At 34.3% G+C, this 58,936-nt stretch overlaps 3 protein-coding genes across 6 annotated transcripts; 1 reads left to right on the top strand and 2 right to left on the bottom strand.

Moving 5' to 3' along the window:
* Nucleotides 1-9,677: 9,677 nt before the first annotated feature.
* Nucleotides 9,678-27,645, bottom strand: LOC148599066 (solute carrier family 22 member 6-like). 3 transcript variants are annotated; one of them, XM_088561687.1, is made up of 9 exons: nucleotides 27,602-27,645; nucleotides 18,171-18,634; nucleotides 15,042-15,463; nucleotides 14,362-14,589; nucleotides 13,992-14,123; nucleotides 13,564-13,646; nucleotides 12,578-12,695; nucleotides 11,556-11,628; nucleotides 9,678-10,139 (listed from the first exon to the last, which is right to left on the bottom strand). In XM_088561687.1, exons 2-9 carry the CDS (start codon nucleotides 18,477-18,479, stop codon nucleotides 9,924-9,926), a joined length of 1,581 nt encoding a protein of 526 aa, XP_088417813.1. In that variant the 5' UTR covers nucleotides 18,480-18,634; nucleotides 27,602-27,645; the 3' UTR covers nucleotides 9,678-9,923. The 3 variants fall into 3 exon arrangements, with proteins under 3 accessions (XP_088417813.1, XP_088417811.1, XP_088417812.1); XM_088561685.1 differs by lacking the exon at nucleotides 27,602-27,645 and adding an exon at nucleotides 19,422-19,462; XM_088561686.1 differs by lacking the exon at nucleotides 27,602-27,645 and adding an exon at nucleotides 19,417-19,448.
* Nucleotides 27,646-33,324: 5,679 nt separating this feature from the next.
* On the top strand, nucleotides 33,325-44,211 carry LOC148599065 (organic cation transporter protein-like). The gene is made up of 8 exons (XM_088560504.1): nucleotides 33,325-33,905; nucleotides 34,627-35,048; nucleotides 35,661-35,900; nucleotides 37,439-37,570; nucleotides 37,890-37,972; nucleotides 38,277-38,394; nucleotides 40,539-40,611; nucleotides 41,334-44,211. Exons 1-8 carry the CDS (start codon nucleotides 33,603-33,605, stop codon nucleotides 41,574-41,576), a joined length of 1,614 nt encoding a protein of 537 aa, XP_088416630.1. The 5' UTR covers nucleotides 33,325-33,602; the 3' UTR covers nucleotides 41,577-44,211.
* On the bottom strand, nucleotides 43,402-53,715 carry LOC148599064 (uncharacterized). Of its 2 annotated transcripts, XM_088560505.1 has the most exons (5): nucleotides 53,679-53,715; nucleotides 52,874-53,152; nucleotides 49,139-49,357; nucleotides 46,220-46,364; nucleotides 43,402-44,168 (listed from the first exon to the last, which is right to left on the bottom strand). In XM_088560505.1, the coding sequence occupies exons 1-5, from the start codon at nucleotides 53,703-53,705 to the stop codon at nucleotides 43,504-43,506; spliced, it is 1,335 nt and encodes a 444-aa protein (XP_088416631.1). In that variant the 5' UTR covers nucleotides 53,706-53,715; the 3' UTR covers nucleotides 43,402-43,503. The 2 variants fall into 2 exon arrangements, with proteins under 2 accessions (XP_088416631.1, XP_088416632.1); XM_088560506.1 differs by lacking the exon at nucleotides 49,139-49,357.
* Between the last annotated feature and the right edge of the window lie 5,221 nt (nucleotides 53,716-58,936).

Genomic DNA, 58,936 nt, shown 5'->3' with positions numbered 1-58,936 from the left:
TCTGGTCCACGCCCGCAGTCTTCGTATGCGTCCAAGTCAATGATATATTACGATTCTTCTTTTTTTTGTTTTTTTTTGTTAGGTATATAGTTCCTATCGATGTTGATCAACGTTTTAGTTTTATTTTATTTGTTGGTATTCGTCTGCTACCATGTTGTGTTTCAATCTGTCAAATCCAAATGCCGTAAATTTAAGAAGCAGTCTTTATAAAAATTCAGACAGAAGGTGATTCATGCTTGTCGAAAACCCACCAAATTTAGTTTTATTTCTTAGTCAGAAACAACTATGGACCACATAACCAGTCTTAGTTTTTCATTTGGGTATTGCGCTTTTGAAGAAAAAATCTATAAAGAATGTACATGAAATTAGCACTATGCAAGAGTTATCATTTTTGATTTGGTTTGTTTTGGTTGATTTTAGTGGGAAAATGCAGTGAAGTTTTCTCAAAAGTGCAGATCTAAATACAGAAAGGACTATTGTCACATACAAATATAGCATGTGTAGACCAAAAAAGCATTGTTTGTTCGGTGGTTTTTTTCTTCAGGATGAATCATCTTCCCAAAGGCACCGCCTGAATTTTATATGGACCGGTAGTTAACATAATGATAAAATGAAAAATCAAAATTAATGCAAACGGTTTTTTTTCACTATTTTTTTTTCAGGTAGTAGAATCTTATTCTATGCATAAAGATCACCGCGTACCTTGTTCTATGCGGAAAGTCATAAAAAATGGACAGATTTGTATAAAGAATATTTTTTAGAGTTTTTTTTCTGCTTGGATAGAACGAAAGTTTATTATGAATAAACTAATTTAAAAAAAAAGAGATATAATTAGATTTTGATTGGCTAGGGGACAACGCTGGTATGTCTAAACTACAGTGTTAGAAAATATTTGTATAGGTCCAGCCATTCTCTCAGACTGTATGGGTCAAGACATACTCTCAGACGGTATGGATCAAGGCATACTCTTAAGACTGAGTATGGGACAGCTTATACTCTCAGACTGTGTATTGGACACGCCATTCCCCCATTGCATAAGAAATACGCTCAGGCTATGTATGGGACAAGCCATAATCTCAGGCTGTATGGGACAGCCATACTCTGAGACTGTATTTGGGACAAGCCATACTCTCAGTCTGTGTATTGGACAAGCCATGCTCTCATACTGTATATGGGACAAGCCATACTCTCAGACTGGGACAAGGGTTGCTTGTATGAGGTTTTATTAGTTTTATTTTACAAGTTTCGATCGAAATGTCTGTCTTTGCCGATTTATCAGTCTATGGGAATTTCGGATAACCTTGATTATTTTCCCCATAAAACACATATCTACACTTTCAATACGGATCATTATAAATTCATAGTAAACGACAATTCAATCCCTTAATTAGAGTAAATTCTACAGTACCAATACTCACACGACAAATAAAACTACAATTAAAAAAATACACGAATAGTCCTTTTTCATATTCTTGACTTTGGCTTCGATTTTAAGGATTTCAAGCAAAGGGGGGTAACTTTCTACAAATTTGTTATCCGACAGACTGGTATACTGTCATATTAGAGTAATAGACAGCAGTAGACTTCAAATTCAAACATTCAATTTATTAGAGCTACGGTAAGTACTTGGATACTTATAAACTTATTTCAAATCTTTCATGTACATACTTTAAGTTTCCAAGAAAAATGTTTACTGTTTTCCCTTTCCCCAATGAGACAGCCAACCAGGTTGTCGGGTGTTGGTGGGTTACGTCCCTTTGAAAAATGTTTCAACGCGGCTTACATTCCGTAAATATGAAAAACGACTGTTAACAAAATGGATATGATCATAGCAACTATCGAAGACGGTTCTGGACTAGGACATGTTCACACATGATTATTGATACGAGATTGAAAGACCCCCACTTCAATAGGATACACGCAATGTTGTGTTGAATAGAAACTCGACAATTACAAATACGGAAAAGTGGTACGGATGTAGATGTGCTTGGAATACCGAAGTTGGAGATTTGTGTAAAACCACACATAAATAGCAACGTTTGATCGAGTAGAAACTGGGAGATATCTTTTGTAAATTTATTTTACGACAGACATGAGCATACTGGGGTAAAAAAGACAAGAAGTACAATTTAACATGCCAAAGCTCTGATACTTAGTATGACAAATGCCTAATTCTGACCAACGGTTACGAAAATAAAACAGTGTCGGTTGAACATAATAGGTTTTAAAGGGAAAGACCCCCTTTGCATTAAGTTAGGCTCTTTTAAAATCATACCCATGTAAACAATAAAAAATAAAGAACGAATCACAATATAACTTGAAGAGAATGGTAATAATGTAAATCGGCAACATTATTGGTTAATTCAGTTCGTTCAGGAAATGAACATTCAAACATACCAATCATTCTTTTATTGTAAATAAAAAAATCGGAAACTGAATTCGATGAATAAAATGCACGCTACTTAAATGTCATATTACATTAAGAATTCTTATTACAAGTACATCTAAAATCCAGGTAAAATGTGATACTAGCCCATAAGATAATTTATCATAACCCAGTACTTAAATGTTTTATGTGCAAAAAATGGAAACTGGAAGTGATTTACGGTAAGTTTTCACGAACGACTGACTTCCGGTTAGCTTGAATAAAAGAAGGGGCAATATAAAGGGGAAAATTTGACAAACGTTTAAACACTTCGAAATTTTCATATTTGTGAAAATTTATATTTGGAAACGAATTTAACTACTTAATCACAAGTTGCAGATTTGATAATGGAAGACAATTTCATGAATAAAATTTAACAGGGGAAAACACTGACCGATTTATGTTTACTTTAATTTCAATTTGTAAAATAAAACTTTTATATAGGAATGTATCGTCCAGTTTAATTCATTCATTCATATCTTTATTTCCTCATGAAGAGATTTATGAACACAATTATAATGGTTAAATTACATTAAATACAACATATAAGTATACGAACTGAATACAAAAACTATATACATCAATATACATTGATATGCCAAATTCTTTTTGTTTCTTAAAACTATTTCAAAAGTATCAAGAAGCATCGACCCCTGGAAAATATAATTAACTATTCTACAGTTTCAACCACCAGGGTATATACCCACTCATTAGTGCCTCGGATATATTTGAACTCAAGATTGTATAAGATTAAAGTCATCATTACAGAAGTTTTATGGTCGTCATCATGAACTCATGGATCGTTATGGTGTATCCATCTGCACCATGAATACCGATTGTTCACCGTATTATAAATTTCCTTTCCTATTTGGTCTACCCCGGTCGTGCTATTGTATGAGCAACTCGGCCGGGTGTGTCCAGAAAAAGCAGATGCCCCAACTCTGCGATCCCGGTGCACTTGGTCCATTTGATTGTATAAAACTTGGTACCCAAGAATGAAAAAGTCATGTTCATAGTGTATGCATCTATTTACCGGTTGCCTAATCATGAAATGGGGTTGTAATTCACAGAAATAATAAAAACAAATTGACGTGTTTATTCTCACGGAAAAAATGATTTATGAAAAAGGCAAGATATAACAGGTCGAAATATCGACATATGTAACATTAACGTAAGGAAAAATGATTTTTTTACTTGAAATACTTGAATCAGAAAAGGACAGCACATATTCAATGCAAACTGTTTTGTGTAAGTAAGTATTTTTTTACTTAAATATATTTCGAGGGATTTATTTTTTTTTGTTTTGTTTTGTTTTATTGTTTGTTATGTTTTCACTTTTATGTTTAGTTTTATGAAGTTTACTTCATTCTTATTTTTTTAATGATCAGTATGTTTATATTCTAAACAAAATGAAATAACCCTCAATAGCCTTCATTACAATATAAAAGAATTCCACATATATGTAGCCATGCCCAAACCCATTCTGTGGCTACCAAATGAAAGGGGGGCAACAACTGTGTAAAAAAAATAACTGATAAGACCAGGACTAGCAATTAAAAATATTGAATATTTGAATTTGATATAAAAGTGGACAGAACCAAGATGATCTATAAATAACTGTAGAAATTATTCATGAAACTTTGTCACTGTTAACAAACCAATTGTTAATAATTCTACACCACGTGACTGTCCTAATCAGATGCTGTGTAGATTTACTGTAATTACCTTGAACTTTCTTTATAGTTTTGTATTATTTATTCATATGTAGACTTGGCCTTCCGTTTTTCTTTTCCTCCGTTTTTTTTTTTGTTTTCCCTGCTTTGCTTCACCTACGGATTGATACTCGTTTGGCTCTACAGAGTTCCTTTTTTCTTTCTGTCTTGAATTTTAAAATTTCTAAAGAGGAACCATTATTGATTTAAAAAGTATTTCTAGTAAGGTTTACGTATGGTAAATAATTGTTACATCGATCACTGTGTTGTAATATGCTACTGTTGACCTTAAGGTTCCACAATTTTAACATCGATCACTGTGTTGTAAGATGCTACCGTTACCCTTAAGGTCACCCAATTGTTACATCCATATCACTGTGTTGAAAAATTCTATTGTTACCCTTTAGGTTCCCCAATTGTTTCATCGATCACTGTAAGATATCACATATACCCTTAGGGTTCACCGGTTCTTACATCGATCACCGCGTTGTAAGATGCTACCGTAACCCGTAATGTTCCCCAATTGAACAATAAATTGAAACGATCACGTGACTGTCCGTACGGAGGCAGTTTATGATTTCCTTTAACCAATCGAAAAAAGTATAGTTATAACTAATGTTTTAGAAATGATAACTTTATCCTTTCTGGTTCCCTTGAATCTATTTTTTTCTGAATTTGATCTGCTCAAAAAGTTGGGGAAACATTGATTGTACATTTGTGTCTCTCTCCGATGTTAAACTGACTGTTTAAAGAACCAGCCTGTATCGGAAAAAGCCCCAGTTGTATCATCTAAATGATGCATAGCTTTTCTTAGTTACGTTAACATATGCTGTCAGTTTCGTAAAAATTCTATGATATACATTTGTTTATGTCACAAGTTATGTGTAAAATATTCCCATCGACCTTGAAGATCTTCGAAATCTGTACAAATTATTAATCAGACATTCTACAACTTAAAAGCATATGTTGGAGATACTCTAACGAGTGCAAATGAATGATTTCAAGTGACTTCTCTCTTTACAGGTTAAAGATGAAAGGATTCGGATTGCTCATCATTATAGCTGTAATCACTGGTTTGGCTACTGCTGAATATAACTTTTTAGTAGATTTTAAAAATAAACTCAACCATTTGATAAAGAAGCGGGCGCCATGTATAACTACCCGTTCGAGTGACTTAAATAATTCAGTCGAAACGTCATCGACATCATCAGACACTTCGATGTTTACAACTGAAAGCGCAACAACCTTTAAAACTACCGGCATTAGCACTTCAACAAAAAATAAATTGCCTCATCCAGGTTAAAACTTTAAAATATCGAATAAAATATCACTGGAATTTCTTTTTCATTGTTTCTTATTCTGCCCTTATTTTATGAATAATCTTTTAATTACATAATTCAAATATAAAGATGTGAAACAATTATTGTTATAAAGAGTTCGGATCTAACATGGAGCTCTTTTTAACCTGACTAATATGTGTGGATATTCCACTTGTTACTTGACGGAAAAAAAAACAAAACAGTAATGAATATTTCAATATAAACATTTTTGAAAAAGTGTACTCATCTCCATTGTTTATTTAATAGAAAAGCAAACTTACTTTCTACGTTTCTTAAAGTTTATAATTCTTTTCTTAATTGCTTGCAATTGTTCTGGACTGGAATGGGATATGAAATCAATTTTTCTTATCCCCCCTGTAGCACACCGCCCTTTATAGTTTTCAAATTGAAATAGTAAATTTCACATGAATCGTTTGTAAATAGAAATCTAGATGTTAAGCATAAAGTAAAAGATCACTGACGATTGCCGATAGACACATGACACAAACAATGGCATAAGTTCACTGACGATTGTCAATAGACATAAGACACAAACAATGGCATAAGTTCTCTGACGATTGCCAATAGACACATGACAAAACAATGGCATAAGTTCACTGACGATTGTCAATAGACACATGACAAAACAATGGCATAAGTTCACTGACAATTGCCGATAGACATAAGACACAAACAATGGCATAAGTTCTCTGACGATTGCCGATAGACATAAGACACAAACAATGGCATAAGTTCTCTGACGATTGCCAATAGACACATGACAAAACAATGGCATAAGTTCTCTGACGATTGCCGATAGACACATGACAAAACAATGGCATAAGTTCACTGACAATTGCCGATAGACATAAGACACAAACAATGGCATAAGTTCTCTGACGATTGCCGATAGACATAAGACACAAACAATGGCATAAGTTCTCTGACGATTGCCAATAGACACATGACAAAACAATGGCATACGTTCACTGACGATTGCCGATAGACACATGACACAAAACAATGGCATAAGTTCACTGACGATTGCCGATAGACATAAGACACAAACAATGGCATAAGTTCTCTGACGATTGCCAATAGACACATGACAAAACAATGGCATAAGTTCACTGACGATTGCCGATAGACACATGACACAAAACAATGGCATAAGTTCACTGACGATTGCCGATAGACACATGACAAAACAATGGCATAAGTTCACTGACGATTGCCAATAGACACATGACACAAAACAATGGCATAAGTTCACTGACGATTGCCGATAAACATAAGACACAAACAATGGCATAAGTTCACTGACGATTGCCGATAGACATAAGACACAAAACAATGGCATAAGTTCACTGACGATTGCCAATAGACACATGACACAAAACAATGGCATAAGTTCACTGACGATTGCCGATAGACACATGACAAAACAATGGCATAAGTTCACTGACGATTGCCAATAGACACATGACACAAAACAATGGCATAAGTTCACTGACGATTGCCGATAAACATAAGACACAAACAATGGCATAAGTTCACTGACGATTGCCGATAGACATAAGACACAAAACAATGGCATAAGTTCACTGACGATTGCCAATAGACACATGACACAAAACAATGGCATAAGTTCACTGACGATTACCGATAAACATAAGACACAAACAATGGCATAAGTTCACTGACGATTGCCAATAGACACATGACACAAAACAATGGCATAAGTTCACTGACGATTGCCGATAAACATAAGACACAAACAATGGCATAAGTTCTCTGACGATTGCCGATAGACACATGACAAAACAATGGCATAAGTTCTCTGACGATTGCCAATAGACACATGACAAAACAATGGCATAAGATCACTGACGATTGCCGATAAACATAAGACACAAACAATGGCATAAGTTCACTGACGATTGCCGATAGACACATGACACAAAACAATGGCATAAGTTCACTGACGATTGCCAATAGACATAAGACACAAAACAATGGCATAAGTTCACTGACGATTGCCAATAGACATAAGACACAAAACAATGGCATAAGTTCACTGACGATTGCCAATAGACATAAGACACAAACAATGGCATAAGTTCACTGACGATTGCCGATAGACATAAGACACAAAACAATGGCATAAGTTCACTGACGATTGCCAATAGACATAAGACACAAACAATGGCATAAGTTCTCTGACGATTGCCGATAGACACATGACAAAACAATGGCATAAGTTCACTGACGATTGCCGATAGACACATGACACAAAACAATGGCATAAGTTCACTGACGATTGCCAATAGACACATGACAAAACAATGGCATAAGTTCACTGACGATTGTCAATAGACACATGACAAAACAATGGCATAAGATCACTGACGATTGCCGATAAACATAAGACACAAACAATGGCATAAGTTCACTGACGATTGCCGATAGACACATGACACAAAACAATGGCATAAGTTCACTGACGATTGCCAATAGACATAAGACACAAAACAATGGCATAAGTTCACTGACGATTGCCAATAGACATAAGACACAAAACAATGGCATAAGTTCACTGACGATTGCCAATAGACATAAGACACAAACAATGGCATAAGTTCACTGACGATTGCCGATAGACATAAGACACAAAACAATGGCATAAGTTCACTGACGATTGCCAATAGACATAAGACACAAACAATGGCATAAGTTCTCTGACGATTGCCGATAGACACATGACAAAACAATGGCATAAGTTCACTGACGATTGCCGATAGACACATGACACAAAACAATGGCATAAGTTCACTGACGATTGCCAATAGACACATGACAAAACAATGGCATAAGTTCACTGACGATTGCCGATAGACACATGACACAAAACAATGGCATAAGTTCACTGACGATTGCCGATAGACACATGACAAAACAATGGCATAAGTTCACTGACGATTGCCAATAGACACATGACACAAAACAATGGCATAAGTTCACTGACGATTGCCGATAAACATAAGACACAAACAATGGCATAAGTTCACTGACGATTGCCGATAGACATAAGACACAAAACAATGGCATAAGTTCACTGACGATTGCCAATAGACACATGACACAAAACAATGGCATAAGTTCACTGACGATTGCCGATAGACACATGACAAAACAATGGCATAAGTTCACTGACGATTGCCGATAGACACATGACACAAAACAATGGCATAAGTTCACTGACGATTGCCGATAAACATAAGACACAAACAATGGCATAAGTTCACTGACGATTGCCGATAGACATAAGACACAAAACAATGGCATAAGTTCACTGACGATTGCCAATAGACACATGACACAAAACAATGGCATAAGTTCACTGACGATTGCCGATAAACATAAGACACAAACAATGGCATAAGTTCACTGACGATTGCCAATAGACACATGACACAAAACAATGGCATAAGTTCACTGACGATTGCCGATAAACATAAGACACAAACAATGGCATAAGTTCTCTGACGATTGCCGATAGACACATGACAAAACAATGGCATAAGTTCTCTGACGATTGCCAATAGACACATGACAAAACAATGGCATAAGATCACTGACGATTGCCGATAAACATAAGACACAAACAATGGCATAAGTTCACTGACGATTGCCGATAGACACATGACACAAAACAATGGCATAAGTTCACTGACGATTGCCAATAGACATAAGACACAAAACAATGGCATAAGTTCACTGACGATTGCCAATAGACATAAGACACAAAACAATGGCATAAGTTCACTGACGATTGCCAATAGACATAAGACACAAACAATGGCATAAGTTCACTGACGATTGCCGATAGACATAAGACACAAAACAATGGCATAAGTTCACTGACGATTGCCAATAGACATAAGACACAAACAATGGCATAAGTTCTCTGACGATTGCCGATAGACACATGACAAAACAATGGCATAAGTTCACTGACGATTGCCGATAGACACATGACACAAAACAATGGCATAAGTTCACTGACGATTGCCAATAGACACATGACAAAACAATGGCATAAGTTCACTGACGATTGTCAATAGACACATGACAAAACAATGGCATAAGTTCACTTGGAGGTTTGGTCAAGATGTGCCTTACATAAAAAAGAGGAAGCAATTTTAAAACAAACAATAAGTATATAACATCATTTCAATTTGTTAGCTCACGATAATTTTATATGTCAGATCTATTTTATGTAATCGGAAATATTTACTTTTCAGTTGGAATTATCCTTTAGTTAGCGTGGTTTTCTATGTTCAATATTAATGAATCTATCTAAAACTTTGTTTATTGTGGTCGACAGATTCTATTCTATGTTTCACATTCGTTGTTTCATTATCTGGATTCGTCGTTTACTGGTACATTTGTACTTTTAATATTAAATTACAATTTCGTAGAATCCATTTCATTTGTCTTAATGCTGTCAGAATTATTTGAGGCGTTCGTGTTGGTTTGTTTATTGTCTGGTGTAACTATGTTTATCTCAATAGAATCTTGAAGTCCTTTGTTGTTTGTCTCGTCCAGAAAACAAACACACACTGTTGATATGAGAAAGGCACTACCTAAAACTATGTAAGATAGACCAGGAATATGTTTACTCTAAAAAATAAAGAGAACATTATGTCAATATAACAATTTGGCTTAATAAAAACTCATGGTTCTAAATAGGAATGTAGCATAGAAAAATGTCTCCAAAACATATATTCTTTATCGAATTATATTACAATGATTAAAGTAAAAACTACGGATAAATTGTGAAAAACTTAATTACAGTGTAAGGTTTTGTAAGAATCAGGCCAAATGGGAAAACCAGAAAAATGCATGCCAAAAAAAAAACACAAAAAAAAACCCACAAAACAAAAAAAAAACAAAAAAAAACCAAACAAACAAGCAAAAAACAAACAAAAAAGAAAAAAAACAACCGTTCTGACAACATTATTTCAATCAAGGAAAGAATTATTTGCCAAAGTGATATGGAAATTCTTGTCTTTTTTCTTGTTTCTGTTGGTGCTTATAGTCAAATCAAACTTTCAAAATGGTGTTTTTTTTCATACCAAGTTTCTCCAACTGCCTGCTTCTTACAGATACTTTAATAATATACATTTGATAAAATCTTTGTCAATTGATCATTCATCTTTTTTTATAACTGTAATCATAAATCTTTTAGAAGAACTAAAATGTCTGACCCAAGGTTTTCATACAAAATATATATATATATATATATATATATATATATATCAGATCAATGTGTTTATTGGTCTCAGACATCATTCCGGATAATAGGGTTCGTAAGTCTCGTTCTAGTTTAAGTTTTTGTTCCGGAATTTCCGATGAAAAGAACGTATTGAAACCAGAAAACCGATCTGTATTTTAATGTTTACCTCCGGGAAATCGAAGAGCTGCATCACAATGCAAAATCTTCTATTTTACGCTTTAATTGACATTTTTATCTCGTAGAACTAGATACTTGTCATTTTTTATCAGTATTTTTTTTACACAAAAAGATATTTTACTTTTTATAAATTAAAGAACTCAATGCTATGTTAACGACGAATCTCCGTGCATTTGAGTGATAGACGAGGGTCCATTCTCCTGAAACCACGGAGTTACGTGACGAGACTTACATACCTTATAGCGGGAGTGGGCAGATCCACCTCCAATTTTAACTGGACTGAATGACCTTTGATTGTAAAGTCTTTTCGACTAATATTATTTAGGCATTCAAATCAAATGTGTCCCGAAACATGTAAAGTTAATACTTTTATAAGTAAATGCAAATGGAAGGCATTAATAAAATTTCGAACTGATAAAATGTACGCCCTATAGTCCAAAGGAAGAGTCAACAGGGAAGTCCGTAACACAAATGGCAAAATCAGGATAAAAAACAGAAAGACGGAAAAACCCCCAATGGTCCTGACTTGGTACGAGAGGCGGATTAAATCAGGTTTTAAAATCCCCCCTTTTATTACGATTAAGTGTTATAATAATGGTGATTGTCTTATATGTCTTACTTACTGCAAATACTAACTGTGGAGATATCATTGCACCAACTCGTGCGAGAGAATTGTTAACACCAAAACCAATATTCCTACAATGTATAAAAACATTATTAATATGTCTATAAAGTCAACATATTGTACTCTTTTGTTTGAAGTAAAAAACAAGTGTGTTTTATTTAGATTTTATACCAGGTACACACTGTTTTAAGTAGAACAAAATACTGGCACCCCCCCACAAAAAAAAAAACAAAAACAAAAAACAAAACAAAACAAAACTTAAAAACAAACACAAACACAAAAACAAAGACAAAACCAAAACATCGAAGTGTGAGTAGTGAGATACTTCAAGTACATCTGTACGTCAAAATCCAAACAATATGGCCTAAGTGTAAACACAGGAATCAAAGACAATCTGTACATACAATGAAATAGATTACACATAAAAACTAAAGATAAGGTGATGAAGATGTCAAAATGTTCTTCAACTATGATATTGAATTCACAAAGTTATATTAGTGAACAGAAAATAACATATAACTGTTGTTTAACCAATATAATAATACAAGTTTCATTAACTTTAAGACAATCAATCAATCAATCACATCTAAACAGAAGTCATTGCATGTACTAGATGTTACTTTTTTCACCCGGTGGGGTTCACGTTATTTTTTCTCTTATATTCACCATATCCATTCTCGTTATATTTTGCAGAATGTATTGGTTACCCTTGTAAATTTTAGAGTCTTTTTTTGATTTTCCAAACGACTGTTGCTGCCAACTGAATAATAACGTCTTACGTTTTGAAAAGACGAAAATATGAGTACGGTTTTTTTCTGTTCAATAGGCAAAGGAGTTGGGATATACCAAAGATCAATTGTTCGTAACAATACAAACTGATAAGACTTTTCAACTTGAGCAGGGCTGACACTTTAGATCTGCAAGATTTTATCTTCTCTAACCGAACGTTAACTTGAGCAGGGGTGACATTTTACAAGATTTTATCTTCTCTAACTGAACGTTTACTTTGTTAGTGAGTACCTGACCACGGTGGGATACGACTCTGAAGTGAGTACCCACAAAGCATACCATCCAGTAGCAACACAAAGTTTAGATGTCAAGGCAAACCCATTTATATAGCGACCTTTATCAGCAAAATCTGAAAAATAGAACAAAAAGCACAGCAGCGTTGTAGTAAATATGAACAAACCCATTCATTGAATTCAGATTAACTTTTGATCCCGCTGCATGCTGTTTATGTAGGCGTTTTTAATCTTAATAAGGTAACTACAAAGAACGTTGAAATCTCTGCGTTATTTCATGCATTAACGGCGTTTTTTAACAAAAGAAACAAAAATACATTAAGAAACACATCCGATTTTCATGTGGAAAAAAATTGAAAATGATAGTAAAGCTCGAACTATTATTCGTCACTTTAATATTTCCATTATATTGACGATACTGCCGTAATAAATTTCATTATAATGGTTCAGTTATATACAAAGTTATAACACGGTTGTTTTATTGTAACACACCTTGTGTAGTTCTTGTTTTGTTCACTATTATTGTGAACTTAAGTACCAGTCCATGTGAAATTCAGGCACAGCCTATGGTACATGCGATACATTATCTACAAAAACTCACCGCATAAACCATGTTGTTTCGGTCTTAAGATGCTATTTTTATGTTACAATAGTGTATATAAATTTTATCTCAAAAGCGCAACACCCTAATGAAAATCGGCTTAAAACTGATTATTAGGATCTTATCTGATTCGGAATAAGAGATCAAAGCGAAATCGGTGGGTTTTTGACAGGCACGAATCGTCTCCTGTCGACTTTTCAATTCTATTTTGCAGGGATTTATAGACATAATTTGGCATATAAAATATATTTAACAGAAAAAAAATTATGGAAAAAAAACATAAAAAAAACCCAAGTACAATGTAAAAATCAAACTCAATGATAAAAACATTCCGAGAAAAGTGGATATTAACCATTTGTTTTGAGTTGAAAAGTAAAACATACCGATCATTTCAAACACACCAACTGGAATACCTGTCAGACCGGCGAAGAGAAACAGGAACAATGTCGTCCATTTTCTACCGAAACTGAAAAAGAAAATTAAAAAAAAACTTGATTATACATTTAAATTCCATTTAATTACAATGTATCAACACTCGGGTGTTAGTGCATTTGCACAAGGACGTAAAATGCATGCAAGCCATGTAAGGAGAATACACGTTATCAATATTTATCGCCTAGGCGACGGTAAAAAATAATTCAAACATTGCTTATTTGAAATTCTGCATACAGACTTCACGGTGATGGATTAATAATACCCACTCAATGACATATAAAAAATCATAAAGATTCAATTTTGTAAATGTCTGGAAATGTCAGCATTTTGTCAAGGACATATCAGGGTAATTGCTAAATAATTAAACAGTACCTACTAGTTTACAACAGGGCCTACAATCGCGGCAGATGTATCCATCAAGCCAAGTAAGGTCATATTGAGGTAAAGGTTACCGGATAACTGTTCCACACCAAACGATATAGCATAAAAGCCGAACCCGCATGAGAACCTGTAATATGGAAAAGTGTTAAATGAACGGGTGACAACCGAATTCAATATCGACGAAGTTTGTTTTTTGGTCATAGAAAATTGGGTATAGCAATGGTAAGATAATGAACTTAACTATGGGATAACATAATGCTGTTTAGATCAAGTAATATTCTAAATAACATAACTAACTTGTTTGAAGGTGACTGTATACAAATTTGGAACTAGCTCCTGTATAAATCAAACGCTGGTTTCCTTACCAACACCATGAAAGTAGTATCAGTCTCTTCAAGAGCGATCTATGTCTTAGGATATCAAAGAAGGAATATGACACAATCGCAGTATCGTCCAGGGTTTTGACTACTTGGAAAAATTTTTCTTTGTCCGGTAGAGGAGCACCATTGACTTGAGCCACTCTCTCTATGACAGAACATCCATCCTCTAATCTTCTTGTAGAGATCAACCATCGGTAACTTTCCGGAATTAAACTGTAACAAGTATATACATGTATTGTCTAAATTACCATTGGAGACATTAACTAATTATTATTATTATTCTATTTGAATACTAAAGTGCACGTCCCTGTAAAATTCAGGCGGTTGGTGAAATATAGTTAGAAGAAAAACATTTTTTTCAAAATGGTAAAATCAGGACAAAAGACTAAAAATCGGATTTCGACAATACAACCAAGAGAAAACCCCCTAATCAGTTTAAGGTCCAGATCTAAGATGGTAAAGAAAATATTTGTTTATTACAAAATTAGTTGAAATTTAAGAAATATTAGTATTGTGACGAATTTTGGAGAAATTGACTACATGTTTCAGATCTTACCAAATATAAACGATTATCATGTAGCCTGAAAAATATTGTAAAAAATTCCATGGTGTTTAATCAGATGTGTTTTCAACAAATACGACAACATTCCAAGTATGCTACATACCAAAATCCGCATATCCAAGGTAGACAAAATATCGCCGTTGCTATCTGTATATACTTCCAATCATGGATCAGCCAGGCGACCAAACCCATGGACATCGTCCCAAAGGCCCAAGTTGGTACAGATAATACAACAGATCGCCATCTTTTAGGAGTAAGTTCTGCGATGAAAGCTCCAAAGACAGTCAGGTACCATCCACAGCCCATACCGATACAGAATCGGAAAGCAGCAAACATTTGCCAGTTAATCGAAAATGCTGCTGCAAGATTTCCCGCCATGACTATAATGACAGACAGAAAGTAGGTGATTCTGCGCCCAACTATATCTCCAATCTGACCGGATATCAATGCACCGATAAAAAGTCCACCCATTTGTATCGTTGTTATGGTGGATATTATCCATTCTCTGTCACATACTAAGTCCCACTAAAATGAGTAAAAATATATATCATTTCAGTAAGAGAGAGACATCAATTTTAGTTACTTCAATACATGAAATGTACTTACGTCATCTATATTAGTTTAAGAAACAACAATCTTGCCTTTAAATATCGAAAAGGAAAAGGCTCGCTAAAAGCTCGCTAAAGGCTCGAAATTTCCAAATCTGTGTTTATATAAATAGAAGGAGATATAAACACTATGCAATTTGAACAAAAGGTTATTTCAATCATTTTTTAAATAGAATGTGTTACTTAGGTTATTTGAAAATTGTTTAAAGCCAATCTACAAAGTTATGATTTTGCGACAACAGTGAATCAATACGGACAACATGAGCACCATCGTGCGCAGTGGGCGCGAATTATTAGATCCGCGAACATACTTAAAGTTGTCCCGAGTAAATCAGTAATTTTAGACACGACAAAAAAAAAACAAAACAAAACATAAAACAAAAACAAAAACAAAACAAAACAAAACAAACACAAAAACAAAAATACTTTCTATCTCTATCGACTTTGATCAAAGCCTACAGGTTCTTGAAGCAAACCAAACGCTAATATTAGGTGAGAAAATAACAAAATATGCCTTTAAGATGTGACAAAATTATTTGAGGTGTTTAATTAGATACAGGTATATAGATACAGCCAAGCGCATCTGAATGCATGAGAAACACGTGAAACATCAACTGTATTACATATTATTAACCAACTACCCAAAATACGTTAAAATATGTCAAAAACTGACCAATTGATATGAATTCAAACCGGGCATCTATACGGGGCCAATATGAAAAAAAGAGGGCCAATATGGATCAAACCAGGGCCAATACGGCATCATAACTTCCGGTCGTTTGACACCGCCATTTTGAGTTAGAATTGGATTTAATGCAATTTGATCACCAGGACTAAAAGCTGCTGAAACAAAAAACTTCCTTTTTCACAAAAGTATATTTATGACTGAATAATGCAAATAAACGTACATGTTTTTGGTAAAACATGAAAACAACTGTTCTACAAATCATCTAGTTGAGTTGGTTAATACAATTGTCAATAAATATGTAATTTCATATTGGCCCTGTAATAGGTTTCGGTCAATCATATTGGCCTCGACAGCCGTATTGGCCCTCGGCGATGCCTCGGGACTAATACGACCGCCTCGACCAATATGACAGACCTCAAACCTATAACAGGGCCAATATGAAATTACATATTTATTAACATATAACATAAATATTTCGTTCCATATATATCAAAGTAACAACGCCTGTCAAATCGTCATGGTATCATAGACAAAAACTTTTAAATGAGTTGTGACTTTTCCATACAGAGTTGAACATATAATCAAAAAATGAAAACAAGATGAATGTTTGGACTGTGGTTTAAAAAATCTGGGTTCGAAAACGGATTGCTTGTGTAAATGTACGAGAGAGAGTTCGAGGAAACAAGTACTAATGCATGCAAGCTCAAAAATGCCTTTCTAAAATCCTAATTTTTTGTTATTCATTAAAATCAACAAGTACATTGTTGAGTATACATATTAAGGTCCTGGGTTTGAACCCCTGTCCATACCATCGACCAAAGATTTAAAGTGTTGGTATTGTATGATTGTTTGTTTGATCGCTACTTTGTTTTTTTAATAGTTTTTTTCTGTCATTTTTATTGTTGTTATTTTATAACTTTGTTTGGAAAGTGGGTGGATGTTTGCTCTTTTTTGTCAGAATTCCAGCAAGTACAATGTATGTAAGTTCGAAAGATATATAGCTGGTTTTGTAGTCAGAATGAAGTATATAGTAAAGAAAACTTTGTTATTTTTCTAATTGATCGATGAGTGTTGGAATTTTCACGTCTTGACATCAACAATACTCATTCAATCGATCAGCAAATATCAGTAGATAACTCAGTGTTCTGTAAATCATGCATTTCGCGTGTATTACCACTGCAAAGGAAAATTAACGCCAGTCGGCACGGATATGCGGAAATAGTATCTATGTATAACTTCTTTGAACTAGGCTTTCTCAGTTGTCAAGTGTTTAAGTAGTATACAACAGAAGAATCATGCAAAATGTGATTCATGGTTGGAAGGCCTACGCATTTTTATATTTGATATTTTGTTTAAAATGCATATGTAAACAGAAATGAACATGTGGCCTTTCATATAATCCTTGTTCTTAAGAGATAAAAATATACAGAATGCACTATAGAATTCAAAGAGAGATAACTCTGAAAATGACACTAAAATACAAAAGAAACTGTTGGATTTTCAATGTGGATTATCTCCTTAGAGCAGACAGATTGGAATGAATAACTGTACATTTCATTATATAGATCTATAAAGCATATTAACAAAAATAAAAATGTATAGCCTTTTTTGGGTGTATCACATTATACAGAATTTGCATGATTCTTAAAAAGACTGCTACTTAAAAACTATACAAAATCTGTTAACTAAGCTTACCAACGGATACCTCAGCTCATCTCTGACATCATTTGTTCAAACGATGATCTTAAGTCGAATCCCTATGATACAACTTTTAAGCTTCAGTCAAAATATGAATTGATGACAGTAGTAATAAAGAATAAAGAAAATAGGTAAGCCAGACGATAGAACTGACGAGCGTATGGTTCCACTTTCAATGCGATAATAAAAAATACTACGTAAATCTGACATTTTTTATCCGTTATTCACATATACAAACCTCGTTTACAACAGTCTTCATACCGGTATCAAACATCTTGGACGAACAAACGGCATTGATAGAGGAATTATCCAGCCTGAGGGAACATTTCTTAGTAACGGTAACATTGAACAGTTCAACTGCCTTAGAATCCTTGGTCCAGGTACAGTTCCATTCAGGTACAACTCCTCCAAATGACATCATTAAAACACTCCATGAAATAACCATTTTAGTTCCCAAAATGAAAAATGTCATCAAAAACTGAAATTTCCCACATCCTCCAATACTGTCGATAACATTTTCCAAATACTCATTAACTTCGGAACTCATCTTGTAATTGTGTATTTTGTAGTTACAAATTACAATTTGTAATTATTGATGTTTTAATACTCAGAATGTCTGTTAAGCTGAAGGGTTGAACTTTGTACAGCAGGAAAGATACCTTTCTTTCCTATTGTGCACTTAGATCCGTGAAGGTCTTTTTTCTGAAATATGATAAAATATTCTTTATGTACATACGTATATTCTGGTCAACATATGACGTTGTACTTGTACAGTGTACGTATCACTCCAATGTTACGAGATGTACTAAGTGACGTGTAGCGTGTACATGTAAGTTCAAATTTTATTTTTGATTTAAAAATGAATAATTAACATACATAATCATCATTAGTTCATGTAAGTGTCGTAAGAACAATTATTACAGTGTTGTTTTTATAGTTTTAATCTTTGTTGTGTAACTTTATTACGTCATAAGAATAAGAAGTATAGCGATGTCTAAATCACATGTAAAATAGTGTTTCCTGTCTGATTTGTTTGTTTTCTTTTCATTTCTATTTTTCAGTTTTTTCTTTCTTTGTTTTCCTTTAGCTGTCTTGTTTGTAAAGTATAAGTTACGCGTTGTTTAAAACAGTTGAAAGACTATGCTTATTATTCAATTTAGGATCATCACGTCTTATGAGAGAATGCAGATAGTTGTAAATAATTCCTAGAAATTGCTATTAATATACGATGTTTACATTCTGTTTTCTTTTAACGTCTGAATATTGTAAGTGATACAACAGTGTAAAAAAAAATTATTATATTCATGTGCACCGTAATTTTACCTTGAATTTTCATCCGTAACACTGTATGCAAAAAGTATTTTTTTATGTGATGCCACCTTAAAATACGTACAGGTATATCAGTCACACATGTATTCAAATAAGTCATAAACACACTCACATGTGCTAACAATAATGAATTACTACTTTGGTAATTAACGCACCTTACCTTAGACGTAATGACGGTACCCTGGGCAGATAATCTAGTAGGTCAAGGTCATATAAAGTTAACATTTGAGTATATAAAAGCTTAGCTACAAAAATCTTTTACACTTTTATATATCTATTGCAATGATAAAAGGCTATACCTTAGACCTCGGATGATGATACTGCAATTTAAAGTATCAGATTGATTTGCAAGTACACTGAATGTGACTCTTGTATATGGTGTTGAACGAGATGGTTTTTAAAACAGAAAAAAAAAAAAAACACTTTCAGGGTTTCACGCAAAATTCGTGTAAATTGTGTCTTTGTATAAATTTCATATAAAAATCATGTGTTAGGGAATTTCATGTGAGAATCACATGCAATTCATACACTGTACCTATAGAAAAGATCATATAAAATATTGACCATGTTAACATTTATGTTTGAATGTAGTTCTGGTATAGGAGTATATGACATGGAAGCGCATACCAGTTGCCTTTGTTGGACCATTGTATTAAAGATAATTCATCAGCGAATGATTCCCCCAAGTTCTGGCTGAAAGTTAACTTCTTTAAATTTCTGCTCAATTTCCACCACAAACCAGATACTTCTGTTTTTATTTCGCACCACGATGTTAAGAAAAATGTTTTATGTTATGACGTTATGAATAACTGGCACATCATTTTGTTAGCTGCCACAACTGCAAGATGATTAATAAAAGTCATTAAAGAAATAGTATTTCTGTTTTTCGTTTCAAATTATCATTACATTCCTACATTCTCGATGGTTACACCTTTAATTTTAATACGGTAGACCTTCTCTTAAATTAAGATATGTACTAATGCTGATAACTGTTAAATGAAATGTGAGATTTTCCTCCTCGACTCTGTTAGTATTTGTGCACTAACGTGCAGAGAAATCTGACCGATCTACATCTGGCTGGAACTTTGTTCGGTAAAACTCAAGGCAATACACATTTAATGACAATATGTCAAAAGTCCGAACGTGACAGACATCAAATTGTTGAACATTAAACAAACTTACAAAGGAATTAAGTGCATTGCTTTCCTGATTATGAAGACAGTTGGTACTTTGGTTATCTATGTAAATAAACACTGTTAAAACGGACTGATGACATAATATACAATTATACAATTGAAAGATAAAACTACTTTAAATATTTAGTTATCCAAGGAAATAAAACATGACATGTCAAAAGTTACATATCTATACAGAAAGTGTCCTGAAACTATGAACTTATATATGTACTGCTGAGGTATCAAACACTGACTCCTAGGATGGCATTTTCGTAATAAAAACAATTGTTTGTACACAAAATTGAATTCTGTCATAACAAAGCAATTTTGTCGTACAAAACTATGTTATACAGACTTGTTTTATTATTAGTTCAATTATGTAATGACAAAATTCATTTTTGTCTTGACTTTAATTTTTGTCATGACAAAATTCAATTTTGTCAAATAAGTATGCAAATATTAACTTACCTATAAAGAAAATTTACTTTTGTTACCTGATATGTAAATTAAATAACTGAAGTCAATTTTGTGTCACAAAAGTCAGTTTTTATGCAAATTAGTCTACAGAATCCTTTGGATATACAAATGAATTCTCTCATCACGATTTTGAAAGAAGGCCTCTCATTGGATATAGTAACCGCGGGTCTCGCAGATTTTCGATTACTTCGAGCAAGGGCATATCATATGGTTGATGCGCTATTCTGCAAAAGTAAGTAATACTTTATTAGGTGTTACTTTTGCATAATAGCTCACCATCCATATGATATTTCCTTGCTCGAAGTAATTGGAAACATGTGTTTGCGGGACCCGCGGTAATTATATCCAATGAGTGACCTACTTACAAAATCGTGATGAGAATATTCATTTGCACATCTATAGGATTCTGTAAACTAAACAAGCTTATACATAAAATTTTATATATGTACATGTGTGTTTTCTACAGATGATAAGCGCTTAAATGCTTAATTTTGTATTTTTATATTCCTCAAACAAAAGGATAATTAATGCAATACATATAACTAGAATACAATCAATATAAAGAGAAAGAATATCATTATGGAGAAATGTAGCAAAGCGGCCAAAACCGAAGAAAATACAACGAAAATTCAATTGATGGTTTCCACTAGGTCTTGACCATGTGAAACCACACCTAGTAGCAAAATGTGACACCTCCATTACAAACAAGCGACAATTCCACAATCACTCCTTGCTAATTGCTATATACATACACACGTATATCCTTCGTAGACTGGCCTACATTGTCCCTAAAATTGAAGTTACAAGACCTATATTTCAAGGTGAAATTGTTTTTAAGGTGCAGGTATGTTAAATGTAATGCCATAAGAAAAATATTACATAGGACTTGATTTCTCCAATAATAGGTGTACTGCCATCTGATAGTGTGAAATAGCTGTCAAACAGAATAAAAAGTCGATTTGACCTACATATCAAACTTAATTCACCCTTGATTAAAACATCAAACTTGACTTTCCAAGATGCAATCCTGCAGATATGTGGTTGCAGCTAAAAAGAATGTCACCATCCCACAAAGAGAGATAACTTTGACCTACATTCCATGCTTGACAGATTAATGTCTGACTTCAAGTTGCTTCTTCAGGTACTAGAACTGATACCATCATGTAGCTCTATTATGTCTCCTTCCACTCTGGAGGGGAGACATATTTTTTTCCCCTGTCTTTGTGTCTGTCACAAAGTTTGTCGACTCGTGCAGGTCCGGGTGTCAAAAGAATAGGCCTGCAGCAGCGCTAAGCTTGTCGTAAAAGGCGACTAAATAGTGCTCAGAACCCTAGCCGGGAGCTAGGGCGCTCTGCCCACAGAGCAACTGGGTTGTGTGCCATAGGTGGTGGAATGGGGTACCCCTGGCGTGTTACATGCTGGGGTTGTCAAGCTATAATACGGAAAACCTGACCGCAAACCATAGTGGTGCACCGTGTTGGGAAAGATGCCACGTTCCTTGCACGTTAAAAAAAACCTACTGTGGTATTCTCCCGGAGTAGGAACCATAGGGCTCCGCCACAGGAGGCTAAATTGGCCGATCCTACCCATCTCTCTCTATTTCCAGTGGCAATCAAAATTTCTCGACTCCATTATCCTTGTGTCTCATCCCATTTTTATTTTCATCATCATTTCATGTTCATTTTATCATTCACTTCATGTTCATCGCCTGAATAGAGCTGAAATATGCTGCTCGGGTGTTAAACCCCAACTAACAAACAAACAAAAAAAACCACAAAGTTTGTTAGCGCAACTCCTCTGAACAACTGGGCAAAATTTGACGAAACTTGGTATGCAAGCTATTGTCACCACTTTACGTCTGCCGTCGAAGGCAGCGGAGCCCCAAACTTCTAGTTTGTATTTCAAAAACAAACTTTAATTCATTATAGTATTAAGTATATCAGTTTTTACCAACAAAAAAATCCTACAATATTTTTTAAACATAGTGTCTCCTACCATTGATGATGTCCTTAAGGTTGAATTATTGATTATTACATGGTTATTTATTGTCCCGACTTTTCTATCTGATGTGATAGGCATTTGATATTTTGCATGTGGATAGAACACTTCCAGGTGAAGTGTGGCAAATAATAGATGATGAGCTTTGAACTTTGACTTCAAGGTCAAATTATTTTATTTTCCATTTCTTTTTTATTGTAAAAACATTTCTTCTCACACTTATCCACTATCTACAATGGTATACATGTGATAAATATGTAGTGTCTATCCACCATGTTGTGCATGTCACAAAGATAAATAGAGAGTTGATTTTGGTCCCCCACCATTAGGGCCCACAGAGATGGTTGCCATCTCATCGATGTCTAGTTGGCAATAAAAATTATTGCTAAAAGATTCTGAAAAAAAAATTAATCCTACCAAATAAGCAAACTTCTAATTATCTTGACCTACACATTATACATGTGAGCTAACATTTTTAATAAATGTTAAGTCAGGCAAGCTAATATTTGTCAAGATTAGAGAACGGAAATCTTCATAATATGTTTCTTTGAAAAAATATGTTATTCTATATAGAATCTTTGGGGAATAAATTAGGAGGTTAACAACAAATCTTGGACACTAATCCGATTCATAATCATGTCAAGTAAAAAATACCTGTCAAAATAGAGATCATACTACCGGAGAAGGTGGAACCACAATGGTACTGACTTGGTAAAGGCACTTTAGACTAAATGGTGGGTGGGTTAAATTTAGGTTTAACAGCACGCCAAACCCTTCTCTTCCATTGCCGTGAATATACCGATGGTGATTTACCAGCATTTGCATAATATTATCGTAATCGGTAAATCAACGGTCATATCAGCACAAAAACAAAAAAAAAAAAAATTATCACTTATTGTTTTAGAAGAAACTGAGTATTTTTCAACCAAGGAGACTAACTTTAGGCATGGTGCTGTATATTATTTAATCATTGAGTGTGTTCTGTCATCAGTCAGAAAGATGAGACGGGTAATAACTTGAATGCACCCGTACAATAAGAACAAAAAATTATATGCCTTCTACTCTACCTAACCTAGTTTAGTGTGCCTACCCTAAACATTTTATGGTCATATTTGGTTCAAGCACTGTTCAAGTCTAATTGTTAATAAACTCAAAATAAAATATTTTTTTGAAAAATAAAATTATTTCCTTACCTACCTACCCTATTTTTTTCTTGCTGGTAGCAGGAAATAGGACATTTATTAGTTTTTGTCCTTACATGATATAACATGATTTCTTCGCAGTTTGTTGGTGACGAAAACTATCATCATGACAGTCTTGCCTATTTATATGTGCCTGCTCTTAATCAAATTTGATCTTTTGGGGGCCGAATGTAAATCATACACTTAATTTTCAAACTACCACATTATGGACTCAGCTTACTCTAGGAGCAAACAACGGAACGTTTGATTCCTTAAAAGACATGTTCTACAATTCAACTCCTGGGTGGACGACAATCCGATATAGAAGGTGGGTGGGGCCTAGAAGATTTCGTCTGATTTAAATTCAGCATTTTACCATGTCAATGTATTTACTTACAAGATGGTCCGAATAAAAATATTTATTTTTTATTCTCTCAAGCTTCAACCCTAAACTGAAAAGTTCATCCCCTTATTTCATACAAGAAGTCACGATGACTTAAGTTGCAAATCAACAAACTTAATATATGGATTAGAATGCAACTTATGTGGTTTTATATATGTCGGAGAAACGCAAGAACGATTAAATAAAAGAATGTGCGGTCATCGTTTGGGAATTAACACCACCAAATTCCCGACAATTTATCAACACTTTAATCAGAAAGATCATTCATTCCTCTCCATGAAATTTCGTATTTTAGAAAAAAATTACCATCCTACGAACAGTCCCGTTCTAAGTAAAAACTATCGCAGGGAAAGAGAGGAGTACTGGATACACAGACTAGGTACTGAAATACCTTACGGATGCAATGACAACATCAAAAGTATAGGAAACCTTCCAAGCCAATATAACAATAGCATAAATGTGATGAATTTATTTGGTAAAAATCCAAGACGGGAAAGGAGTCATGGCCATCGCCACTATACGTCACCTAAGTTACATGATGTCTCCATAGATGGTCTCCTTCCTTTCATACAAAAACCTCTTGGACTTCATCACATTAGAACCAAACTTTATTCTATACCTCTCACTTTACTACACTCCATTTACAAAACAAGTCTTGACACTCCTGTTTCTGACCCCACCTCATCATTATACAAATTTGTTGCCATCATTTTGGATATTGGTTTCCACAGACTCTTTAAACCAGTTTGTGTGAAAAGTCAAGATGAAGAAAAACGATCATTTCTTCCACTACCGTTTGTCAACAAAGGTATAGATGCAATTAATTTGGCTAACATCCTCCATCACAAAAACGTTACCAACAAAATTCCCCCATATTTCAAAGACAAATCCATACCAATTATTTCATATTCCTATACTTCACCCATTGCATCCAAAATTTTCAATTATAAAAGGCTATTACAGAATCTCGAGATTGAGGACTTCAAGGCTAAACCACCTGACTGTTCTTGCAAAACCTGTCCATTCAAATATGGTCCTTCTGGTCACGTCGTTACGGGAGATTTAACCATTATCGAAAACGAATCTCTGCGTAATATCCTTTCTAAAGGTCCCAAGTATCGTGAACCACGCTCCATAAATTGGAATTATAACTTTAAAGTTCTTATGGATGCCGTCGAGGACTATGCAAGAAAATGGATAAAACGAGAACAAGAAGATATTGATTCTCTGTCAGAATGGTTAAAGGCCGGGAGGTCTTTAATTTTGAAACGAATGTAAGTTTTAAGTACGTCAATGAGTGCCAAAGCTACATTAGTTTTCAAAGACCCCGATGTAGCAAAACCATTGTCTACTATACATGACAAATATGTTGTCGTACCAGCAGACAAAGCCCAAAACAACATTGTTTTTGTCTGCAAAACGTTTTACATCCAATGTTTATTATCAGAGGTAGACGTAGAAAATAATAGCAGTGATAAGCCCTATACTACTACCACTCTCTCCAGAAGAGATTTATAGCTAATCTGATCAGAAAGAAAGAATATCGTTTGGCTAGATCCTTCAATCTCAGTTTCCGCTATATAGATGACGTATTATCTTTAAACAATCCTAATTTCGGGGATTTGATACATCGCATCTACCCAAAAGAACTTTAAATAAAGGACACTACAGACACTGTGAAGTCAGCCTCATATCTTGACCTACACTTAGAAATCGATGGTAAAGGTAAACTACTGACCAAACTTTACGACGAACGTGATGACTTTTCATTCAGAATTGTCAACTTTCCTTTCATCTGTGGCAACATCCCTTCGGCTCCTGCGTATGGAGTGTTCATATCACAACTCATACGTTATGCCAGAGCTTGCCGAAACTACGCAGACTTTTTGTATCGCGCTAGAACTCTAAAAATAGGCTTCTGGAACAGGCTTATGTTGCTACAAGATTGAAGTCATCAGTACAGAAGTTTTATGGTCGTTATCATGAACTCGTGGATCGTTATGGTGTATCCATCAGCACCATGAAAACTGATTTATTCAACGGGTCATAGTTTTCTTTTCCTCGTTTGTCTACCCCGGACTTGACTTTTTATGAGCAACTCGGCGGGTGTTTCTAGAAAAGCAGAGGACGCTTACCCTACCAGTGCACCTGGTCCATGCTCCCAGTTTATAGTGGAGTTCGAGTTGCTCATTTGCTTTTGTTACTTTGTATGTATGATTTTAGTTACTTTATGTTCTTTGTTGTGTATGTCTGTCTGTTTTCCATGTCTTGTCTTTGTCCCTGGATTACATTCTTTTGATTACCGCTATAACCTTGGTTCCCTTGATTACTCTTTCAAAATGATTAACAACCAGAAAATACTAAGACAAGATGCCGGCAGTAACATTACGAAGTGTATGGAGTGGGATCATTCAAATACGTGAAGATCCCAAAACACAGGAAAAGATCTACACACACAACATAGCGAACTGAGGAGTATTCTACACACACAACATAGTGAACTGAGGAGTATTCTACACACACAACATAGTGAACTGAGGAGTATTCTACACACACAACATAGCGAACTGAGGAGTATTCTACACACACAACATAGCGAACTGAGGAGTATTCTACACACACAACATAGTGAACTGAGGAGTATTCTACACACACAACATAGTGAACTGAGGAGTATTCTACACACACAACATAGTGAACTGAGGAGTATTCTACACACACAACATAGCGAACTGAGGAGTATTCTACACACACAACATAGCGAACTGAGGAGTATTCTACACACACAACATAGCGAACTGAGGAGTATTCTACACACACAACATAGCGAACTGAGGAGTATTCTACACACACAACATAGTGAACTGAGGAGTATTCTACACACACAACATAGCGAACTGAGGAGTATTCTACACACACAACATAGCGAACTGAGGAGTATTCTACACACACAACATAGTGAACTGAGGAGTATTCTACACACACAACATAGTGAACTGAGGAGTATTCTACACACACAACATAGCGAACTGAGGAGTATAAACAATACATAAAACACATAAAATAAGGAAAACAAGACGTAATTCAAAAGGTACATGTGCCATACCTGTAATAGGCCGTGCAGAAGGGTTAGCTGTTACCGGGCAGGTGTCGAAATCTTTGTAAAATACTTAAAAGGTATATAATGTGATCATTCAAACCGTACATTTTTGTAGATTCTTTACAAACCACATTTTAAACCTAGGAAACACGACTTTGTATGTTACGTAAGTAGTTAATATGTAAGGAAGTGATTGTTTTCTATCTGTTACATGAATAACTACTCAGGGCATGTATTCGTTTCAGTTGACTTATCAAAGCTTATGCATACATGTACATATAACGACGAAGTGCTTGTAGAAGCAAAACATAAAGATTCAAAATGAAGTAAGGTTAAGTACGGAAGCGCATTAGGGCCATCCTTTTTTTTAAATTTTTTTTTCGAATAGTCGACTTTAATCTTGGAATTTCCAACTTTAATCTTGGAATTATCAACATTAAACATGGAATTATCAACATTTATCTTGGAATTGTCAACTTTATATCAATCTTGGTATTATCAACATTAAATTTGGAATTATCAACTTTAATCTTGGAATTATCAACTTTAATATTGGAATTATCAATATCAATCTTCGCATTTCCAATGAGTGTCGGACGAATGAATGTCGGACTTATGAGTGTCGGACGAATGAGCGTCGGATTTATGACATTATCTCGGTTTTCCGTCACTAAATAACTGAATTTTATGACGATTCAACCATATCTTTGTATTTAGGGGCGGATCCAGGATTTTAAGGGGATGTACAATTGATGGGGGAGGAGGTTTCCTTGACCTAGAAATAGGAAGAATAGGCAAAAAATAATAAATCGCTCGTAAAAATATCGATAACTTAAAATATATTAAAATCTGTATGATATTGGGTACATCTGTTTTAAAAAAGGAAATGAAGTATGATTGCCAGCGAAACATTTTTTCGCTAGTTTTCCTCGTGAATATATTGATATGATATATAGTTTTATCATTTTGATGTGTTATAGATAACATCTAGTCCAACACTCATAAGTCCGACACTCATTGGCCGTCGCTTATTGGAAACTCCAAGATTAATGTTGATAATTCCAAGTTTAATGTTGATAGTTCCAAGATTAATGTTGAAGGATGACCATAATACGCTTCCGTAGTTAAGACTGACTTCATTTATGTTATTTTGCTGAATAATATGATAGGTTAGCGAACTTACCCTCAAAACGTAATACTTCAGCAGTGATTTAGCTAGCGCTCGCCATTTTCGCCATTGACGAATGATTTTCGAAAGTGGCGATTTTTTTTTGTGCACGATTCGTCAACAGTATTGAGATTTAGTCTTACGCAAAAGTGACTAATGGGTTGAAAATCCTGGCTAAATCCCTGTATTTGGAAATATGAGCTATTTTACTGAAGACTGCAGGATTGTCGAACTTCCATTTTTGGTCCAAAATACGAGACCGATTGAACTCAGCAGGTAAGGTTCGTCTACTAATACTCTCTTACGGGTTAATGAATTTTAGGGTATCATTTTTCTCAATTTTGGTCAAATCCAAATTTTATTATTTTCTGTAGTATAAAATTGCCACATTTTCGAACACGAATATCGCACTAGCTAAAATTTAAATGACGTGATTTCCTAACATGTTATTTTGTTTTCTAACATGGCATGACACGTTCGGTTTGTAAATAACTTAAGGTAACCGGAAGAGCAAAATATTTGGTTTCCTAAGGAGCGCCTCACTGATAAGATTGACTCGTTTGCAAAGTTAGATAAGAAATAATTCCTGGATACCGGGCTTTATGTTTATTTTAATATGGGTAGGCTCTCGGTAAAAATAATGACAAATTAAGTGCCTACCCATGTTTAAATAAACATAAAGCCCGGCATCCAGGAATTATTTTTTTCTAACTTTGCAAACGAGTCAATCTTATCAGTGAGACGCTCCTTAGGAAACCAAATATTTTGCTCTTCCGATTACTTAATTTTTTAAGGTAGGAGATACGTAAATATCGCGTCCTAGAATTTTTCTGAAATTTTGCATATGGAAAGGTCGACTCGAATGCAATCGTATGACAAAAAAAAATGACATCGTATCGGATTTCGTTTTCTAAGTACATAGATTTGAAACATACTAGAACAATGATGAAAATACATAGGATATGTGGGGAAATCGTTAAAAAACGGCAGGTGTTACATTTTTTTTTTTAGTATTGTGAAATAACGGTGTCCAGAATTTTCTTTAAAAAATAGTATATAATTATCATCTTTAATAGCTATTAAAAGATGTATAAAAATCACTTGACAACGGGACTCGTTAACCCGTCATGCTCTCCTAAAGTGGGAATTCTTACCTTTTTTTCGCATTTTTCGGTAACGTCAAAATTTATTTCGGCGACGTCACATATCTTTACATGTTATACGGTTGTAAATGAAACGCCAGGCTTCCTACGTTGCAAAATTAGTGAACGGAAGGCCCTGGACACAGATTTTTTTCAGTTTCAAATGAATTCAAAGATGTTGGAAAAGGGAATTAAAATACCGAAAATGCAAAGAAACAAAGTTTTTCAAGAAGAAGGCGATTTACAAATTAATGTAGCATTGTTTAAGCATTTTATTTCAGATTGCTATATTTTACGAATGCATTTTCTGTATATTCATTTATTTTATAACACGTATTTGTATCGAAAAAAAAGATGTCTTCAAAATTAAAAAAAATGGATACATGATCGCTGCATTATTGTATGGCCTAAATGATAAAAAAGCCCAACGAACATATGTGATATTTGGTAGGCGTGATATTTAATGAAGTCATTGTATTCTTACTAAAGGAGACACCAGCTGACAGTGATAGCAAAGCTGGGAAATCTTTTGAAGTAGATCTAATACACAATAGAATTTCTTAGAATTGAGACACTGATTTTATGGATTACAGTGAATTTATTCCCCGTGATGAGGGGAAATGGTACATAGAAATACCGGTGAATTACGAATTAGGTATAATTCTGCCCTTATCCAATCAGTTTATTGTAGCACATACCAATTCTAATTATGTTCTGCCCTCCACTATACGTATAGCTACATGTACTCATAACAATCTTGTTGGAAATACATCATAATAACAGCTTTTCATGGCATTTTTTCACGATGGGTCTCGTGTTTGTTTTATTTTTTTTGACACGGGGCTTATAAATGTAAGACATGAAAAAAAAATGCATTCTACTGGTGTAATGTGCACCTGCCAAACTACCGTAACCCCGTCCACTTCCCCTCTTTTTTTTGCAAACCTTTGTCAAAGGCAACTGATATTTCATGGGGTATAGTAATTTTGATCATGCAGTTTTTGTAAGGAATGGTGTCAGGCTACGGTATGGTGTTATTTGTAGCACTTAAGTTATAGCTTATCAACTGATAACAAACTGTATTATGAGAGAGTAATCAAGGGAACCAAGGTTATAGCGGTAATCAAAAGAATGTAATCCAGGGACAAAGACAAGACATGGAAAACAGACAGACATACACAACAAAGAACATTAAGTAACTAAAATCATACATACAAAGTAACAAAAGCAAATGAGCAACTCGAACTCCACTATAAACTGGGAGCATGGACCAGGTGCACTGGTAGGGTAAGCGTCCTCTGCTTTTCTAGAAACACCCGCCGAGTTGCTCATAAAAAGTCAAGTCCGGGGTAGACAAACGAGGAAAAGAAAACGATGACCCGTTGAATAAATCAGTTTTCATGGTGCTGATGGATACACCATAACGATCCACGAGTTCATGATAACGACCATAAAACTTCTGTACTGATGACTTCAATCTTGTAGCAACATAAGCCTGTTCCAGAAGCCTATTTTTAGAGTTCTAGCGCGATACAAAAAGTCTGCGTAGTTTCGGCAAGCTCTGGCATAACGTATGAGTTGTGATATGAGCACTCCATACGCAGGAGCCGAAGGGATGTTGCCACAGATGAAAGGAAAGTTGACAATTCTGAATGAAAAGTCATCACGTTCGTCGTAAAGTTTGGTCAGTAGTTTACCTTTACCATCGATTTCTAAGTGTAGGTCAAGATATGAGGCTGACTTCACAGTGTCTGTAGTGTCCTTTATTTAAAGTTCTTTTGGGTAGATGCGATGTATCAAATCCCCGAAATTAGGATTGTTTAAAGATAATACGTCATCTATATAGCGGAAACTGAGATTGAAGGATCTAGCCAAATGATATTCGAAGTACACGTACTAGGTAAAAAGGGCATTTGGAGTTCGCTAAATTGAATTTTGACTTGAAAAACTAAAAAAAAAAGACAAACTAGTAGTTTGTAGTTCAACTATACAAGATGTCAGTGAGTTTTGTGTTCATTCACAACCCCCCCCCCCCCCACTTTTTCCGATTAACACATTATTTTGGTTGTTGGTTTCACGCAGTATTTTGTCAAGAGTGATCAGCAAATATTATCATGTAACCCCTCTGTAACTCACTTTTCAATATCTGTGCATCCGCCCTGGTCTCATATATCGTGTGGTTTTCTGTCTCATGATCTCGGAGCTCCCAAACTCTCATGTAATGTTTGGGAGTAGAGAGATCCGTTCATATATGCTTGAACGACCGAAAATAGCTGTTTAATCCTACAACATTTTGTAAACCGTATACTTATTCAGGGATATTTCCTTTTGTATGGCTTTTTGGCAAGATATATCAGCGCAGCTTTCAATCCTATTCCTTTTTCTCTGTTTGTTTGCTTCGTTTTTATTTTAATTTTTACGCGCATTTGTTGTATGTTCACAAAAATGTAACGAACTCTTCCAATACAAATGATCTTAAATTATCGTTTTCATATATATTTTATTCGTGGAAACATGACTGGTCATTTATTTTTGATTGGAGGAAATTTTTTTTCATAAAGAGTGCCCCGAAGACCATATCTTTGCTCAGATTTGCAATTATGCAAGAATAGAGCATATCTGTCAGATGTCTGCTACTCTTCTATCATGGCCTGTCTCCATTCTAAATCGTCATTATTACTTTCGTGTGCATTCATTTTTTCTTTCTCGTGAACATCGTCTGGTCTCTCTTTTCCTCTAAGGTTATGTTATTCAGTATAATACAATTTACGAACGAAATATTCACGGGAATTTAGATTGTCGTCGAACATTTTTTAATCTGTGGTCAAAGGGAAATAATTCGCATAGTAACGGCAACGACAACGTTTTTCCCGTAATCCGCTAGGGGCGTTCATTTACGACGACGACCCGTTATGGTTTAAGCGTTCAAAGCCCGTACGTAACGTCCTACGAGCACGCAATAAAACATGGGGTTTTGGCGGGGATGGGGTGACAGCGTTTGCTTTATAAAATTGGGAAAACAAATTTTTATTTATATGAACCAAAATTGTTTTCGTGTGTTGCTAAGCATGTTGATTTTCTTGAAGCTCAATCTATAAACCTCGATACGGCACTTTGTGCATATACCTACAGTATTTGTTTTTTTTTGGTTTCATAGATACAATTATATAATTATGTATAGGTTTTCATAATTTTTCGTTTCTAACCGTTTTGTGTACATTTTTTTTTCACAATCCGTTTTTACATGTATATTCAGTTTCGTTTATACATTTCGACATGAAACCAAGCTGGGTACAACACACCTTTTCAGTTGAAGTGGAAAGAACATTACTACGTTTCTCAACAAATCAGAATTTATTTTTGGATGACATCGAGTTGACCTTCTGGTAACCTCGACATGTAAGAGTTTCGGTGTACTCTTATAAGAATAATTCTCAAGTTTATAGATTACATGGATCACTTGCATGTTAGTAGATAGTATAATGTAGCAATACATGTTTGGAAAGGAACATATTTGAAAGTATCTAAACTTTATATGTAACTGAATCACGCAACTCGTGTTACAGAGAATTTCTCAAAAGTGAAACTACAAAATGCATATGATTTCAACGTAAACCACCTTTAAATATAGTAACTGTTGTTACTGGATCGTTGACTTTTTTCTTGATATCACATAGATGTATTCCAAGACAAGAAAATGGATGTTGATTTGAATGAATATCTCGAGAACTTGCTCTATAGACTAAGTGGTCTAAGTCTGTTTCAATTTCTCCTTACCCTGATTGTCTACGGTAGTAAGGCTTCAGTAGCATGGAGTACATTGATGATGTCATTTGGTGGAGCGGATCCGGAATGGACCTGTACATGGAAGACGGAAAATGGATTTTCTGTTCGAATGAACGAATCAATTTATAACAAGTGTAATTTTGAAAGTAATTTTTCAAGTGTTCGTTGTGAATCACGACAGTATGATGGGAGTATGCACACGACTGTAAACGAGGTAAGTCGATCCTATTTGTTTGGAATTTCCTCTTTTTACAAATAGACCCTTGCGTATAAACTATGGGGTGGTCAATGAGCATGCTCAATATACAATATACCGCAAGGAAAATTCTTTTGTTCAACTCAAAGTACTGCCACGCGAAAATATACTGTACAGCTGTTAACACGAAAGGGTCTATGATCTCTCCACAAGAACGATACTCACAGAATGATCATAGCGTATCTAAAACCAGATACTCAGAATTTTGTGTTGATCAGTGATCTGTCATAACGGTAAATACCAAGGAAAAAAACGGAGCAGCTTCCATGATCAATACCATATTTTCTGATTCTCAACGCATCACTGTTGAACAAGTTTTGAAATATATATAAGCAATATATATTAACTTTTTGTTGTTAATAAAATGACTGATAGATCTAAGTTTTATGCTTTATCGGACTTCATGTGTATACGGAGAAAAACGTTTGACAAATCAAACGGTTACCATATACAGTCATTAATATATTAAAATCCCTGAATACTGTACACATATTAATTTTCACCACAGATGCTGGCAAGTGAACATATTTGCGGATACCAATTTTCGCGGTTTTGAAAAAACAAATTAATTAAAATACTTCATTGTATTTATTTCCATTTCGCACATATTTCAGCGAAAATCAAAACATTTACCGTATTACGATTGGATAAATATAATGTTATTTTTCCATTGTTTCAGTGGGATCTGGTGTGTGATAAGGAATGGATCATTTCAACAATTACTACTATACAGATGGGCGGTCTACTTATTGGCGCATTCTTGTCCGGGCAGATGGGTGATTCATACGGAAGAAAACCGACTTACTACGCGTCTTTAATCATACTAGTTGTTTTTAATACGGCGGCTGCCTTTTCTGTTAATTGGCAAATGTTTGCTGTTCTTAGATTTTTCATTGGTATGGGTTGCGGGTGGTACTTGACAATTGATGTGACTTATGTGGCAGAACTTACGCCTGCAAAATATAGGTCCCTAATTCTTTCATTACCTACTTGGCCTTTAGGAACAATTACCTTTGGCCTAATGACGTGGTTGATACATGATTGGAAGTATGTTCAAATTGCATGCGCAGTCTTTTGCTTGCCATGGTTTATAGGCATTTGGTAAGTTAAGTTACTTTGAATCCGTGGAAAAAATCTCAAATAACCAAATGCAAATCTTTCTGTATAACTGAGTAGCTTAGAAGTTCATTCTATACGACAGGCGTATTTGTGTAGGTACGTCATTTCTACCTAAAACATACATGAACACTTAAAAATTCTACACAGCATCCATACTGACCCAATCCCTTTTTACCAAGCCGTCTAACTCGCCGTACCTATACACATTCGGATGATTCGCCTTTGTCATATATATTGATATATTGATTTTGCTTTCAACATTAGCAATAGTAGAGGCAACAGTGATTACAGTGTTCTAAGGTTGGACAATTTAGTGGATCAAACAGATAAATACATGCCATTATACAACTGTTTCATTTTTCTCATTCAATTAATTGAATCTACCGTTAACCGTGAATTTCCAGCTAAGTATATACAATGATGGGCCTTCTCCATCGTTCTTGTAGCATTTCAAAATAACTAAACCTCACCCATCAAGTACAAAAACAGCATTGGCGTTCTCCATCGTTTTTCTAGCATTTCAAAATAACAAAACCTCACCCATCAAGTACAAGGACAGGGTAACCTCAATAAAATAAATGCAATGTTTTAAAGGGTAATACCAGAAAGCTACCGATGGTTAGTTACAGTTGACAGAATTGATGACGCCTATGACGTCATCACAACAATTAGCAAAATTAATCGGAAGCCAGCTCCATCTAAAGACGAATTATACAAAGTCGTTGAACAACAAAGAAATGCAAAAGACGGCATGCAGAAAAAGAAGGGAACAGTTCTTGATATACTTAAGAACCGTTATCTCTTGAAAGTGTCCCTGCTTTTGGGGCTGTGTTGGTAAGCAATGTTTTAAGTTTAGACCCCACTTGTGGATAGCGCGTTGATTAATCAAAGAGGGGGTCAATTCAATGATTTTCTTTAGATAATTTACCATTTTATTTTCGAAATAAGGGAGGGTGCACACCCGGCAAGCCGGGCCTAGATCCGCCTTGGGACCTTGTATTTTTTTTTGCTTGGTCAAATATGCTAAAATGATCAAATCCGTTTCATTGCCTTTGGGATTGTCATGTCTTACGTCATAATGATCCTTAAACGTCATTAAAGGCGAAAACTTAATAAGAAAACTTAATGTGATTTGTGAAAATCTTTTTGGACTCCGAAATATCAGACAGATCGATAAAACAATCATGGAAAATGCTAATTGTAAAATGTTAATTGTAATAAGCAAATATGCAAATAAATTGCTGACATGAAGTCTGTGAAAGATAGTAGATGGAAAGTGGTGTCATCTACCGCCAAAATACTACTGAAAATTAGTAAAGTACTTGCATGAATTTTAAACTCTACCATCACTATCCTTAATTCCAAAGTATGTATTTGATTATTGTACATTCAAGAGATTCTGCAACGTTTTGAGGCCACTGCACAATATATTGTCAAAAGCAGCATCCCGATGGATGTCAAAGGCTTCATGATGGAAGTTAAGTGGGTTAACCACTTCTGGTCAAAATATAAAGCATCCAGTAAAAAATCAAAAACAATGGATGGACATGTTTTGTTTATATACACATAGCCTGGATATCCATCAATTGAATGTCGAAAAAGTGTTTATGATTGTAAATGCTGACCTACTTAAGGAATGGAAGAATGACAAGGGTTTTTCGCCGCCATTATTGTTTTTATTTAACCTGTTCTGGTGAAAAGGTGAAATTCTTGGTAATGCGTGAATTTAATTGTCATCTGATTTTAGTGAGGAAGTCTCCTACATATCAGACCATCGATCAGTTCTGTTTATTTTTCAGTAGGTTGAAAATCAGTATTAAAATAGGAATCTTAATTTTAAATGCATACACGAATTTTTAGGGTGTACAGTAAATCACAGTGGGGAATTCATAAAAAGAATAGTATATCATATATGGAGTGTTGAGCTGGTTTGAATATTTAAGTAAACGCCTGTTGACTTGTCCTTGAAGACGTATGATCTACACGCACAGACCCCTCTTCTTCGTTATAAAAAATCAAAATTTGTGATTGCACTGGAAATGCGTTGCACCGGATAAAGACTAAACCACTAAATATAGTATTAAGGGAAAAATCACATGGGCACAATATAACTATTAAAAGCAATTCATACAATTAACAATTTGACTTCCATATCGATGCCTTTGACTAACATGGCGGTTTTGTCATCTTAATTAATTTTACTGTAATGCCATGAGGAAGAATCATAATACTTTTTATATGTATCACGATACTTATCAAAAGCATCTTGATATATGTTAAAAGCATCTTGATACGTGTTAAAACCATTACAATGGAAAAAAAACTTTCATAATTGAAGTCACATTATTCAGCCACTTATACATGTTTAACAGGATAACTTGCGGATATGGGTTTTATGCTATTTCGTTTGGAGTACAGCAGCTCTCTGGAAACATATATGTCAACACAGTAATGCTGGGAGCTATGGAGGTAGTGTCTATTATAGTTGCATATATAACAAACAGGTAAGGTTTATAAAGTTGAATAATTCAATTAAGTTAGCATGTAACCTCCATACGTATGTGAACAATTTTGGGTACAACGTAACTCATCTCTCCCCTTTTATTCAATAGAACAAATTTGCACCCAAGATGATTGAGCCTTCCGAATGATTGAGTCTTCCGAATGATTACTTTATTTGTCCTGTGATTCCTTCCTTAACGACAAGAACTTACTGTCATAACTTTTTGGGGTTCATTTTATATGTGTATTTTTTTTCAAAAACGATTTTTATGTACAACGTGTCTTCAATATACATAAAAACACTATGTGTATATTTGATAGGATTGGTAGGAAGCCAACCACACTGGTATTTTTCGTATTGGGAGGCTTAACAGGAATAGTGGTTGGAATATTTCAATTCCTTGGTAAGATAAACATGATTTTGCGAGAAAAAAATTGTGTCATGTATCATTTAGAAAACAAAGCAAAAAAAAAAAAAAAAAATAAAATAGTGAACTAAACCCATAATCAAAGTAAAAATGACAACAAGAAAACTAAATTTCAATCATATTAACATCTGATAATTGGTAAGCAATTCTCTTCTATATATGGACGTGGTATTTGTTCATTTATATCCACTGTACTGTCGATATTTTATGTTAAATAACTTTAATTAATAATCGAATCCATCTTAAGTATTATTTATGTCAATATTTGTTTTATTTGAAGATATTCCCAATAAAGGCCAGTTAGTGAATGCATTCGCTTTGACCTCCAAACTGTGTGTAACCTGTGGCTGGATGGCGCTAATAATATTTACCTCAGAATTGTACCCAACGGTTATAAGGTTAGAAACACAGTCATTTTGGATACCGCATAATTTTTGCATACTTTCATCACTGTAAATCATAACAAAACATTTGAGTTGATATCAAGTTAAAATATATCATTTCCGAGAAATTATATAAATAATTTTGGTTCTGAATAATTTTAAGTTTTTCTAGTGCTGTTTTGAAAGGTAGCTTCCCTCTTTACACTCTTCTGTAACTGATTGCTTCCATTTCTATTTGGTTCTAGCTACAGCGCTGACAAGATAGAGTTTACACATTATTCACGTATGATTTACATACAGTTGTAAATTGTATCGAGCGGAGGCGAATATATATAACGATCGTTTTGCAATCTTATATATGTTTGTTTGTTTGTGCTGCATCGTCATGACTCGACGATCCAATACCAGTTTGCTGGTTGGCAGTTTCTTTGACACTTTATATATATATATATATATATATATATATATATATATATTCAGAATGTGACGACTCTATTCGCTGCACTGCTCCATCCGATCAAATTGATACACGGAAGATAATGTAAAGTTTTAGAAGGGTCTGAACAATTCCCAACGATGTTATAACTGTCAAATTTGCGATGCAAATGTTTGGTCGTTCCCTCCGCGGGACTCGAACTCGTTCCGCTATGACATCTATGGCAACACCAACACCGCCTGCACTAAGTCCAGCGCCCTTGACCACTCGATCAGCTAGGCTATATAAAAATATAGCTTTCGCTGGCCGGGTCATTCCTCCTCGTAGGATTAATCTAGGCCTCTATATTAGTACACGATGTATGGTAGCTAGATATTTTTATATAGCCTTGCTGGCCGAGTGGTCTTGGGCGCTGGACTTTGTGCAGGCAGTGTTGCCATAGATGTCACAGAGTTACGAGTTCGAGTCCCGCGGAGGGAACGACCAAAAATTTGCATCGCAAATTTGACAGTTCTAACATCTGTTGGGAATTTTTCAGACCTTTCTATACGTTTAAATATCGCTGTGACATCTATTGCAACACCGTCTGTACAAAGTCCAGCGCCCTTGACCACTCGGACAGCTAGGCTATATAAAAATATAGCTTTCGCTGGCCGGATCATTCCTCCTCATAGGATTAATCTAGGGCTGTAACTTAGTACACGATGTATGGTAGTACGGGACAGTTCATCTAGGTGTCCCGCGGAGGGAATAATCAAAACGTTGCTTCCCAAATTTGATAGTTCTAACATCGTTGGTAATTTTTCAGACCCTTCTATAAGTTTAAAGTATAATGATCATTTAATGATGGTTCAATTATAGAGTATCAGAAGTACCTGTAAAGTCCGAAACGAACTCAATATAACATCAAACGAAACGAAAAACGAAATCAAAAGAAATAAAATATATTAGAACCAATCAAACCAAAAACCGTTCTACAGTTTACATATGAACTTATTGTGAATCGAACAACATACCTGATTACTAGCGTTATGTATGACAGTTTGATTGCATTGATTATAATTTAACCAGATTCATATTTATTTGCATGTTAGCTTTGTAATGGTATCATGTAAGTTGAATGTTTGTTTGTTTTTTGGGGTTTAACGCCCGAGCAGCAACATTTCAGCTATATTCAGGCAATGAACATGCAGTGGATGATAAAAGGAACATGAAATGATGATGAAATGAAAAATGGGATGGGACACAAGGACAATGGAGTCGAGAAATTTTGATTGCCACTGAAAATAGGGAGAGGTGGTCGGGTCGGGCAATTCAGCCTCCTGTGGCGGAGCCCTATGGTTCCTACTCCAGGAGAATACCACAGTAGGGTTTTTTAACGTGCGAGGAACGTGGCATCTTTCCCAACACGGTGCACCTTTATGGTTTGCGGTCAGGTTTTCCGTATTATAGCCTGACAACCCCAGCATGTAATACACCAGGGGTACCCCATTCCACCACCTGGGCACACATCCCAGTTGCTCTATGGGCAGAGCGCCCTAGCCCCCGGCTAAGGTTCTGAGCACTATTTAGTCGCCTTTTACGACAAGCGTAGCACTGCTGCAGGCCTATTCGTTTGACACCCGGACCTGCACGGGTCTCATGTAAGTTGAAAAAAACATGTACAGATACCATTACACGTAACGCTAACAATGTATTGGTTGAATAATTCAATTTGTTTCAGAAATGTTGGTTATGGAATTAACAATACAGTCTCCCGTGTAGGGGCAATGGTTGCACCACAGCTAGTTTATGCTGTAAGTTAAACAATGTTTTTAGGTAAATCACAAAGGCGTCGATAGCTACTTGTGACAAAGATGTAGGTCGAATAACGGTTTCATTTCTTTATCATGAAACGTCTTGCTACCTCATAAAAGCTTTTAAACTATTCTTCTTATTTTGAATAAAGTAACTTCATATTATGAGCATATTTTAACAAACACACAATAAATAAATGATATTACGTGTATATGTTACTTAGCACAGCACTTGAATATTAAAAACTTCCCATTTTTAAATTTACCATTTACTATTCGCCATCTACTCATAAAACTTCTCTCTTGACCCTTAAGTTTCTTTTTTCATGCCACTTTAACATTTCCCAAAACATCTTATTCACCCTGTCCTTATTCCTCATAAAAATCTTATTCTTATTAGACCCCTTTCTATCTCCCAGATCAGCTCTTTTTCCCCTTAAAAATTATTCCGCAATCTTCAACTCTTCTTGTTATCAGTCAATCTCCAAATCCCTAAAGCCACGTCCAATCCACCCACAAACATGCCCATTCTCCGTACATCACCTCCCAATTCCCCATACAATATCTCTCCCTACTTCCGAAAAAATCATCATCCGCCATTCTCATAATAATATATCAGTATAAGATGTTCATAATGTATAAAATCATAACGTAGTTAAACAATCAAAAATGACTTTTTATTTATTATACTACATTAAATCTCAAGATTACATGTTTTATAGAGCAAGCATATTCCCGGTCTCATGTATTTGCTGCTAGGAACAATGTTTGTGATCTCTGCATTCTCCATAGTACTTCTCAACGAGACAAACAATATGGCACTAAAGGACACCATAGAGGAGATTGTCGTTTATAACCAAAAGGATAAAAAGGATAATAAAGTGGAAACAAATAATGATAATAACCACAAAGATATTCAAGGGGAAATAAACGATACTTTTAATCAATGCGACGATTCAATGTAATGATTATCAGTGTTCAGTTTTATTAGTTGACATACGGTATAATAAACTATACTAAATAAAAAAAAAACAAAAACATCTTCATTAGACAGATGTTTATCAAAGCTCAAAAGGTATCAAAATAAAGAACATTGATATGTATAACCAGAAAAATCAGAAACAAAAATCAAGAATGAAAACTGAATTACCCCCAAAAGAAATGGGTTCTCTATTTCATTTCAAAAGCTTGTAAATAAAATCATGATATACATTCCCATATTTTTTTATTTAATAAAAACGAAATAACTTCAAAAGATTAAAAGGCGCACATATTTGAAAATGAAGTGATGTGTTGAATACGGTGTGTGTTCTTCTAAACTGTGGTTTATGTATACACAGTACAAAACCAATAGGAATGAAATTAAATTCGATAACACTAATAGTCAACATCTTTTTTAATGTGAACATAACTAAGTAATTACGAGTTCTAGCTCCTGATATCAATTCATGATTGAGGGAGTAACAATGTGGAACTTTGATTAAATTTGTATATATATTTAATGTAAAATATCTAATAGTTATTTCTTCCTTGAACTTTCATTGAAAGTCTTCTTCTAAAAGCATCAACGTTTTTTTTTCTAAAAGTTTTGTAAGCATTCATCTTGTGCTTATATGTTGAAGGATGACCTTGGCCTATTTAGGGACACGATCTTGTAATCTAAGACAGCATGTTGTAAAGCACATCATTTATTAATAAGTATATCTTGTAGGTGTCGAAGTAAATCTCGCTTTATTTTGATTTCATTATCATTGTGATACATAAAGACCCATCGAAAGTTTCCACAAATAACACAAAGAACAAAGAATTAAATAAAAATATCTACTCTTTCCGATCAGCTGCATCCCGTTTATGTTGATTCAAGTTTTTTTGATAGAAACTTTGTTAATGTACTATATATTATATTGATTAGATGAACCGAATATAATATAACTAAAACAAGTACGTTCATAGGAGATTAAACATTGCAAAGTTTACGCTTAATATTTTTTACTTATTAATAACTGCACACAATCAACACACGAAAACATATTTCTCATATCATGACTGTCTGAATACTGCTTCGTTATATAATGTAAATAGTAGTTCTCTTAGAAACAACATTGTGATATTTTCCCAGATCAGGACACCTTAAAATACCTTGATTGCTTTTCTCATAAAGGATAAACAACTAAAATTGATAGAATGAAAATCTCGTAGACAAACCTCTTTGTCTTTTATCATGATTAAAATGTTGATCGGAAACTCGAAAAAATACTCGGATTGACGTTTTGGCTGCACTGTCAGTTCATGTCATCAGAACTTTGTATATCGACATTATAATTCGGATCGAAACTGTTTGATTACTTGGTCACACTCGAAACGTTTTGCTGAATTAATGCAATAATGTTGAAAATAGTCAATATATACCTGTAGTGAATTAAACCTACTTCAGTTACTCAAAAGGCCTTATCGAATTTGACAACAGATTTATTCGGTCACGTCAAAATTTATAGTTTAAAATAACAGAAACAATGAAATGCTGTTGATTCGTAATAAAAAAATGAATTGTCTTTTTGTCTTTTGGGCGCGTTGTTTCTTTTTTTAAGAACCAACGGCAATTTTTGTATCTTAACTACGTAATTTTTATCATACTTTGTTCGCTATACTGTGTGTATGTAGAACGTATAGGTGTCAGTTTTTCCTTTCGCGTTAAGGCCATTAACCTTGATTTCGATGTGTCTTTATTATCAATTTTTACGCTTCTTTAATTTTTGCCGATTTGCTTACATTTAGTCAACCAAAGAGGGGTGATTTTTATATATTTCTTTTATTGATATTGGTTACTAATTGAAATGCTAATTGAACTAATTTTCACTATGCATTTTTGATTATTTCAAAACGTTCAACAAGTCATTGTGGAACAAATGTTTGTGCACATGAAAACATTGTCGAAAACACAACAGGTTTATGTCCAAACTGAGTTCCGCCTTTAAGGGCTTCATACGAGGATCTGCTACCTTTTCCACCTAATACGTGTGACTGTGGGAACATCTGTACAATAGCATCGCGTACTAATGGAAAATTAGCGACGTTTCCAGAAAGTAGAATAAATTTTATATTCTTTTCCTCTAACGACATCACATAATTGATGTTTCGCATGACTTTCCTTATCCCTTTATCAAAAATAGATAGTATGAGAGAAGTGTCAATTCTCAAGCGAAATCCATTAAGTGTAATGTGACCAGCATAATCTGAGATGGATATGATGTGTTTTAAAGGCATGTTCGTGTGTTTTTTGCAAACCTCATCTAACAAAATAAATTGATCTGTAAAAAGTATATTTTTATGATTGGCACAGCCATTTTCAAGTAGGAAATTGATCTTATCTTCAATACCTATCCAAATATCTTTATTCCGCCCAATATTCCAAACCCATGATCCGAATAAATCGGCGAAGAAATTATCAAACTCCCGCATGATTAACTCCTTCGTACTTCCACCACTGAGAAACTGTGTTTCCTGTTTATAATTCATTGAACTTCGTTTTTCGTATGTATTGTAGCTATCTAGTTCATCTGTTAAATAAAAAAAATAATCATAATAAAACATATACTTAAAGATGTGTTTTTCATTTGAAAGCAAAGACACTATGATATTAATGTACTGTATCATGTAAAAGGTTTTATTTGATACTGATACCAGATTTCTAGGTCTGGAGAAGTATCAAGACAAAAGTCCCCAGACAAAAGCCCCCAGTCACATCCCCCGACAAAAAAACCCTGAGAAATTATTTTTATAAGTTTAAAAAAAAAAAACAAAAAACAAAAACAAAAATAAAAACAAATTAATAAAAATACTAAAATTGTAAAATTTGAGATTTTAATTTCTTACGCTTTATATAAATGTATAATGCTTATTTTTTGGGAGTGGGGGTGGGAGTTGGGGGATTTTCATGTACCATAAGGAAGCTGAGACGTTCGGCTACATGGTGATTTCTATGTACATTCAATTTCTTTACACCTGATGTCCAAGAAAGACTTAGACGCTCGAACAATTGAATCACAAAAATCTTGGTTTTTGCGCCTTTGTTGTACAAATATTGGCTTATACTGGAAAAGAATCCGAAAATATTCTTTGGCGACAAATTGATTCGGAAATTGGAGGTATAAAGGTTCCTGAAAATCATGTAATCATGAAAATTATGAAATTGATGCGTTTGGTTTCGTCTGCATGGTGAACCATCCAAGCGTAGGGACTAATGACATTTTGGTATCAACCTCTTACATGTTTTATGAAACGTGCACACAATATTTATAAAATATTTCCATTGTGGACCTACTATTTAAGATTAGACAAAATTTCATTTGACGGTTTCATATAACAAAACATGGTCATTTTTAATAGAGGCGGCGTGCAGGTACCTATCTCTTATTTGTTTCTCCTCCTACACCACTGAATTGAACGATTTGACGGATCGATGACCGTTGACTGATTGATCGCTGACGGATCGATGACCGATGACCGGTGACCTATATGATCGCAGTTTTGTTATGTAAAATGACGTACGATCTGTTTTGAATAAAAGAAATGTAAAATAAAAGTATAAATTGATGTTTAAATATATTATATATTATATTATGTAAATATGTGTACAATTGACAAAAAAAAAAAAAAACCAAAAACCATAAAATACATTGACAGTTCTGTGGTCACGTGATGCGATCACCAGTTAAATGGAACGGTATTACTGACCGGAATCTGATCGGTGATCGATGATCAATCGCAATTTTTGTTGCACGGATCGGTTCAGGTACTGTATATGAACTTTCACTGAATTTTTATTACGTACGTATGTCCATTGTGTACCTTTTATTTAAGATCTTGATCCAAACCAATTCATGGATTTCTCAAAGCAAAACAACACAATGTAATTTATTGTATATGAAGAATGGGCCCCTATCTCATATCCGTTTCTTCTCCTACATCTAAACATGGAATTTAATGAAATTATCACAGTCTGTATTTAGTATTAAATAAGTGCACTTTTGATTTTAAATTTTGATCTTTTTAATTGAGGTCTCACTTAAGCAAACTTGGACATCATTGATTTCTTACATCGACACTTGTCACACAACTGAGTAGAATTTAATGTAACTTAAACAAAATGGTACCTATTACCTGTTTTTAACTTTGATTTAAATCATTTTGTGTGTACAAATGTCAGGCTTTTAAAATGAGGAATAAGGGGTATCAATTTAGAAAACACTGCTCACAGGTTTTTTTTCGTTTGCATTGTGTCACTTCAAATGTACTCTAATGAAAATTTTATCCTTATGAAAGTTGATTTTCATTAGATTGATTCAAATAAGATCTGCATTGCATATAAGCTTTAACAATATCAAGAATAAATTATCATTCGAATAATCGTCAATAGTAACTATCAACTATATTTATAGAATTATCGTTCATTTCAATAAATCTTCGATCTACTTCTAAAAATATGATATGTTTTATGGTTTTGAAAAATAGATTGCATACAATCTGTAATATATTCTGTTTCAGTACCATACGAGTTAAGGTGAAGTATCTTCTTATTCAGAAACGTAAATGAATTTATAGTATGTACCTTCAAACCCAATGACCATCACCCTTTCTCCAACTTCGAGGTCGTATAGCCTGGATTCAGAGGGATTTTCTATGAGTTCGTGTATATATGACGTTAATGTTGCTTCTGGGTATGTGACAATCATGACATCTTGCCCTGGATAATCCTAAAATATAAGTTTACAAATGTAGAACGTAACAGTAGCATATTGAGCGAGGAGGAAGATACGGTCTGATTCATTTCTTTGATTAATGAAGTTTTCGATCTGCACTTTGTTATATCTTGATCCGATCCTTCCCGGACTAATTTCTGTTATTCTTGTCCGATGGGATCGTTGACTGCAGATTTTTGTTCATATTAATAATCCTATTTGTTTGTATATATTTTTCATAGCATTTGTTCGCGTTTTTATTATACGACCATCGTATGTTTCATTTGCTACATCATTATTTCCTGTTTTTGTTAGTTTTGTCTTGCATAATAAATAATGGTGTCCCTCTAACTCTATACTCTATTGGCCTTCCTTGGTGAAATTCGATTAATTCATTTTTAACCAAATCTTACCATAAGGCATACTAATAATATAGAATATAAGCATGCAGCTCATCGGAGTAAATAATAAATAGTCTTTGTAAAACGCAAGGCCACTCAAAACCCATTTACATAAAATATTTAATAACAATGACATGACCGAATAATCAGTCATTAGCAAGTACGATTATATATATTTAATAAAGCGGTGGCAGGGAATTGCAGATACAATATGGACGCACATATCGTCCACCCAAATTCACAGCAAAGGCAGTGTATTGCTAATGGAAAGCACAAATTCGTTTGGATCAGACTTGATGCATTTTTGTGTATACGTATAGTGATACAAAATTGTGAAATGATGGAAAGATGGAATGCTGAACAGGGGAGTAGATAAGTATTAATCTCCCATTCTTAACGAAATGTCATCAAAAGTAAGTTAAGGTGGATAACAAAAATTATATATATATTGCGTGCGTAAAGCATTTCGTGATGTTAAAGATCTCAAATGTCGATTGAATAATCAGTTAAATCACTGTTGTGTGTTGCAATTAGTTATCTTTATCACAAAAACTTTTTTTTACAGTTTTCCGTTTTTTTTGTAATGCTTTTATCAATTGATTTTATATTTTGTATGTAGTCTTACTATGAGAAGTTACAGATTAAGTCTTAACATTGATTGATTTTTATGGAAGTTATGGCAATGGAGAATTTCAGTGAATTTGAAGTTTTCCGCACTTTTTTTTCGCGGGGCACATTCGAACGCTGTTCTTTTATTTTGACATTACTTGCTACATTAACTTTGACAAAAAGAACTGTGGTAAAATAGCCGTTTACCCATGGCCAATGTATTAAACAACAATGAATAGAACAAAATATTAAATTTCTCCACAATAAGATGTGCATATTTTCAATATGTATACAATCAATGTGCATATGTTGAATAATATTCCTTAAACGCTTTTAAGTTACAGATTAAAAAAAGTAGGCACCATTCACAACATCGAGTGACAAAAATGGCAAAGTTTGACATGCTCAAATTGTAGGAAAAATTCATAAAATATGTCCATAGTAAGAGTTGTATATCTTCAATATGAATATAATCAATGGGAAAAGCTTAAATAATATTGCTTAAATATAGTTTGAGGTAGAGATTACACAGATTTAATGTGACTGATGTAAGGACGGAGTAGAACAGCTACTAGACCTTTTGTCATCATTGGTGATGCTGGTACAAATGAAATAATCAATATCTTAATGAAATGATAAGCAGTCAATCACAAGTTTAACAGATTGATCACTGATTATTAATTGATGACTGATTGAAATAATGGTTGCACGGTTCAGGTATTTAAGCAGTCAATCACAAGTTTGACAGATTAATCACTGATTATTAATTGATGACTGATTGAAATAATGGTTGCACGGTTCAGGTATTGTCCCCCGTGCAGGTCCGGGTGATAAAAGAATAGGCCTGCAGCAGCGCTAAGCTTGTCGTATAAGGCGACTATATAGTGCTCAGAAACCTAGCCGGGGGCTAGGCGCTCTGCCCACAGAGCAACTGGGATGGTTGTCCCAGGCAGTGGAATGGGGAACCCCTGGCGTGTTACATGCTTGGGGTTGTCAGGCTATAATACGGAAAACCTGACCGAAACCATAGTGGTGCACCGTGTTGGGAAAGATGCCACGTTCCTCGCACATTAAAGAACCCTGCTGTGGTATTCGATAGGAGTAGGAACCTTTGCGCTCCGCCACAGGAGGCTAGATTGCCCGATTTTACCCATCCCCCCTTTTTCCAGTGGCAATCAAAACTTGTCGACCCTATTATCCTTGTGACCCATCCTTTTTTTTCATTTCATGTTCATTATATCATCCATTTCATGTTCATTGTCTGAATATAGCTGAAATATTGCTGCTCGGACGTTAAACCCCAACAAACAAACAAACAAACAATCTACATGTCTACATGCAGTTAATGTGAAATCAAACTAAATCTTAACTAAATCAAAACTTTAATAGATAGCAAGAAGATTGTTTCTTAATAAATAAGACTATTCCAATAATAAAATAAGACAATAAAATAGAGTGAGTGAGTAGATAAATGATAAAAACTAACTACAAGTTCTTACCGGCAACGGCCATTATGTTTTACAAATAATTTTGATTCAAGATAGAGCGTATAAAAAAGTGTGTTCATTGTGTGAAAAAATTAACTCAAAATCGAAGAGGCTTTGCCATTTTCTTCCTACTTTGTCTGCATGCAAATATATCAAAATCCGATCTTTAACTCTGGTACATCGTTGTATTTTTGTTTGCGATCTCAAAGACTGTGCAATATGATGTAACGATGTGCGATAGTAAACTAATTTATTATGATCTTAATGATGACAATATTTTGTGTAGACATACCATTCGCCAGGCTTCATTTAAAAATGTCCTAACCGTTTCTGCCCTCACCGATGGAATACTTATGACAAACAGCATTTCGTCCTGCCTAATTAGGGCATGCTGTTTATTGAAATGGTTCATAATAAACCTTCGAATTTCGAGTAGAAATGCGTTGATGATCTTGGAAGCATTTTGATCATTTCCTTTTGAGTCGATGATCAAAGAATCTATTTGAAGATCCTGACAGAAACAAAAAAAAACATATTTTCTTAGTTAACAATGGTAACTAACAATATGTAAACGTAAACGTAGCTACCAGTTCCGACAATGACCGAAATAATAAACTCTATAGGTTATCTATTTTTTGTTGTTGATTCTGACTACGAAAATCGCCGCAAGTCGTTAACAGAACACCAAAAATAGCACTTATAAAAACGTAACAGACCATACAAGTACTAATTAATCTATTAAGGTGAAGCAAAAATACTCCAGCGGTTATCACTTCAAACAATATGTCAATTCAAGCGATTTTGGTAGTACACATTTGTATTTAAGTAGAAAAATCTTAGAGTGAATACAAATTTCTTGATACCATTGAAAATCATAGACATTGGTCAACATGCTGATATCTATATTCATGTATACTTAGTTTTTAATTAGTGATCACAAAACTTTTGGCTTTTTGGTCCTAACGAAAATAGACTTAGACCGTATGGTGACCTGTAGAATAATTGTTCGTTGGTTAGCTTTGACTATTTCATTGACAATCATACTGCATCTCTTATTCTTATATTGTATTGACAAAGAACCCGTAAATGGGAGGTACAAATGACAATCATCATAAAGTAAATGATTCGGGAGGAAGCGATGACCTTTCCGGTCTATGGACAATAAAACACCCGTCGTTTTCAACTATAAGATATTTTTGTGTTTGTATTTTCAGGGCTATGATTTGCATGTGTATGTAATTTGGCGTTCCGAATGGAGATCGAAGCAATGAATACAATATCAATTTGTGCCTTATTTAAGTTGATAAATGATTTGTCAGATTCAGCATGTTTAAAAATGTGTTTATATTGCATTAACGTATTACCGAATTATACAAGAAGATCGTGAAAATTATAAAATGTCGGCTGATATTGATATAAATACGGCCTCTCTAGGAGGCATACATAAATAAGACGAAATTTGGAAAGGAAGAACGGCTACGTTTGTACCTGTTATTAACTAATATTTAACCTTAACTGACCTCAAGATGAAAGAAACTTTCTCTAGTTTAGGAGTCATTGATTAAATCAAAAATTGTTGTTCCAATAGTCATTGAGAGGCATGATTGTAAGCTAACAAATAGCTGATTTAGAATTACTGCTCCCGATTATAAAAATCTCAATGCTCAGGAAATAAGAACTTATATTCTGACTTCAGGAACAAGCAGGGTTTATCCAAAGTGAATACAGAAGCAGGTGGGTGGAAATGGATTTGAAGCAGAGAAAGTATTTTCTCAGCTTTCTACCTTTTCAAATGGTTTTAGTCAAGATAAAGATTTCGGAGAGGAAATTAAAGAATCTCTTTAAAGTATTTATACATGATTTATATTTGAGATATTCTGGAGCATATACACGTTTAAATACTTTCATCATAACTGATTTGCAGGAAACTGTGTCAGCATTATACAATTCATTAGAATTAACTAATGAAGATGACACAAGGTAAATTCTCAAACCTACAGAAATATGATATCGAAGTTTCAATTATATCTAATATCATATGAAATCTCATACCTGACATTGAAGCAAAATTTAAGCTTTTTCAATGAATTTGCAGAATATTGTTTAATTAAACGCATTTACATCAAGATAAAAAGTCTATCAGCAATGTAGTAGTAAATTGATTTAACTATATGACTAAACAAATGGATTGAAAATTTCGGCCCAGGGTCGAAAGAGAGAAAATCAGCTTTAAGTTTGAACTTTGATTTAAGAGGTTCCCTTTATTCCCGTATGAATAGTTTTATGCTTACGAACAGTCCAGGGTGAAGTGATCATAAGTATAAGTCACTTCATGTAAGAATGAGTTGAAGGCTTTCTTAAAGTCATGTCTACAAAACGTGTGTAGAGTTTTTGTTTCTTTCCATTATATTTGTAAATTGCACTTTTCAAAACAAACAAGTGATCTGATGTTCTAAATGCTCTAGTCTATTAAACAGAAGTTGAAAGTTTCCTAAACACCCACTTACATGTATATATATTGTAAATCACAATGAAACCGTCTTTCAGATCCTTGCTGAATGGGTATTGAGACACCAATTTTGTCTAATGCACTATCTGAGATCTTTTACATCTGAATCATACCAATCTATATCTAGTGGTCTCTTTTTCATATTTGTTGTTCCCTTTAAACATTTGTCACCAACATCAAGTATAATTTTTCCAGCGTCAGTGCTCTTGCTTCATATTTATTGTTTTATTCATTTGTTTCTTCAGATAACAAAGGGAAATAACAAATTACCAAACACTAATCCGATTCATAATCAAGTCCAAAATAAATCTGGCAAAATAGATATTACACCACCTAAGAAGCTGGTACCGCAATGATCCTGACTTGGTACAGATACCTTAGACTAAATGGTGGGTTAGATCTAGGTTTTACAACGCGCTAAACCCCCTCTTCCACGACAGCATGACTATACCAGTGGTGATTAAAAGGCATATGCATAATATTGTCATAATTGGTAAATCAGCGGTCACATCAGCACAAAGAACATTTTCCAAAAAAGAAAAAAAATGGATCTTGCAATTTAGATACAACTTTGAGAATTGTTAGACCATATATATTTAAATGGGGCAGAATTGAACTTCTGATGTTTTGCGGGTTTTATAAACCTGGTATATATAGACCATGCAAACTTGCAGTGAGTTTCTGATAATTCTGGTTAAAAAAAGGGGAAACAGTGAGCAATGGTAAAAAACTACTACACTGCACCCGTTGGGCGTATGGATAGTGAAGCTTCCAAAGGTACCGCTACCGTTGAAGATTCTTTGTTTACTAGTTATACACAAATTATGCAATTCTTTGCCCTTGACTTTTTCATGAACATAGGTAAAAATTCTTAGAATAATCAGGAAAAGATTATCAGTCTTGTTAGTACCCAAACGGAGTTCTGTTTTCTGATGGATCATATAGAAAACCTGTACATTTTTTTTCTGACTTGTACACGTTATGGATGGTAATAAAAGTTACAGTTTTAACGAAATTACTTGTACACAGCACATATTTATAATAATTTGATGGATTTGTCAAAATTTCCGCCAACATGACGGTGCTTCACGATCCTCATCTTATGAACTTAATGTCGAAAGTACCGAACATAATTCAAACAGCACTACATATGATTATGAAACTACTGAACATAAAGACAAAGGTACCAATTATAATGTCAGAACTACTGATCATAATATTAAAACTACCGATCTGCATTTTAACAAATGTACTAATGAACATAATACAGAAAGCACCGAACATATTTAACATCAGAAATCAGATATGGTGTTCCATTCAACTTAATCAGATTTATGCGGTACATCAGCTTGTGTACATTGTACCTCGGTGATCTGTATTACTTATGATTTATATATTAACGATATCGCTTGTAAACTACATGTCATAAAGGTATTGTGTTTTGTATTTCTATACCTGTATATATTCTCACAATCCGAATTCCAAACGAATTACAAACAAATGCATTTATATACTTGCCTCTACAGTTAAAATATCTTTGAACACATTCTCTATGTAAATCCCGCTACCACCATTTTCAAGGCATTTTTCTGTAGCTTGATGTCCAAAGAAAACTTCTTCATAATCATCAATCAACAAAGAAGGTGGAAACTCCGCGGCCAAATTTTTACCCCAGAACGTAAATAGTAGAACTCTGGTTGGATCAGTATGGAACTGACTACGAAAAAGATACGCTATACTGCAGGATTTCGTTCCAAGTTTAAGGCATATTGTTACTATATGCTGAGAAATCGAAGGCTGTCAAAAACATCGAAATATAAATACATTTTGAATACATACATTGACTGATTAATTAAACCTAAGTGACCTTTTACACTTGGACGTGACGTATCAGCTGTTAAATGCAGGTCATTTTTATCAGATAACTAACTCGAATTGAGAAAAAGAATCAAACATGCGCTTTTGTCATGCAAGATTGGGAAATATCAGAAACCCAAGATGTCTAAGATATCTCTCTCTTGTACTCGTACTTCTACAATGTAGGTGCTATATTAACTTAATAATATCTCATTCAGCTGAAAACAGGAATTTTCTTGCCTCTAGTGAGACAATACCCTTCTTGTGGTTTTGGTGTACACATTGTAGAGTCATTCAAAAATCAAAGCATTCACATTTATTCGTGTGAAACTGTTAGTCATTTTGACACAAGTTCGATTTCGATCCAAGTTATGCTACAGGTATAAATACATGTAAATGTCGGTACTGAACGGAGAAAATGTTATTTTAAAGATTTTTTCAAATCAAAACACAGTACTCAACTTACTACTTCCTTGTCACCTCTTGTAGCCATAGTGGACCACTGTTTTATCGATTTTTAAAATTATTTATGGATAATAAATTCCACACAATAAAATTGAATTATCCCCCTTTTAGTAGCTATAACATGTTTTCTAAACTATGTCATGTAGCATAGCGTTAATATGCCGCCTTGACTTTCTTTTCATTTTTTATATGTGCTTTGCTATATGTGGACAAGTTTGAGTTTGTTTTTGTGTTAGGATATGCATTGCTTTTTGGATTTGTTTAATGTGAGTTTCCTTTCTGTCCATGTAATGTTTTAATTATCTGTGGTCGTTTAAAATGTGAACTTAATGCGAATAAATTAAGAGTTGCATTTTAAGCTTGCTGGGCAGTACTTTAAATGAAGCAGACTTTCTAGAACGGATGCTAATACAGTGCACATATTTTTATTAAGACTGTGCATATTGACAAATTTTGCAGACATTTTTTTAGTTTTAAACATAATTATACTTTAACTTATATATTGCAGAGTTTTTTTAAGCCTGAGCAATTCTCCCTATTAATTTCTGGAACAACAGTGATCCGCCGATGAATGACAAATGTTTTGATCCTCATGATATGATAATTTATAAACCCACTAACAAGATATCTATGTGCTATCCGCATTATTTGTAATAATGTGAAAACTAGCCTAAAGGGTTTACACTGAAAAAAGAAGTGATACAAACATATAAAAACACACGAATAGAGAAACAATAAAAAAGAAAATAAATAAACTATAAACACCTGTAGAAACTGTCCACATCGGAATGGAACACATTAATATGTTAACACTTCCCGTGTTTATCTACGAATAAGGGGCCCCTGAAACCTCCACCTAAAAAAATCCGAAAATTTGAATACAGTTAATTAAATTTATTTCAGCTTTTTCCTCTCCCTTTTCAATACATGCAGGAATATCTATTTATATAACTTAATGTTAAGTTCTAGACACGTGACACTAAATATGAATAGAGTAACAGTAAGTGCGATTTATAGTGCCAAAGAAATTATGTGTGGATTTGTTGAAATTACTGATGACATTTCATGTAAAGCTGTATTAGCTGCAAAATTTGTTCAGTTCTGATTTTACTGAATTTTGCTGATTCAATGAAATAAGTCTGGAGTGATGCAATTGAAGCAATAAATGCCGATAATACCTAAATAATATTGTTAAAAGAACGTTTTTCAGACCCACCTCATCATTATACAGACTTGTTGCCATCATTTTGGATATTGGTTTCCACAGACTCTTTAAACCAGTTTGTGTGAAAAGTCAAGATTAAGAAAAACGATCATTTGTTCCACTACCGTTTGTCTACAAAGGTCCATCACAAAGACGTTCCCAACAAGATTCCCCCATGCTTCAAGGACAAATCCATACCAATTATTTCATATTCCTATGCTTCACCCATTGCATCCAAAATTTCAGTTATAAAAGGCTATTGCAGAACCTCGAGATTGAGGACTTCAAGACTGAACCACCTGACTGTTCTTGCAAAAACTCCCCATTCAAATATGGTCCTTCTGGTCACGTCGTTACGGGAGATTTACCCATCATCGAAAACGAATCTCTGCGTAATATCCTTTCTTAAGGTCCCAAGTACAGTGAACAACGCTCCATAAATTGGAATTATAACTTTAAAATTCTTATGGATTGCCGTGGAGGACTATGCAAGAAAATGGATAAAACGAGAACAAGAAGACATTGATTCGCTCTCCGAGTGGTTAAAGGCCATGAGGTCTTACATTTTGAAACGAATAAAAGTTTTAAGTAGGTCAATGAGTGCCAAGGCTACATCAATTTCCAAAGACCCCGATGTAGCAAAAAAAGTGTCTACTATACATGACAAATGTGTTGTCGTACCAGCAGACAAAGCCCAAAACAACATTGTTTTGTCTGCAAAACGTTTTACATCCAATGTTTATTACCAGAGGTAGACGTAGAACATAATAGCAGTGAAAAGACCTACTGATACTGCTACCACACTCTCTAAAGAAGAGATTGTGGAAAACCATAAATCTGTGCTATACTCGTTTGGTCTCTCTACCAAGGACGATAATTGTGATTTACCGTCTATGTACTGGATTCCTAAACTCCACAAGAATCCATACAAACAACATTTCATAGCTGGATCTGCAAATTGTATCACCAAATCTCTTTCAAAACTTTTAACTTCTATACTCACACCTGTCAAAGAGGATCTGCAGTCATACCACAATTGTTACTCCCGTAGTGGTATTAATTCAATGAGCATCCTGAAAAATTCGAAAGATCTTTTGGAGACAATCAGTTCAAGACTATTATCTGAATAAAATAGCATTAAAACCTATGATTTTTCAACACTGTATATTTCTTTTCCCCATACTCAGTTAAAATCCCGACTTAAAAACATTATACATCGTTGTTTTTCCAAAAAAAGAAGGTACACCTAGATACAAATATATATTTCTTCGTGGAGATTCCTCATACTTTGTAAGAAATAATTCCAAATAATCTTCCAAATATACAGAGGAAGATGTTTACAAAATGCTGGAATTTTTAATCGACAACATATTTGTCCAGTGTGGTGGACGTGTTTTTCAACAAACGGTCGGCATTCCAATGAGAACAAATTGTGCTCCTTTACTTGCTGACCTATTCCTTCAGTCTTATGAAGCTGACGTTATAGCTGATCTGATCCGAAAGAAAGAATATCGTTTAGCTAGATCCTTTAAGTTCTGTTTCCGCTATATAGATGACGTATTATCTTTAAACAATTCTAATTTCGGGGATTTGATGCATCGCATCTACCCGAAAGAACTTGAGATAAAGGATACTACAGACACTTGTCAGTCTCGTGTCTTCACCTACGCTTAGAAATTGATGGTAAAGGAAAACTATTGACCAAACTTTACGACAAACGTGATAACTTTTCATTCAGAATTGTCAACTTTCCTTTCATGTGTGGCAACATCCTTTCAGCACCTGCGTATGGAATGTCCATATCACAACTCATACGTTATGCCAGAGCTTACCGAAACTACGCAGACTTTTTGTATCCGCTAAAACTCTAACAAATAGGCTTCTGGAACAGGGTTATATTTCTACAAGATTGAAGTCATCACTACAGAAGTTTTATGGTCGTTATCATGTACTCGTGGATCGTTATGGTGTATCCATCTGCACCATGAAAACTGATTTATTCAACGGGCCATGTTTCTAGAAAAGCAGAGGACACCTACCTTACCGGTGCACCTGGTCCATGCTTCCAGTTTTTAGTGGAGTCCGAGTTGCTCATTTGCTTTTGCTACTTTGTATGTATGAAATTAGTTACTTTATGTTCTTTGTTGTGTATATCTGTTTTCCATGTCTGGTCTTTGTCCCTGGATTACATTATTTTCATTACCGCTATAACCTTGGTTCCCTTGATTACTCTTTTTTAAGGTTCAGCTTGTCAATATCTAGGACATTCCTTAATGAAATGTTTTCATTCACGGTTTAAGTAATACATTAAAATATAGCAATGAAACATTGCTTAATGCTTTTTTATATGTATAATGACACACAAGCACAAATCAACTTAGCAGCACATGTTTTATAACGTCTATATAACATTAACAATTAAAATGTAAACAACATTATTGTTATTTATGTGACGCCGAGTATAGTGCAAGTTACCCTTTTTCTAAATCTTACAACTATACTTAATTGTAGCAAGTAAATTACTCAAAATGAATTAAAATGGAAGCCATTTATATTGGGACTACTTTCAATTCTGTTTATAGCTACTTTCACTTTCTCTTTAGTGAGAAAAATATGGAAGGCGATTTGGATCTATACTCCAAGTCACCTCAGATTGTTTGCGGTTTTTTGCGTTTATTTTTGTAATTACTCGACGGTTCCTTTCAAAAAACTTGCCATTTCATTCATGTCGTTCTGTACTACGATTCTCTTACAATTATTTTTCGTTCTTACCTCCGAGGTTGAAAAAATTCAAAATTTATTTTTCCTACGAGAATTTTGCATTGAAGGTAAAGAGCAGAAATATGGCGGGAAATCATGGTATTTCAGCTCTTCAATTGTGAGATAGTAGGGAACATTTCAAAATATCCATAGAAACAAGATGGCGGATAAACAATACATTCAATGCAAAATTCTCGTAGGAAAAATAAATTTTGAATTTTTTCAATCTCGGAGGTAAGACCGAAAAATAATTGTAAGGGGATTGTAGTACAGAACGACATGAATGAAATGGCAAGTTTTTGAAAGGAACCGTCGAGTAATTACAAAAATAAACGCAAAAAACCGCAAACAATCTGAGGTGACTTGGAGTATAATTCAATGTGTTAGGATTATATAATAAAAATTAAATTAACCAATTAAATCAACTACTACAATGTTTCAAAAAACATGATAGATTTTTTTCAAGTTAAAAAAAGTTTGCTGAAATGATAATGTACATGTACATGTGTATATATGTGAAAAACAAACACATTACCTAAATTTCTTTTTGCAAGCCTTAAAATAAGGACAATCTTGTTGATTTGATTAGCAGACCAAAGACTTTTTCAAGGTAAATAAGGAATTGGGATTTTAGGTTAATATTGTAAAATATTGTAAAAGTTTGACCAGAACCAATTTGGTCACTTTTTTGTCATTATTCCAAAATGGTTCCAGTAAAAACCTGTAAAAATAAATCCCAAATTCCTGTGGAAAAATAGCACCTTGTGCTACAATTTCAAGGTTATTAACCATTTTGAGAGCGAGGGGAAAGGGGGTATGCTCATGGGGTTGGAATTGTGGAAAAAAAATTGTTCAAGTTATTCATTTATTAAAAAAACTCCCCATTAATGAACAAGACAGATTTTCAAATAGAAATATTGATTTTGCCTGCTGCTTAACTATAAATAAAGATATTGCACTTGCGAAGCAACAATTTTTAAATGTCCTTATTATTTTTACGATTCTCGCACAGACAGTACATGTATGGTAAAGCTCGTGGTGCTCGCTGATTTAGGAAATGCCTACCCCATATTATTCTATAATGGGTAAAAAACACCAAGGGATCCCCTAAACAGGAGTTTTAGCCTAATTTGTGGTGTTTTGTACTAAGGACATGACAACATGTAAGAAAATGCTCTCCATACATTATGTGCCCATACAACAAATAGCGAAAATCATAAAAAAAATACTTTTTAATCGTTTAATTGTAAAATTATTTTCATATTTACGACAGAAGCCTTAACTGTGCAGTTTTA

The sequence above is a fragment of the Perna viridis genome, chromosome 14 (genome assembly GCF_037379345.1).
Source record: "Perna viridis isolate PV_CMFRI_1.1 ecotype Kerala chromosome 14, ASM3737934v1, whole genome shotgun sequence".
In the NCBI taxonomy this organism is placed as follows: domain Eukaryota; kingdom Metazoa; phylum Mollusca; class Bivalvia; order Mytilida; family Mytilidae; genus Perna; species Perna viridis.
Note: the sequence above shows the minus strand (reverse complement) of the source record. Positions and strands in the feature narration are given on the sequence as shown.

Coding starts and splice junctions, on each gene's coding strand:
- LOC148599066 (XM_088561687.1), bottom strand. CDS start 18,479: ATGAGTTCCGAAGTTAATGAGTATTTGGAAAATGTTATCGACAGTATT. Junction 13,647..13,991: donor GTAGGCCCTGTTGTAAACTA/GTAGGTACTGTT, acceptor TTTCTTTTTCAG/TTTCGGTAGAAAATGGACGA. Junction 12,696..13,563: donor TGGTGTGTTTGAAATGATCG/GTATGTTTTACT, acceptor TCTATTTTTCAG/ATTTTGCTGATAAAGGTCGC.
- LOC148599065 (XM_088560504.1), top strand. CDS start 33,603: ATGGATGTTGATTTGAATGAATATCTCGAGAACTTGCTCTATAGACTA. Junction 37,973..38,276: donor TGGAATATTTCAATTCCTTG/GTAAGATAAACA, acceptor TTTTATTTGAAG/ATATTCCCAATAAAGGCCAG. Junction 38,395..40,538: donor TTGTACCCAACGGTTATAAG/GTTAGAAACACA, acceptor AATTTGTTTCAG/AAATGTTGGTTATGGAATTA.
- LOC148599064 (XM_088560505.1), bottom strand. CDS start 53,705: ATGGCTACAAGAGGTGACAAGGAAGTA. Junction 53,153..53,678: donor CAAGAGGTGACAAGGAAGTA/GTAAGTTGAGTA, acceptor TGTTTTTGACAG/CCTTCGATTTCTCAGCATAT. Junction 46,365..49,138: donor TAAATGAAGCCTGGCGAATG/GTATGTCTACAC, acceptor CTTATATTTTAG/GATTATCCAGGGCAAGATGT.